This window comes from Oncorhynchus mykiss, chromosome 2 (assembly GCF_013265735.2).
Source record: "Oncorhynchus mykiss isolate Arlee chromosome 2, USDA_OmykA_1.1, whole genome shotgun sequence".
Taxonomy (NCBI): Eukaryota; Metazoa; Chordata; class Actinopteri; order Salmoniformes; family Salmonidae; genus Oncorhynchus; species Oncorhynchus mykiss.
This window is the reverse complement of record NC_048566.1, coordinates 49,792,608-49,864,696: the sequence shown is the minus strand read 5'-3', so window position 1 is coordinate 49,864,696 and position 72,089 is coordinate 49,792,608. Positions and strand designations below refer to the sequence as shown.

The following is a 72,089-nucleotide window of genomic DNA, read 5'->3' as shown; positions in this document are numbered from 1 at the left end:
AGTCTCAGGGTCAGGCAGTCTCAGGGTCAGGGCAGGCAGGGGTCAATAATCCAGAGAGGTGTGGCAAGGTATAGAACGGCAGGTTCAGGGTCAGTGCAGGCAGAAAGGTCAAAACTGGAAAAGACTAGAAAACAGGAACAAGAACAGACAGGAGCAAGGGGACAAACACTGGTAGGTTTCACAAAAGAAAATGAACTGGCAACAGACAGAGAACGCAGGTATAAATACCTGCAAACAGGAGACAAAGGGCTGTGAGACATTCGTTTAACCTCTCTTGGGAAGGGGACAGTATTTTCACATCCGGATGAAAAGTGTGCCCAAAGTAAACTGCCTGTTACTTAGGCCCAGAAGCTAGGATATACATATACAGTGCCTTGCGAAAGTATTCGGCCCCCTTGAACTTTGCGACCTTTTGCCACATTTCAGGCTTCAAACATAAAGATATAAAACTGTATTTTTTTGTGAAGAATCAACAACAAGTGGGACACAATCATGAAGTGGAACGACATTTATTGGATATTTCAAAATTTTTTAACAAATCAAAAACTGAAAAATTGGGCGTGCAAAATTATTCAGCCTCCTTAAGTTAATACTTTGTAGCGCCACCTTTTGCTGCGATTACAGCTGTAAGTCGCTTGGGGTATGTCTATATCAGTTTTGCACATCAAGAGACTGACATTTTTTCCCATTCCTCCTTGCAAAACAGCTCGAGCTCAGTGAGGTTGGATGGAGAGCATTTGTGAACAGCAGTTTTCAGTTCTTTCCACAGATTCTCGATTGGATTCAGGTCTGGACTTTGACTTGGCCATTCTAACACCTGGATATGTTAATTTTTGAACCATTCCATTGTAGATTTTGCTTTATATTTTGGATCATTGTCTTGTTGGAAGACAAATCTCCGTCCCAGTCTCAGGTCTTTTGCAGACTCCATCAGGTTTTCTTCCAGAATGGTCCTGTATTTGGCTCCATCCATCTTCCCATCAATTTTAACCATCTTCCCTGAAAAAAAGCAGGCCCAAACCATGATGCTGCCACCACCATGTTTGACAGTGGGCATGGTGTGTTCAGGGTGATGAGCTGTGTTGCTTCTATGCCAAACATAACATTTTGCATTGTTGCCAAAAAGTTCAATTTTGGTTTCATCTGACCAGAGCACCTTCTTCCACATGTTTGGTGCGTCTCCCAGGTGGCTTGTGGCAAACTTTAAACAACACTTTTTATGGATATCTTTAAGAAATGGCTTTCTTCTTGCCACTCTTCCATAAAGGCCAGATTTGTGCAATATACGATTGTTGTCCTACGGACAGAGTCTCCCACCTCAGCTGTAGATCTCTGCAGTTCATCCAGAGTGATCATGGGCCTCTTGGCTGCATCTCTGATCAGTCTTCTCCTTGTATGAGCTGAAAGTTTAGAGGGACGGCCAGGTCTTGGTAGATTTGCAGTGGTCTGATACTCCTTCCATTTCAATATTATCGCTTGCACAGTGCATTTAGGTCAACATTGGATAATTCAGAGATCCTCACTGAACTTCTGGAGAGAGTTTGCTGCACTGAAAGTAAAGGGGCTGAATAATTTTGCACGCCGAATTTTTCAGTTTTTGATTTGTTAAAAAAGTTTGAAATATCCAATAAATGTCGTTCCACTTCATGATTGTGTCCCACTTGTTGTTGATTCTTCACAAAAAAATACAGTTTTATATCTTTATGTTTGAAGCCTGAAATGTGGCAAAAGGTCGCAAAGTTCAAAGTTCAAGCAATGCAGGTGTAGAAGCTAGGAAAAACTCCATAGAAAGGTCAAAACCTAGGAAGAAACCTAGAGAGAAATCAGAAAATCCCAGAAGCAGAGGTAGAAAATCCCATCCATGGGAATGGAGATGGCTGAGTGCGGATTTCCAGCATGGAAGCCAGGGTAGCGTCTATAAAACTCTCATCGGCCCCAGAGTCGATAAGTTCCCAGAGAGATTTCGACTAGTTTCCCCACAGCAAGTTCTCAGTATGAACCACCAGAGTACTCACTCCTACCGGGGAGCCTGGTCTTTTAGTGGACAGGTGAAGACTAAATGTCCCGTAGTCCCAGAATACCAGCAACTATTGGTGTGAATCCAGTATAGCAGTTCAGCTGGTGACAGCCCAGCTCTGCCTAGTTGGACAGGATCGGGAAGAGGTGAATCGGCAGTCTTTGGAGACTCTCGGGGGAACTCGGGTAGCTTTGGGTTCTCTCGGCAATGGAGCCATTGGGGACTTCCGGGATACCTCGGAGGCGAGGTGGAATCCGTGGAAGGGTGAATAAAATCAAATCTCGTCTACTTCCGTTCCCGTAGTCGCCCATCGATTCAAATGGTCAAGGTGATGAGCTAGTTGAGATCTGTCGGTAGTTCCTGGGCAGCAAGCTCATCCTCATCCTTTCTTCTTCCAATACTCCATGCAGAAACATGTCGAACAATGCTTCCGGGTTCCAGGCACTCTCAGCCACCAACCTCCGAAAATCCAGTGCGTAGTCTGCCACACTATGGGAATCTTGACGTAGCTGGAGAAGCTTACGAGCAGCTTCTCTCCCGGACAACGGAGAATCAAACACCGTCAGAACGTCCTCCACAAACTCCTCCAGACTGTGGCAGATGGCGGATTGTTGCTCCCACACCGCTGTGGCCCAGGCGAGTACCCTCCCGGACATCAGCGTAAGGATGAACGCTATCCTCGAGCGGGAATGATGAAGGGAATGAAGAAGGTTTCAACTCGAAAATGAGTGAGCACTGGGAGAGAAAAGCCCGGCAAGTACCGAAATCTGTAGTGCTCCGGAGGAGGTAAGCGGGGTTCTCGGGACACTGGGGTTGGCTGGAAGATTACGGGTGTGATCCGCTGCCCAGTGGGGAATCAGAGGAATTTCTCCAGCAAAGTATCGAATGCCTGGTCATGGCGTTCTGCCAGGGTATGGAGTCCCTGCATAAGACCTTGAAGTAACTCTTTGTGTCTTCCAATGGTTGCTCCTTGTAGGGAGACAGCACTGTGGAGCTGGTCTGAGTCTGCTGTGTCAGTCATGGCCAGTTCATACTATGAGGTTTCAGGTATGACCTAGAAGTGTCAAAGTAATAAACGTCTATTTCTAGTACAGGGGCAGGCAAATAACCGGTCAAGGTCAGGCAGAGGGCAGTAAACTTAGAAAAAAAATGTGAACAGCTTTTTAATTGTATAAGGGCAATTTAGAAAAGGCATAAGCAACATCTGAACTGTATTTACTGTAATTGACATGAATTCAAAATCAATAAATTTTGAAACATTGAAAAGATGAACTATTTGATTGAATACCATTGTCAGCAAAAAGTGAACTTGGATTAAGACTGTGAAGATGCTATGAAAACAGGTCACAGTCCCTATTTATTATTTTGAATGTTTTTTAAAAACATAGCTTTCTATTTTCTCTTCACATTTGACTACATGGCATTTGTAACTATCACTATCACTTTCCCAATCTGGGGTGAAATCTCCCCATTGTAGGTGGAGATGCACATTTGAGATATCAGTCTGAGCTGCATAGTTTTGAGCTGCGATGGATGGTTCTGGCTCTGAGCTGACTGCTTGCACATCAGATATGTAGTAAAAGATATCAGGTGTTTTTGGCCATATCGAGTTTTTTTTCTCAGAATTTGCCTCATGCAGTTCACCTCAAATTCATTCCCCACCAGCTCAAGGAGTGACCTGTGAGTGACCTGTGCATACTTCACTGCTTCCAGTTTTTTGGCCCCCCTCGGCTTATATTTCCCATCAAAATTCTACTTTTCCATTTACCCCTTCTTAGTATATCCTTTCTCATTTTATCACTTTTTATTTTTGACTGTGTAAGTTGCATTTTAAGGCTGATAATTTGTTGCTTCAGCTGTGCTTTTTCTTTACCCAATTGAGTGCATCACCTTGACATCTTCTCCACATCACTTCTATCTGTGGTTGATGCAGCAAGTGGTTGTCCCTGCTCTGGTGGTGGGTTCTCAGGTGGGTGGTGCTGATGTAGTTAATTTTGCTGTGGATTATAGCTCCAGTAGATGTTGCTCAGAGTGCTCGTCAAGATTTTGACCATCCATGGACACTGGAGTGAAGTTCATCACGGCAAAAATGTTCCCTGCGACTCCTCAACTTATTCCTTACTCCACTGCTCCCTTCTCTTCCCAGCTGCAGAGGTCGTCATTTCCCTAATGATGCCCATCCTCATTTGTTCCGCAAAATAATTTCCATTCAAACATAAAAACTGTACAAATAAAGAATTTATAAAACATTATGATATTAATTAAACACTTATGATTTGAATAGCTAACCTCACAAAAACAAAATAATTATGACCATGTTGCCATCTCTTTTGTTAATTAACAACGTAAATAAAGACAAAATATGCCTGAAACATCCAAAATACCCCCAAAAGCTTAAGAATTGTCATAAAAATAGCAATACTACATGTGTTATTCGGAGGAAGAATCACATTGTGGTATAACAGTTATACTGAATGACAGACTCGTTACTTATTTTTTTTACAGCCAATTGCTTGGCCACTTATGGAAAACTATGACCTTGACCTGCAGCTTTTTCATGTCATCTTTCACATCAAATATGTCATTTGGAAATAAAAAAACATTATCAATGTTTTTATTTGACCCCCAATTTCATGGTATCCAATTATTAGTAGCTAAAATCTTGTCTCATCGCTACAACTCCCGTACGGGCTCAGGAGAGACGAAGGTCGAAAGCCATGCATCCTCCGAAACACAACCCAAACAATCCGCACTGCTTCTTAACACAGTGCGCACCCAACCTGGATGCCAGCTGCACCAATGTGTCGGAGGAAACACTGTGCACCTGGCAACCTGGTTAGCGAGCATTGTGCCCGGCCTGCCACAGGAGTCGCTAGTGCACGATGAGACAAGGATATCCCTACCGGCCAAGCCCTCCCTAACCCGGATGACGCTAGGCCAATTGTGCGTCGACCCACGGACCTCCCGGTCGCGGCCGGCTGCGACAGAGCCTGGCACGAACCCAGAGTCTCTGGTGGCACAGCTGGCACTGCAGTGCCCTAGAACACTGCGCTACCCGGGAGGCCCTGTTATCAAAGTTTTTAAGCAGGATTTTGTATCATAGTGCACCAGTGACCAAAACTTTTAGGAGGGACTTACTAACCTTTCTGGGCCCGCCTGGGAGTCCTTCGGAATCATCTTTCAGAAACTAAATGCATGCTCTTCAAGCGATCGCTGCCCTTACCTGCACCCGTCCAGCATTACTACTCTGGATGGGTCTGATTTAGAGTATGTGGACAATTACAAATACCTAGGTGTCTGGTTAGACTGTAAACTCTCCTTCCAGACTTACATTAAGCATCTCCAAACCAAAATTAAATCTAGAATCAGCTTCCTATTTCGCAACAAAGCATCCTTCACTCATGCTGCCAAACATACCCTCGTAAAAGTAACTATCCTACTGATCCTTGACTTCGGCGATGTCATTTACAAAATAGCCTCCAACACTCTACTCAGGAAATTGGATGCAGTCTATCACAGTTTTGTCACCAAAGCCTCATATACTTCCCACCACTGTGACCTGTATGCTCTCGTTGGCTGGCCCTCGCTTCATATTCGTCGCCAAATCTACTGGCTCCAAGTCATCTATAAGTCTTTGCTAGGTAAAGCCCCGCCTTATCTCAGCTCACTGGTCACCATAGCTGCATCCACCCATAACACGCGCTCCAGTGGTCACCCACAAAGCCTATTCCTACTTTGGCCGCCTTTCCTTCCAGTTCTCTGCTGCCAATGACTGGGACGAATTGCAAAAATCACTGAAGCTGGAGACTCATATCTCCCTCACTAACTTTAAGCACCAGCTGTCAGAGCAGCTCACTGCACCTGTACATTGCCCATCTGTAAACAGCCCACCCAACTACCTCCTCCCCTTATTGTTATTTATTGTTTTGCTCCTTTGCACCCCAGCATCTCTACTTGCACATTCATCTTCTGCACATTTACCATTCCAGTGTTTAATTGCTAAATTGTAATTACTTCACCACTACGGCCTAATCTCCCTAATCTTACCTTATTTGCACACACTGTATATAGATTTTTTTTCTATTGTGTTATTGACTGTACGTTTGTTAATTCCATGTGTAACTCTGTGTTGTTCTTTGTGTTGCATTGCTTTGCTTTATCTTGGCCAGGTTGCAGTTATAAATGAGAACTTGTTCTCAACTGGCCTACCTGGTTAAATAAAGGTGAATAAAAATAATAAAATAAATAAATAGAATATCCTGTAATATGACTATAACAATTTATTATGGTCTGAAAAGGTTCCCGAATGTCTATTATTATAGATGTAACGATAGACATGCAATGCATGTTAAAGTATATTTTTCCCCTCTTGTTGTCTCCTTAAATACTCCATATTCCTGCACAACATTTGGGACCTGAACTGATAATTTTATTCCCGAAATGGTCACCAGATATTTTTCTTACAAAAACAGTGTTTCATTTAGTATCCAAAAGGCTCTTTTTGAAATTACCTCCAAGAATTTCCACAAAGTACTCAAAAGCGACACTCTAATCACTATTCATCATGACCACTTCCTTCCATTTTAACATTTGTATCAAGACAGCTCTGAAAGAACAAGGTTGACGTTTTACATTCTCCCAACTAATTGTGCATTTTTTTTTTTGCGTTTTGTGTAACTTATTTTTTTTACTTATTGTGTACATAAGGTTGCTGCTACCGTCTCTTATGGCTGAAAATAACTTCTGGACATCAGAAAAGTGATTACTCACCGCAGACTGGAAGAAATGTTTTCCTTTAACGAGTTCCACACATTTTGCGTGACGAAAATACGGCGTAAAAGGGGACGCAGTTCAGGGATCCTTCTGAGAATCCTTCGGCGAGCGACTAAACTACCAATGCCTTCCATTCTCCTTGCTAACATGCTAACAATTTATGACCTACTACTAAGATTATCCTACCAACGGGACATTAAAAACTGTAACATCTTATGTTTCACCGAGATGTGGCTGAACGAAGAAACGGAAAATATAGAGCTGGCGGGATTTTCCATGCACCGGCAGAACAGAGATGCTACCTCTGGTAAGACGAGGGGTGGGGGATTCTTTTTGTCAATAACAGCTGGTGTGCGATGTCGAATTTTAAAGAAGTCTCGAGGTATTGCTCGCCTGAGGTAGAGTACCTTATGATAAGTTGTTGAACACACTATCTACCAAGAGTTCTCATCTGTATTATTCATAGCGGTCTATTTACAACCACAAAGCGAAGCTGGCACTAAGAGAACTCTCAACCAACTCTATAAGGCCATAAACAAAGACAAAAATGCTCACCCATAAGCAGCGCTCCTAGTTGCTGGGGACTTTAATAAAGAACCACTCTTGTGGTGCCCCAGATCCTAATGAGTTAATTGTTATATGATTCATTTAATCGGTTAGCAATTATACATAGTCAGTTGATTAGAAAAATAACAGTCTTCAGATTAATGTTAAAGTCATGACATGGGGTTGGCAGAGACGAGACAATGAAAAATTGGCTCAAATGGCCATTAGATTGGGGATGAAACCCAGAGGACAGGCTGGCCGATGAACCAATGAGGGTGCAGAACGCCTTCCAGAATCGGGACGAGAACTGAGGACCACGATCGGAGACCATGTCGTCCGGAAGTCCATGGATCAGAAAGACCTGCTGTACCATGAGCTGGGCCGTCTCCTTGGCTGATGGTAACTTGGGAAGGGGAATGAAATGGGAGGCTTTGGAAAAGCCTATCCATTATCGTAAGGATGGTGGTGTTGCCATCGGACGGAAAAAGACCAGTGACACAAAGTCCAGGGGTATATGGGTACCTGGGATGGTGAGGAACAGGTTGAAGGAGGCCTGCTGCAGCTGCCATTGAGTCTTATTCTGTGCACACACAGTGCAGACTTCCACAAAAGTGGAAACATTAGGAAATATGGTCGGCCATCAAAACCGTTGTCGGAGGAAAACCAGGGTCCAGCAGGAGCCGGGATGGCAGGTAAGGTTAGAGGAATGAGCCCATTCCAGGTCCGGGGACAGGGCAGAATCTGGGATAAACAAACGACCAGTCTCTCAATACCCCAGATGAGTGTAGCTGACAGACATGAGGTAGGAAGGCTGGTCACTGGGTCAGACGGTGTAGCTGTGGAGAGAGAGAGAGGGCTTCACATTGTTGGACCCAGGGCGGTTAGAGATGGTAAAATTATAAGTAGGTGAATAACAGAGCCCAACAAACCTGCCTTGAGTTGAGGCGTTGGCAATGCGGAGATATTCCAGATTATTATGGTCGGGCCACACTAAGAATGGATGTTCCGCCCATTCTAGCCAGTGTCTCCACTCCTCCAATGCCATGTTGACCGCAAGAAGTTCCAGATTTCCCACGTTGTAGTTCCTCTCGGTGGGATTAAGACGATGGGACAGGAAAGGGCAGGGATGCAGCTTTCGGTCCTGGGCAGAACGCTGGGACAGGGCGGCCCCTACTCCAACATCCGAGGCGTCGACCTCCACCACGACCTGACGGGATCCGAAAATGTGAGATGCTTGAGATCCGAAAATGCCCGGTCTGCAGCTGGGGACCATGTGAACGCAACCTTAGGTGAGGTGAGTGCAGAGACGGGGGAAGCCAGGGTGCTGTAGCCCTGGATAAAGCAGCGGTAGAGATGAGCAAATCCCAAGAAACGTTGAAGCTGCACTCTGGATGTGGGTTGGGGCCACCCCACCACCGCTCTCACCCTGTTAAGATGCATCTGAATGTTCCCTGCAGAGATGACGTATCCCAGAAAATAGATAGTGGAGCGATGGAATTCACATTTCTCACATTTAACAAACAACTGGTTCTCCAGGAGGTGCTGGAGGATTTGTCGGAAGTGGAGAACATGCTCTCAACATGTCATCAGAGCACTTTGTTGACCAGGGCCTGGAACACTGCGGGAGCGTTGGTCAGTCCGAATGGCATAACCAGGTACTCAAAGTGCCCACTAGCCATGTTAAAGGCTGTATTCCATTCTCCTTCCCGTATCCAGACCAGATGATAGGTGTTCCAAAGGTCCAACTTCAAACAAATGGTTGCCCCCTGGAGAGGCTCAAAAGCATGGAAGAGGAGTGGTAGAGGGTAATGTTTTTTTTTTTACTGTGATGTCATTAAGGCTTCAGTAGTCGATACACGGGCGCAGGGTTCTGTCTTCCCATCACCCCCAGAGTCCATGAGCACCCGGAGAGATTTAGACTGGTCACGCCACAGCAGGATAGCATGGAAAGAAGTATGAGAAATGGGAGACTCCCTTTATGGGCCACCAGCGTACTCGTACCTACTGATGAGCCTGGTATTTTACTGGACAGGTGGATATGTCATGTCCTGTAGTACCACAATACAGTTAACTTTTCGAGCTCAGTTTGCGTAAACGTTCCCCAGGAGGCAATCTAGCCCTGCCCAGTTGCATGGGTTTCGGAGGAAACGAGTCTACAGTCCTCGATGATTCCCGAGGGAACTCGGTTGAAATCGGATTCTCTCAGGTATGCAGGGGTCAGGGACTTTCAGGGATTCTTCGGGGGCAAGGGGGAATCGGGAACATTATTAACACTATTTGGGTGTCAAGGTCCATGGACAGCTCCCGGGCTGCAAGCTCATCTTTAATTTCCTCTGATAATCTGTGAAGGAAGGTGTCAAACAGGGACTCCGGGTCCCAGGCACTCTCGGCGGCCAACGTGCAAATTCTGCCGCATATTTTGCCACAATGCGGGGGTCTTGACGTGGCCAAAGTAGCTTCCAAGAACGCCTCTCTCCCGGCCACCGGAGAAACTAACACCTTCCTTACTCCATCATGAAATCCTCCAGTCTAAGGCAAACAGTGGATTGTTGCCGTAGCCAAGGGGAGCACCCTCCAGGACATCAGCGTTATAAGATACGCTATCTTCAAACAATCCAAAGGAAACAATTTGGGCTGTAGCTCAAAGATGAGGGAGCACTGGGAGAGAGGCGCCTGGCAGGTTCCAGGATCCCCAGCGTAATGCTCCGGAGGTGGCCGGGTTCTCGGGAAGCTGGGGTAGGCTGGGGAGAAGCACCGCTGGTAGCGGGGTCACTGGGAGTCTGTAAGGTTACCGTTGTGGCCTGCTGCCTAGTAGACAGTCCAAGGAATTGTTCCAACAATGCATTGAAGGCATGGTCATGGCGTTCTGCTAAAGTATGGAGTCCCTCTACAAGGTTATGCAGTAATTCCTTTTGTCTTCCAATGGTGGCTCCTTGGAGGGAGACCGTGTTGTGGAGCTGGTCTGAGTCTGCTGGGTCAGTCATGGCCAGTTTGTAGTTTCATGACTCAGGATATGACCCAGATGCAGACCCAGGAGCCGGATTTTTCGATTCTCAGAATATTTATTATAACAAATGGGTAGGCAAAGGGCAGGCAGAGGTTTGTGATCCAAGGCAGAGTCAACCAGGGACAGAACGGCAGGCGTGCTCAGGATCAGGACAGGCAGAAAGGTCTAAACCAGGAAGACTGAAACTTGAGAACAAGAGAAACGGGAAACACGCTGGTAAGACCTAACAAAACAAGACGAACTTGCAACAGAGAAACAGAAAATGCAGGGAGTGGGGAATGGGGAAAAATAAGCGACACCTGGTGGGGGGTGGAGACAAACACAAGACATGTGAAACAGATCAGGGTGTGACAGTTTAGTATCCCCAGTGGCTCTGACAAGTGCACAGCTCTCCAGGCACCATCGTATTGGGCCTTACTCACAGACTGTCCAAATTCGTGTTCTAAAAGTGAATTCAACGGCACGAGCATAATAAAGCATTTTTTTGTTTTATTATTTAATTTAATGTTATAGCCTTTATGCACAATTTGTAGACTATAATGATTTAATACCACGAAACGTTGTTTAAATGCTGAGCGCTTAATGCATTTCTGCCCAGCCTGGCAAAAGTGGCCAAAAAGGTGTTTATTATCTCCAGTGGCTCTACAAGTGTGGATAGGATATTCTCCTCTGCTGGCCTGCTCTCCAGGTACCATCACATGAGCCTGAAGCCACAGACTGGCTAAACTCTTGTTTCTAAAAATGAATTCAAAGCACCAATAAGACATGATTCATTTAATTTGTATTCAATTCTAAGTAAGTCACAGCCTATATGTGCAAATGCTAAGATCTTTATGTCCCTACCAGCCTATTGTGTCACACACAAATACTTCACAATGTATTTATTGGTAGGCTATAGCCTTGAAATAATTGGAATAATATGAAAATATTTCGTTCCCTCTTAGGCTCCCTGTCTGGCTCCTAGCCTGTTTAGAGTGTTTATATGCTGTTTAATATGACACGGAGCCTATTTGAACTCATGTACACTTCTTACATTCACCTTTTCATGTTTATTCACACGTTTCATTCAAATCTGTCACGACTCCTACCGAAGGTGGCTCCCCTTCCCTTTCAGGTGGCGCTCGGCGGTCGTCGTCACCAGCCTACTAGCTGCCACTGATCTTTTCTTCCCCCTCCTTGTCTGTTTATTAGTTACACCTGTTGTTAATTAGGTTTATTAGTTGGGCTTTATTAGCCAGCTGGCCACTACCGGTGTAGTCTCCGAGAGGACGTCTGCAGGGAGCTAGCGTGTCGGGACACCGCTCTCTCCCTAGATGAACTAATTGACATGTCTATCCGGCTGGACAATCTGCTGGCTGCCCGCGGGCGTTCGGAGAGGGTCCTGTGCATTCTACCACCCAGCGGCCCCGCTTCCATTCTGATGGAGTTGGGAGGGGCCGTGCCGAGGGGTACCGGAGGAGGAGGCTCCCCCTGCACCAGCTGTGGTCGGAGAGGACACACGGCCGATCGGTGCTGGCGGGGCCCGTCTGGGAGTCGAGATGGCAGGCGGAACGCTTCTCGGTCACCCCAGGTGAGTCAGCACCAAACTCACCCAGAACCCCCTGTTGGTCACATGTTTCTCTTGATATTTTTTCTTGATTTTTTTCCCCCTCTTCCCAGCATAAGGTGCTAGTCGATTCAGGTGCAGCTGGGAACTTTATGGTTCGCGGACTCGCCATCAAGTTGAGTGTTCCGCTTGTGCCAATAGATTCTCCCTTTCCCGTGCACTCCCTAGATAGCCGGCCATTAGGGTCAGGGTTGGTCAGGGGGGCCACGGTTCCACTGGACATGGTGATGCAGGGGAATCATAGGGAGAGTATAAGTCTCTTCATTATTGATTCGCCTGTATTTCCAGTGGTGCTGGGGATTCCCTGACTGGCTCGTCACAATCCTAAGATTTCATGGAGACAGGAGGTTCTCCAGGGGTCCAGGTGTCAGAGGAGTGTTCTGGAAGGTGTCTGGGAGTTTCCATCGGTGCCACATCGGTGGAGAGTCCAGACCAGGGTTCCACGGTGCGCATCCCCCCCGAATATGCCAATTTGGCAATCCCATTCAGTAAAAAGAAAGCGACTAAATTACCACCTCATCGACCGAGAGGGGATTGTGCGATAGATCTCCAGGTAAATGCTGCGCTTCCCAAGAGTCACGTGTACCCATTGTCCCAGGAGGAGACATTGGATATGGAGACATATGTCACGGAGTCTCTGGGACAGGGGTACATTCGGCCCTCCATCTCACCCGTCTCCTCAAGTTTCTTTTATGTGAAGAAAAAGGAGGTGGACTCGGACATCGAGCGGGCGTTACGGGCGGAGCCTCCTCAGTGTCCGGCTGGGCGGAAGTACGTGCCGCTTGGTGTCCGGGACCAACTGATTTGGTGGGCTCACACCCTAGCCTCCTCGGGTCACCCTGGGGTGGCGAGGACAGTGCGGGGCCTCCGGGAGAAGTATTCGTGGCCCACCTTGGCTAGGGATGTTAGGGTTTATGTCTCTTCCTGTTCGGTGTGCGCCCAGAATAAGGCTCCTAGGCACCTTCCTAGAGGGAAGGTACAACCCCTCCCCGTTCCACAACGGCCATGGTCTCACCTATCTGTAGATTTCCTGACCTGATCCCCCCCCCCCCCCCCCCGTCTCAGGGGAACACTACGGTTTTTGTGATTGTGGATCGGTTCTCTAAGTCCTGCCATCTCCTCCCATTGCCCGGTCTCACTACAGAGGACATCGTCTCTGATCGGGGTCCCCAGTTCACGTCCCGGGTATGGAGGGCGTTCATGGAGTGTCTGGGGGTCTCGGTCAGCCTGACCTCCGGTTATCACCCCGAGAGCAATGGGCAGGTGGAGAGAGTGAACCAGGAGGTGGGTAGGTTTCTGCGGTCGTATTGCCAGGACCGGCCAGGGGAGTGGGCGAGATACATCCCCTGGGCTGAAATGGCCCAGAACTCACTAAGCCACTCCTCTACCAACATGTCACTGTTTCAGTGCATGGTGGGGTACCAGCCGGTCCTGGCACCGTGGCATCCGCTCCAATGAGACCTGGAGGGCCGTCCAGGAATCCCTCAAACAAGCCAGTGGATGGCAGAAGAGGAGTGCTGACCGCCACCGCAGTGAGGCCCCCGTGTTTGTACCGGGGGACAGGGTCTGGCTCTCGACCCGAAACCTACCCCTCCGCTTGCCCTGCCGGAAACTGGGGCCGCAGTGTGTAGGGCCCTTCAAAGTCCTGAGGAGAATAAATGAGGTGTGTTATCGATTACAACTCCCTTCCTATTATCGTATTAACCCCTCGTTTCATGTCTCTCTCCTCAGGCTGGTTGTAGCTGGTCCCCTGCAGGACGGTGAGGTGCCGGAGGTTCCCCCTCCCCCTCTGGACATCGAGGGGTCCCCGGCGTACACGATACGGGCCATTCTGGACTCGAAATGCTGGGTGAGGGGCCTGCAGTACCTTGTGGACTGGGAGGGGTACGGTCCGGAGGAGAGGTGCTGGGTACCGGTGGGGACATTTTGGATCCGTCAATGTTGAGGGATTTCCATCGCCTCCATCCGGATCGCCCTGCGCCTAGCACTCCGGGTCACCCTCGAAGCCAGTGTCGGCGCGCTGCGGGAGCCGCGCGTCTGGGGGGGAGGGTACTGTCACGACTCCTACTGAAGGTGGCTCCCCTTCCCGTTCGGGTGGCGCTCGGCGGTCGTCGTCACCTGCCTACTAGCTGCCACTGATCTTTTCCTCCCGCTCCTTGTCTGTTTATTAATTACACCTGTTGTTAATTATGTTTATTATTTGGGCTTTATTAGCCAGCTGGCCCGCCTGCTGGGTGTGCAGGATTGTTTATTGTGTTTGTGTGTACACGCCTGTAAGTCACGGATGTTCGTGTACGTGAGTTATTTTCGGGACTGTTTAGTTCCCCTGTGTTTTGGGGCATTTGTTTTGAGTGGCGTCTGTTTTCACCTGGTTGGTGAATAAAGAAGTAGCGCTACTCTGAACTCTCTGTCTCCTGCGTCTGACTCCTTCCTCCAGTACACCCCGGGCATTACAAAATCCATATGGTTTGGTTTCAATACTTTAAAAAAAAATTGGTAGGTCCAGGTAGTCACACAAATAGATGGGTATTGATTCAATTGTGTTTAAGCATTTTTTTCCCTGTGAGCATGGAGCAGTTTTTAGCGACCTGGGCAGTAGGAAAGGACATGGAGCGCTGGAGCGGGATTTCCAACAGCTCATCTGCTCACATACTCTGCTTGACACCATCCGGTGGGCCTGGCACCTACTACCATACTCCGTTCAAAGGCACTTACATCTTTTGTCTTTCCTATTACTCCTCTGAACAGCACACATACACAATCCATGTCTCAATTATAAAGGCTTCAAAATCCTTCTAACCTGTTTCATCCTCTTTGTCTACACCGATTGAAGTGGATTTAACAAGTGACATCAGTAAGTGATCAAAGCTTTCACCTGGATTTTCCAGGTCAGTCTGTCACCGAAAGAACCTAATGTTCCTAATGTTTTTTTACACTCAGTGTATATCAACACTAATCAAATGTAGGTATTTTCGTACATGATCTAAAAACAACATCCAGCCCATGGCAGTTAGATCAGCATGTGATTGGACATGTGCAGCCTTTTCTCTCCATTTTCTGTAGCAGTGCTTTTTGACCAATGTGAGCGTTCTTTGCGTGATCATACGTGTGAGTTTGCCAGCTCCAAATGTCTCTTTGTTGCTTCCAGAGACTTCTAAAGTGGGTTCAGTCAGTGGCACTCCACAACAATGAAAAAAGGGTGAAATACCTAAGGCTTAAAAAGGATATTGTCTTAGTGCCATGAGTCACCAATCTAATTCAATACACGTGTTAAAATGCATATTAAGTAAGAAGTTGTTTTGAAGGATGTGATCGAATCCTCTCAAAGTTCTAGACTGGCGCTGTGATGTCCATCAGGTATCTGGCAGGTCACAGACAAAAACTCCCAAAAGAGGGGACAACATGCAGCTCGAAGCCACAGAGATGTGTTGTCTCACATCACAATGGAGGTCCCCTACTCTCCATTTTCCATCTAGAAAGAAGACGATTAATAATAGGATTTAAATTAGCCTATAGTAACTCCTCGAGTGGATATTTTCTTTCATAGAAGACTGTGTGAAATATTACATTTGCAAACTCTCTTTTCATTGCCCTTGCCTTAAATAGCCGGCATACTGTAGTCTATGAGAGCTGGCTGACATGCATCTCTTTGCCAATTTAAGACAATGGTGTGACTGAGAGATTCAGCAGACTGACATGAAATCAACATTGTCTGTCTGAGGGAAAGACCCAGACCTAGGTTCAAATACTATCTTTCAAATACTTTTCATGTTTGCTCTAGTCTGCCTGGAGTGCTAGTTGGGCAGGGTTTGGATTTTGGGGAATTTTTTATTGGTTCCATTGTGTCAGGCAAGCTCAAACAAGGCCAGATAAAGAACTCTATTCAAAATGGTTTTGAATAGTATTTGAACCCAGGTCTGGAACAAACGTTCTCAGTCAGCCATCCCAACAAACCAGGTCTGACGGCCGCAAAAACATCCCTCTCAAAAAAGAGAGGAGAAGAACTAATGTTTTTACGAAAAAAGGGGGAGGAGGAGTGAAGGAGATGAAGATGAAGATGAAGATTAGGTCCCAATTTAAGAAAGAAAGAAAGAAAGGACTCTTGGGTGTCTGATGGAGAGGGACAGCGAGTGAAGAAAGGGAGAAGTGGATGGATAGTCATCTCTGTCTGTTTCCCATTTCCATCCCTGCTATCACAGTCCAATGTCTCCTCCTCTAGGGCCCTAAGATTTGTATTGATATAAAATATTGAACATATTTCCTTTATTTTACAGGGTGGAAGAGTTCACATTCACATTTAGGGCAGTAACAACAACAACCTATGAAAGTGGAGAGGAGGATGTGGTGACCACAGTAAGTGACCATGGTAAAATGTGTGACCCTTTGCTTCCTTACATTGATCGACATTAGTCTTCCTGTACTGACAAAAATCTTCAAACAAAGTGATATTTTGTCAATTGACAGGCCAGAAGTCCCGTTCCACTTATTTCTCCACTTTAAAATCTTTCCTGTCTATTGGTTTCTTCTGTCCAGCTCAATGTAAAGAGAACCATCAGTATGTTGAATCCAAATGTTACAATACACCTACAACTTTAAGATGCTTATTTTAAAACATTCAGAACCAGAGACACCAACATGGTTTCAGGGAAATTCATATTATTCTGTACAAAATCTATGCCACTCAATTTAGTATGATAGGTAACATTACGTTAGTTTACATTATGAACGGATTAGCGGTCGTACAATATCATACGTCTTACCTGGTCGTACAATATGGAGGATGTAACTTATTATACATCTTGAATTTACGTAGCCGGTTAGTTGAATTGGGTTAAGTTTAGAATAAAGGTTAGCTAAAAATGCCAGAAAACATGCAACCTTTGGATTGCTAGACTGTCGCGGATTACGCCTACCCATCTCCCTACTTTAGTTTCTGTTTCAAGTAACTAGACTATTAGTAGGTATCATACGTCTTGGAGGTGCTCAGAAATATGTAAAGTATATTTTGTATGGCTCTGAGGCCAGGCTGGAGAAGCAGATGTCCAGATTGCCTGTATATGGCTAGTGGTCAGAGAGGAGAGCCAGTCATATGGTTTGAATAAGTGAAGAGTGGCATGTTGACAGTCAGTATTTCAGAAGGACGTGGTGTGTGCGCCTGCGTGTGCACGTGTGTTTCAGAAGTATGTGTCACGAGTGAACTCCTTTGACTTGTTAGGAGTTGATAGCTCTTCATTTCTCCTTGGGTGAGGAAACGTAGAGGCCCTCTCTCTCACTCACCACCGCCATTAAATCTAGACCTGAGTCTAAACAACACAGATTATAATGTGGCCTGGAGCGCCACCTACAGACAGACTAAAGCTATAACTCATTGTACTAAACAGCCTGTTGACGTACAGTATTTTATACAGAATCTAAGAATAGAAAGACAGAGATACAATCCAAAGTTCATGTACACTTAGCATTCAACAGGCGGTAGGGGAGAGTGGGGTAAGTTAAGCCATTTTTTACATTCAGCATCACTCCATTAAGCGAAATAAAGTATTCTTTCTAACAAAGATATCTACATATATTCCAAAAACAATTCAACACAATCACAGTCACTTTTTGTCTTTTAATCATTTTAAGCATATTTTAAAACAGGCATAACACCTAACAAACATTTTGTACTTTTTTAAAACAGTTTTAACATAGACCAGGCCCTGTTGTTACCTCACATCCCAGTGATAATGCCTTGCATCATGCCCCGGAAATAAACAACTTAAATTTACTCAGTTTGCCATTGGCTCAACTCATTAGCCCACACAGCTACAAGGGTGCACTTAAATGCTAGGATTAGGAACTCAGCTTAAAGAGACCCAACTGATGAATCTAAACCAAAGTATCTAGTTTGGTTTAGATACAAGCATCGTGAAACCTCTAACACAATACATTCATTTCACTTGGTGAAAATCTGTATTTTGGACCTAACTTGCTTACCACTTTTTCCATGTGGTGTCTTCCTGCACAGACTCCATGAAATGATGACCTCTTCCTAAATGGTAAAATAATACATGGTGTGTATGGTTTCCTAGAAACAAGGGCGGCTCAACTTAACCCTTTGGCTCATCTTACCCAACTCTCCCCTACTGTCTAGTTTCCCAAGACTAGATTTAACATTCACCTGGACTAGAAAGCATTCTCAGTAGAGAATCTCCATTGAAAGTACTTTGTATTCCAGTAATCTGGGTCTGGGAAAGCTTCTCAAAATATATCTAAATTACTGTGTACATACTGTGTATATTCAATCTTCTGGATGCGTCTATTAACTTGCTATTTCTTCTTACCCTCTGCATCCCTCTGTCCTCTCTAACTAACCATCTCTCTCCTACATACAATTGAAACTGGAAGTTTACATACACCTACACCTTTACATACCACTTTATTTTAAGAATGGGAAATGGCAGAATAATGGCAGAGAGAATGATTTATTTCAGACGTTTACGTACACTGGGTCAGATGTTTATGTACACTCAAATAGTATTTGGTAGCATTTCCTTTAAATTGTTTAACTTGGGTCAAACGTTTCGGGTAGCCTTCCACATGCTTCCCACAATAAGTTGGGTGAATTTTGGCCCATTCCTCCTGACAGAGCTGGTGTAACTGAGTCAGGTTTGTAGGCCTCCTTGCTTGCACACGCTTTTCAGTTCTGCCCAGAATTTTTCCACGGGATTGAGGTCAGGGCTTTGTGATGGCCACTCCAATACCTTGACTTTGTTGTCCTTAAGCCATTTTGCCACAACTTTGGAAGTATGCTTGGGGTCATTGTCCATTTGGACGTATGCTTTGGAAGTATGCATCTGTATGCAGATGATAGTCTTAAACTCAGTTGGCCCCTCCCTGGATTTTGTGTTAATTCTCTACTAGAAAGCTTTCTTAGAGTCCAACAAACTTTTTCTACCCTTAACCTTGTTCTGAACACCTCCAAAACAAAGGTCATGTGGTTTGGTAAGAAGAATGCCCCTCTCCCCACAGGTGTGATTACTATCTCTGAGGGTTTAGAGCTTGAGGTAGTCACCTAATACAAGTACTTGGGGGGAGTCCTCTCAGCACATATCAAAGCTGCAGGCTAAAGTTAAATCTAGACTAGGTCTACTCTATCGTAATCACTCCTCTTTCACCCCAGCTGCCAAACTAACCCTGATTCAGATGACAGTCCTACTCATGCTAGATTACGGAGACATAATTTTTAGATCGGCAGGAAAGGGTGCTCTTGAGTGGCTAGATGTTCTTTACCATTCAGCCATCAGATTTGCCACCAAGGCTCCCAATATGAAAAATCACTGCACTCTATACTCCTCTGTAAACTGGTCATCTCAGTATACCCGTCGCAATACCCATTGATTTATGCTTATGTATAAAACCCTCTTAGGCCTCACTCCCTCCTATTTGAGATATCTACTGCAGCCCTCATCCTCCACATACAATGCCCGTTCTGCCAGTCACATTCTGTTAAAGGTCCCCAGAGCACACACATCCATGGGTAGCTCCTATTTTCATTTCACTGCAGCTAGCGACTGGAACGAGCTGTAGCAAACACTAAAACTGGACAGTTTTATCTCAATCTCTTCATTCAAAGACTCAATTATGGACACTTACTGACAGTTGTGGCTGCTTTGCGTGATGTATTGTTGTCTCTACCTGCTTGCCCTTTGTGCTGTTGTCTGTGCCCAATAATATTTGTACCATATTTTGTCCTGCTACCATGATGAGTTGGTACCATGTTGTTCTCATGTTGTGTTGCTGCCTTGCTATGTTGTTGTCTTATGTCTCTCTTTATGTAATGTTGTGTTATCTCTCTTGTGTGATGTGTGTTGTGCCCTGTATTTCTATATATTTATATTTTTAATCCCAAGTCCCCGCACGAGACCTTTTACCTTTTGGTAGGCCATCATTGCAAATAAACATTTATTCTTAATTAACTGACTTGCCTAGTTAAATAAAGGCTACATTAAAAAAAGATACAGACAATGAACACAATTGCATTTTATTGGTGGAAATTTGAATGCACAGAGATACCCCGTGACGAGATCCTGAGGACCATTGTCGTGCCATTCATCCGCCACCATCACCTCATGTTTCAGCAAGTTAATGCACGTACCCATGTCGCAAAGATCTGTACACAATTCCTGGAAGTTGAAAATGTCCAAGTTCTTCCATGGCCTGCATACTCACCAGACATGTCGCCCATTGAGCATGTTTTGTGATGCTCTGGATCAACGTGTACGACAGCGTGTTCCAGTTCCCGCCAATATCCAGCAACTTCACACAGCCATTGAGGAGGAGTGGAACAACATTCCACAGGTCACAATCAACAACCTGATCAACTTTATGCGAAGGAGACGTTTCGCTCCATGAAGCAAATAAATGGTGGTCACACCAGATACTGACTGGTTTTCTGATCCACGCCCCAACTTTTTTTTTTAAGTATCTGTGACCAGCAGATGCATATCTGTATTTCCAGTCATGTGAAATCCATAGATTAGGGCCTAATGAATGTATTTGAATGGACTGATTTCCTTATATGAACTGTAACGCAGTAAAATCTTTGTAATTGTTGCATGTTGTGTTTTAGGGATGCAACTTTCGGTCAATTTTGCTACCAACTAACCGACCCTCACTAACAGTCAACAAATGGGGAATTTGATTTTCAAAACAGTAAATGACCGACAGAAAATACAAGACAGAGATGCTTTTCATTCAGCACTAAATACTATGACTATCACAAAAAGACTATCCACTGACTGTGTTTCAGATGAGCTCTGGCACCACATTTGAAGCGCTGTCCATTCAGAGGTGATGAATCGCACACCCAGGCATGGCATTGTATTCGGTGATGTGATATTCAAGGGCGGCCTTGTTGTGACTTGATAACCTGTATTTAGAGGCTTTAATAGGGCCTACATTTCATTTAGATGTTAAGGCTATGGTCTTGATTTATGGACAATATTCATTTGATGCATTCATCAACACATAATTACTTTTAATGAGAGACTGTTCGTTGCACATTTTTACTCCTTTTCAGCAACCATAGCAGATAAACTTGACCAAATAAAATAATGGTTCCTCTGATAACTTCTGATTCCTGTGTGAATACGTACAAGGAACAGACATTTTCATGAATTGCTTTATTACAATTAACCAGACAAATGTAAAACCTTTAATTTAAGTCTACACTGTACAACAAATATTGTACCCAATAAACAACAAAACAGTAACAAAAACCACAATATATTATTTAGCATTTCCATTTCATTTTCAAAACCGTTACAAAAATGCTATCTTTCGATTAACAGTAGGCCCATCGAAGTGGACTATGGCCCAGATGCGGCAGCCGTAACTCAGACAGAATTGACCCACCTTGTAAACTTATTTTAGCCAACAACTCAGCAAAGGTTCCCTGATTTTAGTTGGAACAAGGCTGTACTGCCATAAGAAAGACTCATTTGGGCCACAAATTCCAAGAGACACTTTCTCTGGGCTAGATGCCCTTGTGTAAAAAATCTACAACAATATAGACAGGGTTGGACTGCGATTTTTACATTTTATCCACAAGCAAAAGATTGTATGTACTATGATAAAACTACAGTGTGACTATTCTTGAGCTACGAACCCACATTTGGTTGGTCCGGACAGGACCAAGTAACAATCTGATTCACAAGTTGTGAAATCAAATTACAGCAGTTGAAGCACAATTTCAGTATTTAGGACACTAATCTGCATTTATAATATAAACGCCATGTTATACACTTTAAAAATAAATATCACTAGGTTGAGTAACTTACCTGAAGCAGCATTCGTCTTCTTGAGCATCTTCTGGAAATTTGGTGTACGTTGGCAACACGAACAAAGGTTTAATTGAAAAACTCACACATATGTACTTAACAAGCTGCAAAGATCTCGTTATCATGGTGCAGGTATATGTTGTAGGAAAAAAATGGTGTCATTTGAGACTTTGCACGTTCATGTGCAAACATATATGTCAGATATTGTCACAAGACGACAAAACTTACTGGCATAGTGATGCCATCTGTTGGTAAATGTTAATCACTGCAACTCCAGTGTTTTTACCGGTGTGCTTGAGATACCCGAATGTATAGTATTGCAATGTACTGAACAAGACTGGTTACTCGCATCAATGCCTCTGTCTCATTATTTAACATCCAAACATGGTGTTAGAGAGTCGGATAACGAACCATGATTTCCGCAAATTAGAGTGAACTGGTCTGGTTTCCCCCAAAAAATGCTTCCTTGAGAAAAATGAGCCAGACTTGACCTTAGCTAGGGTGAGTTTGCTAAACTCAGCAAAAAAAGAAAAGTCCTCTCACCATCAACTGCATTTATTTTCAGCAAACTTAACATGTGTAAATATTTGTATGACCATAAAAAGATTCATCAACTGAGACATAAACTGAACAAGTTCCACAGACATGTGACTAGCAGAAATTGAATAATGTGTCCCTGAACTAAGGGGTGGGGTCAAAATCAAAAGTAACAGTCCGTATCTGGTGTGGCCACCAGCTGCATTTAGTACTGCAGTGCATCTCCACCTCGTGGACTGCACCAGATGTGTCAGTTCTTGCTGTTAGATGTTACCCCACTATTCTACCAAGGCACCTGCAAGTTCCCAGACATTTCTGGGGGGAATGGCCCTAGCCCTCACCCTCCGATCCAACAGGTCCCAGACGTGCTCAATGGGATTGACATCCGGGCTCGTCGCTGGCCATGGCAGAAGACTGACATTCCTGTCTTGCAGGAAATCACGAACAGAACGAGCAGTATGGCTGGTGGCATTATCATGCTGTAGGGTCATGTCAGGATGAGCCTGCAGGAAGGATACCACATGAGCGAGGAGGATGTCTTCCCTGTAACGCACCGCATTGAGATTGCCTGCAATGACAACAAGCTCAGACCGATGATGCTATGACACACCACCCCAGACCATGACGGACCATCCACCTCTAAATCGATCCCGTTCCAGAGTACAGGCCTCGGTATAATGCTTATTCCTTTGACGATAAAATACGACCATCACCCCTGTGAGACAAAAAAGCGACTCGTCAGTGAAGAGCACTTTTTGCCAGTCCTGTCTGGTCCAGCAACAGTGGGTTTGTGCCCATAGGCAACGTTGTTGCCTGTGATGTCTGGTGAGGACCTGCCTTACTACAACAGGCCTACAAACCCTTAGTTCAGCCTCTCTCAGCCTATTGCAGACAGTCTGAGCACTGATGGAGGGATTGTGCATTCCTGGTGTAACTCGGGCAGTTGTTATTGCCATCCTGTGCCTGTCCAGCAGGTGTGATGTTTGGATGTACCGATCCTGTGCAGGTGTTGTTACACGTGGTCTGCCACTGCGAGGAAGATCAGCTGTCCGTCCTGTCTCCCTGTAGCGCTGTTTTAGGCATCTCATAGTACGAACATTGCAATTTATTGCCCTGGCCACATCTGTAGTCCTCATGCCTCCTTGCCCCATGCCTAAGGCACGTTCACGCAGATGAGCAGGGACCCTGGGCATCTTTCTTTTGGTGTTTTTCAGAGGCAGTAGAAAGGCCTCCTTAGTGTCCTAAGTTTTTCTAACTGTGACTTTAATTGAGTTTATTTGAGTTTATTTTATTTTTACAGGGACAGTGCACATCAATCAACATTTCAGTAAAAGTGCCGGTTTTAGCCAGCCGCCGGTCCCTGGGCAGGTTATTAAAAACAATTATGATATAGACAATCATTGAGCAGTGAGCACACGCAGAGCAACATAGGACAAGCAAGACATAGCATACAGACAGAGCAACATAGAACAAAAAGCAGCAAGACAAAATTCATAAAAGCAACAAAGTGTTTCCACACCTCACAAGCTACAGACAACAGACAACATAGAAAGTGGCAATACACAGCTAGGGATTATGTTCACAAATCTTATTGACCTTTAGCCATGTCTTCATGCATTTTGTGAAAGTGTGATACGTGGTGCAGTTATGTGTGTCTGATGGCAGTGCATTCCAGACATTGGAAGCTCTCAAAGAGAAAGCGGATTTACTAAAGGTGCTTTTCTTTAAGGGAACTATACAGTCACCTCTCATGGCAGACCTTATGGATCTGCTGCCATATGTTTGGGTTTTCTGTTTAACAAAAATACTGAGTGGAGGGGGAGCCAGGCCATTTAGGATCTTGAATACAAGACATGCGTCGGTGTATTGCACAAGATCTTCCAAACTCAGGAGCTCATGCTTTCTGAGGATGTAACAGTGATGATGGCTATTGGGCTTCCTATCAAACACTTTGAGAGCCTGTTTGTAGACAGACTGAATAGGTTTTAATGTTGTACAGCAAGCTTGGGCCCAACTAGTCAAGCAGTATGTTAAGTGGGGGAGTATCATAGATTTGAAGTACAGTTTTGTTACCTTTGTAGTTAAACAATTTTGTATAAATTGGAAATTAGCTAGGTTGAATTTGGTTATTTGAATTACCTTTTTCACATTTTTAAAAGAGAGGTTGGAATCAAGTATGATGCCAAGGTACTTAAAATCAGATACCACCTGGAGCTTCTCCCCTGACACAGACATCTGGCTCAGTAGCATCTGTTGCCCTCTTTGGGAAGAAAATGAAAACAGTTTTTTTTCACATTGAGATGCAAACACGAGTCACTGAGCTACTTTGTAACCTGGACCATTACAGTAGTGAGTTCTTGTGCAGCTTGTTGTTAGCTCTTTGCATGCACATAAATCACCGTATCATCTGCATACATTTGAACATCAGACCCAGTACAGACAGAAGGCAGATCATTAATGTACAGGCTGAACAGGAGGGGCCCCAGTATTGACCCTTGGGGCACGCCCAGATCATAGCTAAGAGTGGGCGACAGCTCATTACTCACTCTGACAAACTGAGTTTTGCCTTCAAGGTATGACTTCATCCATCTCAAGGCATAGGGGGAAAAGTTGAACTTGGATAATTTTGTGATGAGAATCTCATGGTTAACAGTATCAAAAGCCTTCCGCAGGTCCAGAAACACAGCCCCAACAACTCCCCCTTTGTCCATCTTGGACTTCACATTTTCCAGAAGAAAGCAGTTGGCCGTTTCTGTGGAGTGTTTCGCTCTGAAGCCAAACTGCATGGAGTGTAATGTGAAGGTGCTGTTGCTGAGGTGGGCAATCATTTGTTCTGCTACACACTTTTCAACAACCTTTGACACCACAGGTAGTATACTAATGGGCCTGTAGTTACTCACGTCAGCAGGGTCGCCCGATTTAAAGATAGCCTTTATTATGGCCGACTTCCATACCCTTGGAAACACCCCCAGACCAAAAGATGTGTTGGTGACCTTAGTAATGGGGCCAATGAGTGACTCTTTGTAGTTTTAAGAAAGGTAGAGTCCAGCCCAAACACATCTTTGGCTTTAGAGTTCTTTAGTGAGCTAATCACCTTGTTCACCTTTGACTCAGAAACCTCCCTTATGATGAAGACAGGTTGTGCGTCATTCACTAGCACTGAGCCCAAGAAACCAGTGGAGGGGTTCTGTGTCAGTACCCTGACAGAGTCAATAAAGTAGGAATTGAAGGCTATTGCTATTTCGACTGCATCCTGTGTTAGATTGATATTCACCATGATTTCTAGTCTTTTTGCAGTGTTACTATGGTCTTTCCCTTTTAACTTTTTTAGATTCTCCCAGATCAATTTAGAATTTCCCTTTGCTTCACCAATTATGTTAATAAAAAAGTTTGCCTTGGCCCGTCTGATTTCTTTCATCACCTTATTTCTCAACATGGTAAACCTACGTCTGTCATGCTCTAATTTGGATTCCCTTCTGTAAGCTGTTAGTGTCTTAACAACCGTTCCACAGGTGCATGTTCATTAATTGTTTATGGTTCATTGAACAAGCATGGGGAACAGTGTTTAAACCCTTTACAATGAAGATCTGTGCAGTTAATTTGAATTTTAAGAATTATCTTTGAAAGACAGGGTCCTGAAAAAGGGACATTTATTTTTTTGCTGAGCTTAGTTTGCAGTTAGCTTCAGTGTTGTTAGCACCGGTTAGACATGGCAGCGAACATTCCCCCTCGAGCCATTATGAAGCTCAGTGGAGTTTGGAGCACAAACTGGGATACGTTTAGAGGTGAATAGGAGGACAATGCAACAGGACTTCTGGAAAAGGACGATGATGTAGTGGCTGTCACTTTGAGGTCTATAATGGTAGTCAAATACAAACACATCCTGAACCTAACAGCAGCTCAGCAAGGTAACGCAACAGCTATTCTTGATGCTCTTTAACATTACTTTAAGCCAGCAAAGAACGTTATCTACGAGCGTTATGTTTTCGGTTGTTGCAAACAGGAGAACGGGGAGTCCATTGACAGCTTCGTCACCAGGCTAAGGGAAAAGGCAGCTACATGTGAATATGGTGCTTTAAGAGATGAACTGATCAGAAATAAGATAGTGCTTGGTATAGCTGATGATGGCACGCGCAGACGTTTGCTGAGAGAACGGGACCTGAGACTGGTCTTGGCAGTGGAGACATGCTGTGCAGCAGAGCTTACTGACTTTTACAAATTTTACTGGGTGACTTTCGCTTTTAGTTGAGTAATTTTCTATTAAGGTATCTTTACTTTTACTCAAGTATGACAATTGAGTACTTTTTCCAGCACTGGAAACTAGCAAGTTATACTAATTTATATTACCTTGGCTACATCAATTTAAGGTAAATTCTAACATTAGCTTGCAAAAATATTTAGCACTCATTGAGCCAATATAAAACTATGGTTATTGCGGGGAGTGGAAGGCTCTTTGTAATTCATAAGAACAGGTCTTATTATTATTATTATCCTAAGAACAAGTGCAGCTGTAGGATCTTAATTTGAGCCAGTTTGCTTAAGCAGAAAAATAATCCTGCAGCAACAGAAATTGTGAATTATTATGTAGTCTATAATTAATGGACATTTTATAGGGGTTGATACATTTTCTCAAGGCAAAAACATGTCTAATATTTCTAAGTGAAAATTACAAAAAAAAGAGGCTTTTTTTATACCTCAAACACACTACACGTTTTAAACAGGCCTACAGAAAAGTTATCCTGCAATGGGGTGGTCAATTTAAGATCCTACATCTGTAGCAGTGTATTTATCCAAGCAGAATGTGCACCATGGTTTTACAAAACCCTATTCCGTGGTTAGATTACAGAACCAGTTTGCAGCCAGGCAGAGAATTTGCGCACTTTAAAAGACTGATATGTATTAACCATAGAATATATACAGGGGCGCTGTATTGAAGCCACCATGCAGCCATTTTGATACTCCTGCTCTGTAGTAAAAAAAAAATTTGGAAGCTATAGAAATGCATTTATTAATGTCTACATTCGTTTTGCCGGGTATATTCTTTTACAGACACCTTAATGCACACTTTTAATTTATATTATGTGAACTAAACATAAAAATGTTAAATCCATAAAAATATAAAAACATATTCCTTAAAGTACTTATTTTTACAGAGTACTAATGTTACTCTCCAAACTACAACAAATACATACCTAAATACGTTTGTTTTTATTAAAATAATTTAGAATTCCTTTCATTCCTATTGAGGACTGCGCTTCCTGGGGAGTACCAATATGGCGGCCAGTGGCTTGAAAACCACTCATTGGACATTACATAAGATGCAATTCAGGGTTTATAAATATCACCTGAACCAACCCACTGGGCGGAGATTCGCAGATGGAAGATTCCTCTCTCCCCTACTCATCACAGAATTGTTTTTATCAAGCCTTCGTCATTCCGAATATTACTCTGTTTGTTGCGATAAAGGTGTTTGCCGTTATAGGTCCCTATCCTAACTTCAGTTGTCTAACTGAGGGAGTTTGTCATGGATATTTTTGCGATAAAGGAGACCTTTATTTTTGCTCGGCTCTTCATCAACTCCATTGAACTTTTACATTCAGCTATCATCTGCCGTTTGGGATAACGTTGAGGAATTTAAACGTAAGATTTAAAAAAAATGTTTTTACCTTGCATTACTTGAACAGAATGCCGAACACAATGTCTGTTAGCCTCGAAAATAAGCGCCTATGCATGAGGGGTACTGATTGTCATATTTATCAACTTCTGATAAGGAATCAAACACTGCAGACTTGTCAGGCCATTACATAAAAATAATATCCGATATGATTGCCTTGGGTTATTATTAGTAATGCTTAGCTCGTCTAAATTGTATAGCCCATATGCAGTATTATAATTATGTAGTAATGTATTATAATTATTACTTGTGTTAATTACATTAACGTATTAATTACATCTCATAAAATTCATCACCCTTTGAAATGAAGGGCACATTGACTTTGTCAAGATTTGCTACTTGCATTATTAAATAGCGCTATATTGTGCCTTCAGAAAGTATTCACACCCCATGACTTAATTCATTTTGTAGTGTTACAAAGTGGGGTTGAAATGGATTTAATTGTATAAAAAATGTATCTACACAAAATACTCTAATGTCAAAAGTGGAAGGCAAAAGTGAAACACTTAAAACATTTACTTAAACACTAATATTTTACCAGCAGACAGCGAGTATGCTGCTCATCCTCAGGTAAGGTCCCCTCTTCATTAGGTGTTTTGGCGCTTCTCGCTACACTGTCCGACGCCATCGGGTTGATCACGCCTGATCTGAGCCAGGTTGGTTTAACCACTGCTCCTCCCTCTTCAGCCACACCCATTGTGATGTCCTCTCTGTCTCCTGTCCAATTGTGCAACATATCCTATTCCTCTGTGCTCCCTTTCCTCTGAAAATACTTAGTGCCTTGCATACTTAGTGCCTTGTCTTGTTTTAGTTCCCACACAACAAGGTTTGTCAGGCTTGGTAGTACATCGTACATGCTGCGGAAAACAAACTTTATTCTGCTGGTCCTATCATCTAGATGTCAGCCCTTATTATTTTCCTCTCCCTGGCTCCTTCTCCGCATGTCAACTTGCCCGGCTGCCTCAGCCCAACTGCAATGGTTTGCCCTCCCTCCTCCACCATGTACCGTATCTCCGTTAGCCTGAGGTCCCTTCTCTTCCATGTACTTGCTCTAGTCCAGGACACCCGTTTCACACAGCCAATACCCAGGCATCCTAAAGCCACGGTTCTGACAATGTCTTTGTGGTGCAGTCTTGCTTCCAACTCTTCACTGCTGATGTTGCTGACCACTTCCTCCCTGTGCGGCCCTCAATCCCAGCTTTCCTTACTTTCTCGTCCTTGCATTCCCGTAGCATTAGGACCTGCCTTGCTTTGGTCACCTGCAATTCCACCGGCAGGCCTCGGACTGGCAGCTGAGCTTTTTACCCCTGCTTTAAAGGCTTGTTACTGAAACTCTGGGGTACACCAAGCCTTCTTCTCAGGTAACCACTGATCTTCCTTTCTATTGATTCCACCGTTGTCATTGGGATTTCATATACACCAGGAGGGGCAAGAGTAGTTTGGACAGAACTCCAAGCTGGTAGCACCAGGCTTTGCACTTTCATGGGACACCACTTTTCTCACCCTTTGCATCCAATCATTTGCCTGGTCAGTTGGCCTTTCAACACTTTCTGTGTCACAGAGTTGTCAAAGCACTTCCCTAGGCTCATGACTAGTTTTTCTGTCAGCGGTGGAATTCGCTGCCATTCCAACTTGAACCGCTGCTGTTGTCCACTTTGCCTTTTTTCAGTACCAGGCTTTGTGATTTGCTTGGTTTAAAGGTCATCCTAGCCCACGTGACAAGTTTTTTTCGGATCTTCAAGCATCCATCTTGGTTGTCGTACCTTGGACTTCATGGTGGATCCTCTGCTTGGTCTTTCAGCTGACTGCACAAGGAAATGGATTGCTGCAGCAAAAATGGACAGATATTGTACACCTGGTGACAATCCCCACCTCCAACCTCTGCAAATTGGGGGTGTAGTCCCCGACAATGAGTCTCATCATGAACTCGTCAAAGTCGTCCCATAGGAGCACTTATAAGGCACGGGTTATTTTTCATTGTTATAGTTACCTATTTCAAATCAAATTGTATTAGTCACACGAATACAACAGGTGTAGTAGACCTTATCGTGAAATGCTTACTTACAAGCCCCTAACCAACAATGAAGTTAAAAAAAAATATGAATAAGAAATAAAAGTAACAAGTAATTCGAGAGCAGCAGTAAAATAACAATAGTGAGACTATACACAGGGGATACCGGTACAGAGTCAATGTGCGAGTTATTAAAGTGACTATGCATAGATAACAGAGTAGCAGCGGTGTAAAAGAGGCTAGTCTGGGTAACCATTTGATTAGGTTTTCAGGAGTCACATGGCGTGGGGGAAGAAGCTGTTTAGAAGCCACTTGGACCTAGACTTGGTGCTCCGGTACCACTTGCCGTGCGGTAGCAGAGAGAACAGTCTATGACTAGGGTTGCTGGTGTCTTTGACAATTTTTAGGGCATTCCTCTGACATTGCCTGGTATATAGGTCCTGGATGGCAGGAAGTTTGGCCCCAGTGATGTACTGGGCTGTACGCACTACACTCTGTAGTGTAGTTGCATACCAGGCATCGATGCAACCAGTCAGGATGCTCTTGATGGTGCAGCTGTATAACTTTTTGAGGATCTGAGGACCCATGCCAAATCTTATCAGTCTCCTGAGGGGGAATAGGTTTTGTTGTGCCCTCTTCACAACTGTCTTGGTGTGCTTGGACAATGTTAGTTTGTTGGTGATGTGGACAGCAAGGAAATTGAAGCTCTCAACTTGCTCCACTACAGCCCTGTCGATGAGAGTGGGGGCGTGCTCGGTCCTCCTTCTCCTGTAGTCCACAATCATCTCCTTTGTCTTTATCACGTTGAGGGAGAGGTTGTTGTCCTTGCTTCACACAGCCAGGTCTCTGACCTCCCTATAGGATGTCTCGTTGTTGATCAGGCTTACCACTGTTGTCATCTGCAAACTTAATGATGGTGTTGGAGTCGTGCCTGGCCATGTAGTCATAAGTGAACAGGGAGTACAGGAGGGGACTGCGCATGCACCAATGAGGGGCTCCTGTGTTGAGGATCAGTGTGGTTGATTTGTTATTACCTACCCTTACCACCTGGGGGCGGCCCGTTAGGAAGTCCAGGATCCAGTTGCAGAGGGAGGTGTTTAGTCCCAGGATCCTTAGCTTATCGATGAGCTTTGAGGGCACTATGGTGTTGAACGCTGAGCTGTAGTCAATGAATAGCATTCTCACCTAGGTGTTCCTTTTGTCCAGGTGGGAAAGGGCAGTGTGAAATGCAATAGAGATCATCTGTGGATCTGTTAGGGCGGCATGCGAATTGGAGTGGGTCTAGGGTTTCTAGGATAATGGTGTTGATGTGAGCCATGACCAGCCTTTCAAAAGCACTTCATTTAGGCAGGTTACCTTAGTCCCTGTGCCCAAGAACACTATGGTGTTCTGCTTAAAATATGCTGGTATTACAGACTCTGACAAGGAGAGGTTGAAAATATCAGTGAAAACTCTTGCCAGTTGGTCAGCTCATCACATCCTGGTAATCCGTCTGGCCTTGTGAATGTTAACCTGTTTAAAGGTTTTACTCCCCTGAGGAGAGCGTCGTCCGATCACACAGTCGTCCGGAACAGCTAATGCTCTCATGCTTGTTTCAGAGTTATTTGCCTCGAAGCGAGCATAGAAGTAGTTTTGCTCGCCTGGTAGGCTTGTGTCACTGGGCAGCTCTTGGCTGTGCTTCCTTTTATAGTCTGTAATGGTTTACAAGCCCTGCTTCATCCGACGAGCGTCGCAGCCAGTGTAGTACGATTCGATCTGAGCCCTGTATTGACGCTTTGCCTATTTGAAGGTTGGTCAGAGGGCATATCGGGATTTCTTATAAGCTTCCGGGTTAGAGTCCCGCTCCTTGAAATCAGCTCTAGCCTTTAGCTCAGTGCGGATGTTGCCTGTAATCCATGGCTTCTGGTTAGGGTATGTACATACAGTCACTGTGGGGACGACGTCATCGAGGCACTTATTGATGAAGCCAATGACTGATGTGTTATACTCCTCAATGCCATAGGAAGAATCCTGGAACATATTCCAGTCTGTGCTAGCAAAACAGTCCTGTAGCTTTTGATCTGAGCACTTGTTTTATTGACCAAGTCACTGGTGCTTCCTGCTTTAATTTTTGCTTGTAAGCAGGAATCAGGAGGATATAATTATGGAGGGCAAGGGAGAGTTTTGTATGCGTCTCTGTGTGTGGAGAGAGTTGGTGGTCGAGTTTTTTTCCCTCTTGTTGCACATTTAACATGCTGATAGAAATTTGTTAACTGATTTATTTTCCCTGCATTCATGTCCCCGGCCACTAGGAGCACCGCCTCTGGATGTGCATTTTCCTGTTTGCTTATTGCGGATTTCAGTTCATTGAGTGCGGTCTTAGTGCCAGCATCGGTCTGTGGTGGTATGTAGAAAGCTTCGATAAATACAGATGAAAACTCTCTAGGTGATGGTGTGGTCCACAGCTTATCATGAGATACTATTTGATAAGTCGAGCAAAACCTAGACACTTCTATAGATATCATGCACCAGCTGTTGTTTACAAATATAGATAGTCTGCCCCCCTTGTCTTACCAGACTCAGCTGTTCTATCCTGCTGATATGTCATCGTTCAGCCACGTGAAGCATAAGATATTACCATTTTTAATTCCCCGTTGGTAGTTTAATCTTCCTTCGTACTCTTTTTCTCCGTCTTCTCTTCACGCAAATGGTGGGGATTTGCACCAGTTCCCGGGAAAGCAGTATGTCTTTCACATGTGTACAAAAGAGTGAAGTTTACATATCAAACCGGCTATCTTCACTTCATCTAACATTGTATTTTTTTATAGATATATATCCATACATGTGTCAAGCTCGTCAGACTCATTAAAGGGAGAAAAAAAAGTTTCTGCCAGTTCCTGGTGAGTAATCGCTGTTCTGATGTCCAGATGTTATTTTCGGTCATAAGAGACGGTAGCAGCAACATTATGTACAAAAGAAGTTTAAAAAAGAATTTACAAACAATGCCACATGTGTTGGTACAGATGGCAATGTAGTGGATAGCAGCCATCTTGCGGGCTCCTGACCAGTTCTGTCACTGCATTGTTAGTCAACACCTCTTGTTTATGAATAAAGTGACAAATAAAATGTGATTTAATTTTAAAGATCAAGCCACAGGACAGCTACTTGTAGGCTTCCTTTGTTCTCTAATGCCTCTGTGATGATCGGTGTTAGTGCGCTTGTGTGTTCTAGGCACCCTTATATTCCCAGGATTCCTCCCTTCTGCACTGATGTATCCCGGTACTTGTTGTCCAGCATGAAGTTGGTCATTCTTCTTCCTACGATGGCAAAGAAAATATTTCCCTCCACATTCAAGAGAGAAGCTGTAAGATTTGTGTGGATGAATCATCCCTCTGCTGACTTCAAGCCCTCTGCTGACTTCAAGCCCTCCACCTCTTTCTTTCTTTCTTCCACACAACCCTCAACAGCTTACAGAGCCTTGTTGGTAGTCTTGGGCAGTTCTTGTACACTTGGTATGGGATCCCTCCTAGTCCTGGTCCTGGTGCTGACTCTGCCTGTGCCTTCCTGATTATGTCTTTCACTTCTATCAGTCTAGGTTCCATCATGTCAAATTCCTCCTGGTGTTCGGAGGGTTGAGGAGTTGAAATTCTTCCAAATCCTGTTCTTGGAGTGGGTCGCTGTGTTTTCTTCAGGTGGTCTTCCACCTCCCTCTTGGGGCATTGCAGTCTTCTACTCTTCTTGTCCCCTAGTAGTTTGTTTGTGAACTTGTAGGGGTTACATTTCTGCCCTTTTCTGAGCTCTCTCCCTCGTGTTCCTGCAGTGGTTTTCAGCACACCTCAGGCTGCATAGTTGCTGTCATAGTGTGTCTTGTAGTCCCTTGTAGCTCTGCTCTCTCTTCTTCCTCTGCTGCTGTTTACCTTTTCTTTAGTCTCCTCAGGTATTCTATTATTGCCGCTATCTCCCTCTCTTGCCTGTTTGGTTGTTAAGCTGTGCATGTCATTTTTTGGCATGGGTCCCAAATCTACCTTGCCCATGTTGCACATGATCGCAGGAAGGGCTTCCAACTTGCTTTCTCCGCTCCCGGAAAGCGTTGTCTCATGCACCATGTCTGTGTCACTGTCAAACTGTGTCCAGCTGTTCTTGTTCACTCTTGGGCCACTGTATCCTCTGTAATTTCCTGCTGTTGAATGCTTTCTGATCGGCCTCTGTTCACTGGCCCTCTCTGTGATTCCTTCAACCGGCTCTAACTCTGTGGTTTGTGTCCTGGTTTGGTTCCTTCGCCGTCTCACCAAGGTCTTGCCTTGTGCTTGTCACCCGTTGTTGGGGTGCTAAACAGCCCATTTTGGTACGGTGGATTTTCAGCCCTCTCGTTCTTAAGCACTTTTCCACAACTGCATGTTCGAGTCCATGTCTCGTTGTCTTTTTTTCAGGAAAAGTTGTCATCTGTGTCTGGCCAGTGAGCCGTTCATCCTCCCCTCATTGGGTGAAAAGGAATAATATCAGGGTATGTCTTTATCTAGATAAAATGTTAGATATCCGGAATTATCTCCCTCACTAACTTTAAGCACCAGCTGTAAGAGCAGCTCACAGATAACTGCACCTGTAAATAGCCCATCCAACTATCTCATCCCCATACTGGTATTTTTATTTTTCTCCTTTGCACCCCAGTATCTCTACTTGCACATTCATCTTCTGCACATCTCACTCCAGTGTTTAATTGCCATATTGTAATTATTTTGCCGCTATGGCCTAATTTATTGCCTTACCTCCCTTATATCCTACCTCATTTGTACACACTGTATATAGACGTTTTCTATTGTATTATTGACTGTATGTTTGTTTATTCCATGTGTAGCTCTGTGTCATTGTTTGATGCACTGCTTTGCTTTATCTTGGCCAGGTCGCAATTGTAAATGAGAACTTGTTCTCAACTAGCCTACCTGGTTAAATAAAGGTGAAATACATTACAAATACATTTAGATATAAGAAGTAGACATGTCCTTGATTTCATATATTTTCAAAATCTCCCGTATGAGTCCAGGGAGATATCTAAGGTGAGACACATTGAGTTCAACTTACTTACATTGGACAATCTTTCTTGCTTTTACTGCCATTAGTGTCAAGTTCACCACCTACTATGTCCAGAACTGAACATTTACGAAGTCAACAGTCGTGTCTCTGTCACTAACAAATGCAGTCATGGGTGGTAACTCTACATTCATATCGAAATGGCAATGCAAATCAAATCAAGTTGTATTGGTCGCATACACATATTTAACAAACAATATTGTGGGTGCAGCAAATTGCTTGTGTTCCTAGCTCCAGCAGTGCAGGAATACCTAACAATTCACAGCAATACACACAGATCTAAAAGTAAAAGGATGGAATTAAGAAATATAGAAATATTAGGATGATCAATGTTGGTTTCCGGTGTGTGTGTGTGTGTGTGTATATATATATATATATATATATATATATATATATATATATATATATATATATATATATATATATATATATATATATATATATATATATATATATATATATATATATATATGTATATATATATGTATATGTATATGTATACATATACATATACATACATACATATGTATATGTATACATATACATATACATATACGTATATGTATATGTATATGTGTATATATGTATATATATATATATATATATATATACGTGATGATTTATACACATTGTGGATATACTAAATATTCTATCTGTAGAATATGTATGATAGAAGAGTAGGAAATGAGTAAAACACTATGCAAACATTTAAAGTGACCAGTGATTCTATGTACGTAGGACATCAGCCTCTAAGGTGCAGGGTTGAGTAGCTGGGTGGTAGCCAGCTAGTGACGGTGACTAAGTTCAGGGCAGGGTACTGGGTGGAGGCCGGCTAGCGATGGCTATTTCACAGTCTGATGGCCTTCAGATTGAAGCTGTTTTTCAGTCTCTCGGTCACAGCTTTGATGCACCTGTACTGACCTCGCCTTCTGGATGATAGCGGGGTGAACAGGCTGTGGCTCGGGTGGTTGACGTCCTTGGTGATCGTTTTGGCATTTCTTTGACATCGGGTGCTGTAGGTGTCCTGTAGGGCAGGCAGTGTGCCCCCGGTGATGCGTTGTGCAGACCGCACCACCCTCTGGAGTGCCCTGCGGTTGCGGGCGGTGCAGTTGCCGTACCAGGCGGCGATACAGCCTGACAGGATGCTCTTAATGGTGCATCTGTACAAGGGTCTTAGGGGCCAAGCCAAATGTATTCAGCTTCCTTAGGTTGAAAAGGTGCTGTTGCAGCTTCTTCACGACAATGTCTGTGTGGGTGGAGGTTATATGATCCTTAACTAGCCTCTCACTGGGAAATTATATTGGCTTTGCGGGGGCATTATTTAAAATGTTAAAGCTGATACCATTCATATCTGGTTGGCCTGTCGGCACGCGGTCCTGTGTGACAACAAATGTTGCAGTTCTTAATGGATCCCTATTTATCTATCTACATTTGTAGCGAATGTTAAAATAATTCAGTGGAGATTGAACTTAATCCTAATGAACTAATTTTAGAGCCCAAAATTGTTTGGGTGATAATTTATTTACAAATATTTTCTAGGGCAGACCAGGGCTTTTGGCACTGCTCGGTTGCTACGCAGTATTAGACCAGCAGAGTTCATTACTTCACGCTCCAAACCGGACACCGTGGACCTGCATGTATCCAGTGGCAGTACAGTTGTCACTCCTGTCTGAACCTCAAATATTCAACTGTCTCTCTCTCTCGTTCTCTCTTTCCCTCTCACTCTTTCACCAACTCCCTTTCTTTTCTCTCAATCTTTTGCTTTCTCACCAGGGATCACCACACAGAGAAGAGGTGGGACGAGGAACACTGCTGGTGTTAACCTGGATATTATCCATCAACAACAGAGCTGCTGATGTCCATATAAAAAGCTATACATTTCTGAGAAGGAAAAAAAAAATAAAAAAATTGGGTGGTCATCGTTGTGGCTGGTCACTGAGATTCTGAGATATGGCTTCTAGCCTAACAAGTGCGGGCGTGGTGTGGGCCCTGCTCTCCTTCCTGTGTGCGGCGGCCTCTTGCGTGGGTTTCTTCATGCCCTACTGGCTCCTAGGGTCCCAGATGGGTAAACCGGTCTCCTTTGGGACCTTCCGGAGGTGCTCGTACCCGGTGCGTGATGAGGCTCGCCAGGCCACGGTGATGCTGGAGCAGTGTGGACGCTACGCCTCGTTCCAGGGCATCCCTAGTCTGGAATGGAGGATTTGTACGGTGATAATCGGGTTGGGCTGTGGCCTGTTGCTCCTGGTGGCACTCACGGCCCTCATGGGATTCTGTTTGTCTGATCTCATCTCTAGGACCATTGGACGTGTGGCTGGGGGCATCCAGTTTTTTGGGGGTAAGTTAAAATCATCAAGTCACAGCCTGCTGTTGCTTTTTTAAGTGATTTGAAAATTGGATAGTGATGGCACGATGGATGGATTGGTGGAGGAATGGGTGGGTGGGTGAGTGGGTCGGGGATAGATGGATGGATGAAGGCAGGTTAAATTTCTCCAAATAGTTTAAAAAATATATTTTTAAATGTAAAAAGACTGGAATTCATCAAACTAGTAGTTAAGTACATGTACAAAATGTTCATCTTTCCCTAAAAGCATGATGGTCATTACTTTTTTTTACATGAAAGGGGAGGTTAACTTGGCCCCACAGACAATCAATCTGAGGTTAACTTAAATTTCAGTCATGGGATTTTTTTGTTTTGCTGAAAGAATGAGTACCCTCTTAGAATTAGTGTTGAAGATCTCCAGGGATTCTTGAGTCAAGGAGCCATTGCCAGTTAATGGTTCATAGTTGCACCATAGTTCAGTTAGTTGAGGGGTTCTCGGTGGATCCTTTAATGGTTCAATGTAGCAATGGGTTTCTGATATTTGATATGTTAGCTGTTAGGTCAAATATACTGTTCATGCTTCCTACTGCTAAGTTTACACCTTAACTATTACAGTGAAATATTTTGCCCAGGAAGTTGTCTAGGAGGAATTGGATTTGTAGTTGGCCAATAATTTTTTGGTAGGCTTCTACAATACCCTCCTTCCATCTATAGCATTTCTTAGCAGCATGCAGTTTGTTCTGCTTTGATGCTTCATAAGTATTGCTCTGTTCAAGTAGATTGTGATTATTATAGTTTATATATTTATTATTATATAGTATTGTGGTCTGATAGGGGTGTTCGTTGGCTAAATGTGAACGCCCTGAGACGGAGTTGTGGTCGGTGATAATGTAGACTACAGTACTAAGGCAAAGAGATGAGCTATAGGTGTACCTACCGTAGGAGTCCCCTCGACGCCTACCATTGACTATCTACAGACCCATCGTGCGACAGAGCTGCAGGAGTTGTGACAGTTTTTATTTTTTCATAGTTGTGACATATTGGGGAGGAAATGCTGTCACCTCGCAGGTAGGTTTCTATCCCCCTGTGTACTGAGTGTCAGGTTCTTGTCCAGTTTTTGCATTTAGATCACCACAGACTGGTACATGTCCCTGGGCCTGGAGATAGTTGATCTCCCCTCTAGGCTGTAGAAACTGTCGTCATTAAAGTATAGGGATTATATTGGGGGGGTATAGGTAGCACTCTCTCTCTCTGATCCTGTGAAAAGCCCGCTGAAAATAAAGGTCTGAGGTTTCCCTTCACATTACTGTTCCAGACTTGTACAGGTTGACCGTCTGTCTCGGTGTCCTCAATGTCCAGTATTCTGGGTTAATACCCTCTCTCTTGACAGAGGGTAACTGTACTTTATGGCCTCTGCATAGTGGTGTGAGGCCTCTTCCTTTGGGAGGGGGAAGCAGGCTTTTGGTGCTCTGCTGCCATTATTGTATTCAAGGAAATTCACACCTCTCACTTCACACCTCAGTGAAAATTGAAGTTGCTGCTGGGAGACTGTCATCCTAAATTCTGTTCTCTGGTCTTTTCTAAATTCTATTCTATGGTCCATGCACTGGTTCTTACATGCCAGTGATGTGCGTTGAGGCCAGATTTACTCACAAAAACACTCCGAGTAGCTCTAAAAAGTCAATTTTATTCTATGCAAATGACAGCCTATGCATTATAGCATAGAGCCTGCCTGATTGGGCATTTTTTTCAGGATGAATCAGCTAAGAAACATGCTAATATAAGGATTTCTAGTTGTTTGAAAATTAGGTTGGGAGTAAACTGTTGTTTTTCTTCCACAAGAAGAAACCTATCCACCTCATTTTTAAACGCTTTTAAAGCGCTTTTAAAGTGAAACACGAAAACTATGGATACAACTTCCTCCGCTATCTCGCTGATAATGCAACAAGAAATCCCTATATTAGCATGTTTTTGTTTGCTGATACATCCTGAACAAATACACCATATTACTGGCCTGCTAATGTGCCTTGACCTTGTAGGCTACAAACAATAATAACATTCTTCAGTACAATGTGTTATTGTAACCTAGGTAGGATACATTTCTTGGGAATAAAAACCTGGAACAATAGGGTAGCTTTTCAGCTGGTACCTGGGGACCGGGAGGGAGCGCGCTCAGCGCAGCCTCGGGAGTGCACATAGTGTAGGCTAGCTATGATTTCCTTATCTGATAAAAAAATATTAATCATTTCACTGTTTAAAATAGACTGGATATATTCACTGCAGTATTAAGCCTAACATTGAGCTTGTAAATTATGGTCTTATATGCACACGCTTCTAGGCTATAAGGCTACATCTCGAGCCTGTCTTTTGTTCTGTTGCGCAATTACGCACATGGCCCCTCCGCTGACCCAGTTATTCCTCTTAAGTCTTTTGGAGTTCCAGGAAAATGCTAAAATTTGTTGGACACTTATTTAGACGTATTTTCTTTTAGTCTACTAATAGCCTATTGGACGAGAGATGCGCACTTCCTCTTGCTTGCTGAACGTAATATAGTCTACAGCATTAAGAACGGGCAGGGAGTTGGAAAGGAGAAGCCCTTATTTTCCTATAAGTCAATCTTAACACTGGGCTACAATCAGACAGAATACATCATACGAGTGGCCTGTTAATGTACCTTTCTGGACCTTTTTTTTTTTAAATGTCGAGAATAGACCCAAACTGATTAAAATGGTTGCATAATCAGGCCTAGGTTGTCGGCCTATAGTTATTTCGGCATGATACAAAACAGGACCTTTGAGAGGCTACTCAAATTAGCCTATATCACTGCATTATACAGCCTATGGACAACAATTGCGTACTCACTTGATAACAATAATACATTCATCATTGTTATAACCCAGATTTTTAAAAAACGTAGCCCTTGGTCTAATCAATAGTAGAGCTTTGTGCGCCCGGGGACCACGCGCCGGGAGGAACGCACTGCAGATCTGCCATTTCATAATCTGTTCACTATGTTTCTTGCATTTTGACTGGCAAATATTGATATTTATCCCAAATATCTAGCTCATTTTGAACTTACTTTGGCTACACATCACAAGACTCTCTTCCAGCTGTTCCCTTGCGCAACTGGCTATGTCAAGGGTAGGCAGCCCTGGTCCTGGAGTGCCAAGCAGGCTCTTCATGTTTTTGATTAACCAACCTGGAAGACCAGGTGTGTTGAATTCAGTCACTGAACTGATCAATTAGCTCTGTAGCTCAGGTGTGGTGCCTAGTTGGAACAAAATCCTGCAGGACCTGTGGCACTTCAGGAACAGTGTTCCCTACCCCCGGGCTATAGACTATGCAAGCCTCTCTGCAATAGGCCATTTCTTTTTTTTGTGAAATCCCAGGAATAGCTATAGTAAAAGCTATAGGTCATTTATTTGTATAATGTTATAAGGCCTAATAGCCTATTCGAGGAAATAGTTTAAATAATTTATATGCCCAATGTGCTGTGGCAACGGATCAAATGTTTCCAGTGCCTGTGTTTGGTTAATGGACCCTCTCTCTGTTTGTCTATATAACAGGGTGAGCAGAACTGAGTGCAGCTTGACAGGTGCTCTTGCCTGTTATTTGTCCGTGAGGCGAGTACACAGCCGTATTGACCTCGAACAAGCGTCGAGTCGATGGACATTTGGATGTATTCTGTCATGAAGTAGTCAGAAAAACAATACCACTCTCCTACTGGACACACACCTTTTCAACATGACGAGATTATGCTTTATCAATAGCCAGGCTATATCCCAAACCAGTGGTCATCATTATCAATGTGCTAAGATACGGTTTCAACTCAACATCAATTCCTTACGAACCCTTCCATGCCACTCCTGAACAATACATGTGATTAAAATGTCATTCAAAGTACCACAACCTTGAATTGTCAGTAGAATGTGAAATGTGGGAACTCACTTTCTCTAGGTCCCCTGGTCGTTCGCAAATTGCAACCACTCTGTTCTCCCGATCCACTTCAGAAAGAATACAATTCCTTTCCTTCTCATTCTCGCCACCCACCTTTACTCTACCACTCTTCCACTCTGACGTTGCAAACGAGGTGTTATGTTATTTAAACGTGGAAAATTGTTTCAGGTGCAAAAGTGTCCATTTATCAGGTAACGTGTTGTTTTTTTGCTCACTATCTAGCTTTGTTCAGTTCAAAGGGCCCACCAAGTTATGGAGACACCCAAATGTACACAGTTTACCCCAGGGCAATACCCACACAACATGTCTAGGCAATAAGCATGCGCAAAATATGAAATTGTCTCGAATGAAGCTAGGCAAAGGAGAGCTGCGTATGCTGACCCTATGCATTAATGTTCAAACTACTGACTGGGGTCATTTTGAACCAAGAGGAATATTTTTTTATCATAGCCCAAAGGTGGTTTATTCAATTCTTCCAATCTTTCATAATGTTGTCAATCAGCTTGTTCTTAATACATTACAGTGCATTTGGAAGGTGTTCAGACCCTTTTTGACTTTTTCCAAATTTTGTTACGTCACAGCCTTATTCTAAGTTGGATTAAATTGTTTTCCCCTCATCAATCTACACACAATACCCCATAATGACAAACCTAAAAACAGGTTTTTAGACATTTTTGCTAATGTATATAAAAAAAACGAATATCACATTTACATAAGTATTTGGACCCTCTACTCAGTACTTTGTGGAAACACCTTTGCCAGCGATTGCAGCCTCGAGTCTTCTTTGGTATGACGCTACAAGCTCAGCACACCTGTATTTGGGGTGTTTCTCCTATTCTTCTCTGCAGATCCTCTCATGCTCTGTCAGGTTGGATGGGGAGTCCTGCTGCACAGCTATTTAAAGGTCTTTCCAGAGATGTTGAATCGAGTTCGGGTTCTGGCTGGACCACTCAAGTACATTCAGAGACATGTCCCGAAGCCACTTCTGTGTTGTCTTGGCTGTGTGCTTAGGGTTGTTGTACTGTTGGAAGGTGAACCTTCACCCCAGTTTGAGGTGCTGACTGCTTCGGAGCAGGTTTTCATCAAGGATCTCTCTGTACTTTGCTCCGTTTGTCTTTCCCTCAATCCTGACTAGTCTCCCAGTCCCTGCCACTGAAAAACATCTCCACAGCTTGATGCTGCCACCAACTATGATTTATGGTATCCTCAGAGGGTGGAGTGATCTTGACCTTATAGGTCAAGTGGTATAAGTAATTGGTAGAACTGTAATACAGAAACCAGCTACCATCTGAATGTGCACATAGTGCTATATTGTGTGTATTCTCCAAAAAATAATTTTTCTATGAAAAATGTATATAAATATGCACTTAGTACTAATGTGGATTCTGCTTTGGAAAAACATGTATTTTTGTTATACAGAATATTCTACATAACTGTCTATTTTGGTTTGAAAAAAATCAGAACATTATTTACATGTATAATGCCGTTTTTGATAAGAATTAAGTAGATATTTTGCTGTGATTTGTTTCTTTTTTTTTTCTTTTGCTTCCTAAGCTGTGAGGAAGTGAGGGCAGGCCATGCTCAAGTGTTTAGGGTGAGCGTCAGTATGCTGGTCTGGTTGGTTGGCTGCTCTCATTTTCACTATCCGCTGTAAGATCTTGTCAATTCATTCATGTGTGCAAGGAAAGCTGATGTAGCTATGGGTACACTCACAATACCACATCCAGAAAATATTCAGCTTTGCAGTTCAGCTGGCAAGAACAAACGGATCTGCTGTGCTGATAAGATCTTCCATTACAGGTTTTTATATCCCTGTGATTTAGCCATTGTGGATCTGTTTAATCTGAACATATCTCACAGACAACATCTTGCATTTGCTAATACCCACATTCCTGAGCTTAATTACTGTAGCATTACTGTTTGACGATATCACCGCAACACAAATACCCAAGGTTTAGATTCCAATCCACCCTTTTATAAAGTCTTTATATGAAAACATCAGCAATGAGGCCAACTTGTAGCAATCATGGAAATGGGAGATTCTCAGATTTTCTTATATTGCATCATCACAATTTGCATACATTCCAGTTTCTTGTAGATAGTAAAACAAACATCACAACTTGGGAAGTTTAGACCAATCTTAACAAGTAAAATACACAGTAAAAGGGTTAATTCCAGAGAGAATGACAAATGTGTACAAAATTGGTGCCAGCCTGTTGAGTTCAGGGGCACTACAGGCAGGCTGGATGCAGCCCAGAGACCTTTGAAAGCTCTGCAACAGTCTCCTTTGTTCTCCAGCCTCACAATTAATTGGCTTTCATTATAGCTTACGGATACAGACAACATTTTACGTCAGTTGATCACTAGCTGCCAAAATTAGTCTCAGAAAGCGAGGTTAGTCTCAGACATCATTCATAATCCTGACCCCAAACACACACTCGCAGGCACACACACAGTAGAACAGTAATTTAGACATAGATACATATCCAATCTGTAGTAAGTAAATCACTGACTCTCAGTCAGGTGGTTAAATATGCAGAGCAGGTTCGATGCATAATTAACAGCTGTAAATTGCCTATTTCCTAATGTTCATCCCGTCTATCTGCCTGTGAGTCTACTTGCCTGCCTGTCTGTCTGTCAACACTGCTGCTGCACATACTGTCCTGAGTTTAGAAGCCAACCCCGGTAGAGGTTTTCTCCTTGGTTATAACAGCTGGGTTGGTGGCTGTTTGCTGTTCTTTACTGTGTGGTCAGGGTTCTGTAGGTGGTGTAGGGGTGGGATGGTTGACTACTGTGCTGTTCTTTACTGTGTGGTCAGGGTTCTGTAGGTGGTGTAGGGGTGGGACGGTTGACTACTGTGCTGTTCTTTACTGTGTGGTCAGGGTTCTGTAGGTGGTGTAGGGGTGGGACGGTCGACTACTGTGCTGTTCTGTGTGGCCATTGGTTTAGGTGCTCTAGAAGGCCAAATGGAATGGTGCCATCATGACAACCTGGCAGAACATATGGCTCTGAACCCACACAGTCACCACAAACAACACCGACGTCAACACAAACATGGCACACAATTGCTGTGTGTCTTCCTATTGTTTCTTCTCCCACTTCTGATTCCTCTAAGCTCTTCTCTTACAGTAGTTTTAATCCCACACAATTTATATCCCTCACTCACTCAACCACTTACTCTCAAACCTACAACCATAAGTCAACCACTCACTTTTTCTTAGTCTCTCCTCTTTATTACGTGTGCCGTGCTTGTGCAGCTCAAGAGTTTCTCCTCCAAGCGAAATTATAATGAACTGAACGTTGATCTTACAATCAACATATGAAGCTGTAACTTGTCAGCTACATATTGCATGCTTAAGTCGAATCATGATCATAAATAAAGAAAACCAATAACTTTCCACAACATGAACACACACAATCCATGTCTCAATTGTCTCAAGGCTTACAAATCCCTATTTAACCTGTCTCCTCCCCTTCATCTACACTGATTTGAAGTGCGTTTAAAGTAGGCATCAATAAGGGATCATAGCTTTGACCTGAATTCACCTGGTCAGTCTGTCATGGAAAGTGCAGGTGTTCCTAATGTTTTGTACACTCATTGTAAACTGTTCCCATCAAGTTAGACGCGAAGAGTCGTCTAGAATGTCATTGTATGCTGTAGTGTTAAGATTTCCCTTCACTGGAACTAAGGGGCATAGCACGAACAATGCAAAACAACCCTGGACCATTATCCCTCCTACACCAAACTTTACAGTTCAAATCTAATTTTATTTGTCACATGCGCCGAATACAACAGGTAGACCTTACCGTGAAATGCTTACTTACAATCCCTTAAACAATAATGCAGTTCAAGAAAGAGTTAATAAAATATGTATTAAATTATTGTAAAAATTAAAGTAACACAAGAAATGTACTTAACAATAACGAGGCTATATACAGGGTGTACCGGTAGTGAGTCAATGTACAGGTTAGTCAAGGTCATTTGTAAAGTGAGGGGGGGGGTCAATGTAAATAATCTGGGTGGCCATTTGATTAGTTTAGTTGTTCAGCAGTCTTATTGCTTGGGGGTAGAAGCTGTTAACCTGTTAGAGCTCTAGGGGCGCTATTTCATTTTTGGATAAAAAACGTTCCCGTTTTAAGCGCGATATTTTGTCACGAAAAGATGCTCGACTATGCATATTCTTGACAGTTTTGGAAAGAAAACACTATGAAGTTTCAGAATCTGCAAAGATTTTGTCTGTAAGTGCCCCAGAACTCATTCTACAGGCGAAACCAAGATGATGCATCACCCAGGAATTAGCAGAATTTCTGAAGCTCTGTTTTCCATTCTCTCCTTATATGGCTGTGATTGCGCAACGAATGAGCCTACACTTTCTGTCGGTCGCCCAAGGTCTTAGCAGCATTGACGTATTTGTAGGCATATCATTGGAAGATTGACCATAAGAGACTACATTTTCCAAGTGTCCGCCTGGTGTCCTGCGTCGAATTCGGTGCGCAATTGCCAGCTGCTTCTACTTTACCATTTGATTCAGGGGAGAAAGCATGTGTCCAAGAACGATGTATCAATGAAGAGATATGTGAAAAACACCTTGATGATTGATTCTAAACAACGTTTGCCATGTTTTCAGTCGATATTATGGAGTTCATTTGGAAAAAAGTTCGCGTTTTGAGGACTGAATTTTCAGATTTTTTTTGGTAGCCAAATGTGATGTATAAAACGGAGCTATTTCTAATACACAAGGAATCTTTTTGGAAAAACTGAGCATCTGCTATCTAACTGAGAGTATCCTCATTGAAAACATCAGAAGTTCTTCAAATGTAAATGATTTTATTTGAAGGCTTTTATGTTTTTGTTAATGTTGCGTGCTGGATGCTAACGCTAATGCTAACGCTAAATGCTAACGCGAAATGCTAACGCTAGCTAGCTACTTTTACACAAATGATTGTTTTCCTATGGTTGAGAAGCATATTTTGAAAATCTGAGATGACAGTGTTGTTTACAAAAGGCTAAGCTTGAGAGATGGCATATTTATTTCATTTCATTTGCGATTTTCATAAATAGTTAACGTTGTGTTATGCTAATGAGCTTGCTGATAGATTTACACAATCCTGGATACAGGGGTTTTTTCATAGCTAAACGTGACGCAGAAATCAGAGCGATTTGTCCTAAACAAATAATCTTTCAGGAAAAACTGAACATTTGCTATCTGAGAGTCTCCTCATTGAAAACATCTGAAGTTCTTCAAAGGTAAATTATTTTATTTGAATGCTTTTCTGTTTTTTTGTGTAAATGTTGCCAGCTGAATGCTAATGCTAAATGCTACGTTAGCCATCAATACTGTTACACAAATGCTTGTTTTGCAATGGTTGAGAAGCATATTTTGAAAATCTGAGATGACAGTGTTGTTAACAAAAGGCTAAGCTTGAGAGCTAGCATATTTATTTCATTTCATTTGCGATTTTCATGAATAGTTAACGTTGCGTTATGGTAATGAGCTTGAGTCTGTATTCACGATCCCGGATCCGGGATGGGGAGATCAGAAAGGTTAAGGAGCCTTTTGGTTCTAGACTTGGCTTTCCGGTGAGTTGCGGTAGCAGAGAGAACAGTCTATGACTTGTGTGACTGGAGTCTTTTACCAATTTTGGGGGGGAATTCCTCTGACACCCCCTAGTATATAAGTCCTAGATGTCAGGAAACTTGGCCACAGTGATGTACTGAACTGTACGCACTACCCTCTGTAGCCGAGCAGTTGCCATACTAGGCTGTGATGCAACCGGTCAGGATGCTCTCGATGGTAAAGCTGTAGAAATTTGAGGAGATGGGGACCCATGCCAAATCTTTTCAGTCTCCTGAAGGGGCAAATGTGTTGTCGTGCCCTCTTTACGACTCTCTTGGTGTGTTAGGACCATGATAGTTTGTTGGTGATGCGGACACCAGGGAACTTAACTCTCGACCCGCTCCACTTCAGTCCCGTTGATGTTAATGGTGGCCTGTTCGACCCTCATTTTACTATAGTCCACGATCAGCTCCTTTGTCTTGCTCACATTGAGAGGTTGTCCTGGCACAACACCACCAGGTCTCTGACCTCATCCCTATAGGCTGTCACATTGTTGTCGGCGATCAGGCCTACCACTGTTGTCATCAGCAAACTTGATGATGGTGTTGGAGGCATGCTTGGCCACGCAGTCGTGGGTGAACAGGGAGTACAGTAGTGGGCCAAGCACGCACCCCTGAGGGGCTCCAGTGTTGTGAATCAGCGTGGCATCTGTGGTGTTGCCTACTCTTACCACCTGGGGGCGGCCCATATAGGATGTACAGGATCCATTTACAGAGGGAGGTGTTTAGTCCCAGGGTCCTTAGCTTAGTGATGAGCTTTGAGGGCACTATGGTGTTAAATGGTGAGTTGTAGTCAATGAATAGCATTCTCACGTAGGTGTTTCTTTTGTCCAGGTGGGAAAGGGCAGTGTGGGTCTAGGGTGTTGTTATGAGCCATGACCAGCCTTTTAAAGGACTTCATGGCTACCAACGTGAGTGCTACGGGGCGGTAATCTTTTAGGCAGGTTACCTTTGCTTTCTTGGGCACAGGGACTATGGTGGTCTGTTTGAAACATGAAGGTATTACAGACTCGGCCAGGGAGAGGTTGAAAATGTCAGTGAAAAAACTTGCCAGTGTGTCCACACATGCTTTGAGTACACGTCCTGGTAATCAATCTGTCCCTGAGGCTTTGTGAATGTTGACCTGTTTAAAGGTCTTGCTCACATCAGCTGCGGAGAGCGTAATCACACAGTCTTCTGGAACTGAGCTGGTGCTCTCGTGCATGCTTCAGTGTTGCTTGCCTCAGTGAGCATAAAAGGCATTTAGCTCGTCTGGTAGGTTGCATCACTGGGCAGCTCGTGGCTGGGTTTCCCTTTGTGGTTCATAATAGTTTACAAGCCCTGCCACGTTCAAGTGTCAAGAGCCAGTGTAGTAGGATTCAGTCTTAGTCTTGTACTGACGCTTTTCCTATTTGATGGTTCTACTGAGGGCATAGTGGTATTTCTTTTACGTTACCAGATTAGTATCCCGCTCCTTGAAAGCCGCAGCTCTAGCCTTTACTTCGATGCAGATGTTGCCTGTAATCCATGGCCTCTGGTTGGGAAATGTATGTACGATCACTGTGGGGACGACGTCGTTGATGGACTTATTAATGCAGCTGGTGACTGAGGTGGTACACTCAATGCCATTGGATGAATCCCGGAACATATTCCAGTCTGTGCTAGCACAACTGTCCTGAAGCGTAGCATCCGCTTCATATGACCACTTCCGTACTGAGTGAGTCACTGTTACTTCCTGCTTTAGTTTTTGCTTGTATTCAGGAATCAAGAGGATATAATTATGGTCATATTTGCCAAATGGAGGGCAAGGGAGAGCTTTGTATGCGTCTGTGTGTTGAGTAACGGTGGTCTAGAGTTTTTTTTTCTTTCTTTCTCTGGTTGCACATGTGACATTTTAGGTAAAAAGGATTTAAGTTTTTGCCTGCAAGTCCCCGGCTTCTAGGAGCCCTGCTTCTGGAATAGCATTTTCTTGTTTGCTTATGGCCTTATACAGCTCATTGATTGAGGTCTTAGTGCCAGCATCTGTTTGTGGTGGTAAATAGACAGCTATGAATAATATACATGTGAACTTTCTTGGTAGATAATGTGTTCCACAGCTTATCATGAGGTATTCTACCTCCGGTGAGCAATACCTCGAGACTTTTTTAAATATTAGACATCACGCTCCAGCAGTTATTGACAAATAGACACACCCCCGCCCCACATTTTACCAGACTTAGCAGCTCTGTCCTGCCGAAACACGGATAAGCTAGCCCGCTCTATATAATCCCTGTCGTCGTTCGGGAAAGTGTCAGTGAAACATAAGAGATTACAGTTTTTAATGTCCCGTTGGTAGGATAGTTTTAATTGTAGATTGTCCAGTTTTTTTTCCAATGATTGCACGTTGGCCAATAATACAGCGGGTAGTGGTGGTTTACTCATGCCGACAAATTCTTACAAGTCACCCAGATCTCTGCCTCCTGTGTTTTTGTCTTTTCTTCACGCGAATGAAGGGGATTTGGGCCTAGACTCCGGGAAGCAGTATACCCTTTGCGTTGGACTCATGAAATAAAAAATCTTCATCCAGTTCGAGGGGAGTAAATCTCTGTTCTGATGTCCAGAAGCTCTTTTCCATCATAAGAGACGGTAGCAACATTATGTACAAAATGAGTTACAAACTATGTGAAAAAAACTAACAAAATAGCAAAGTTGGTTATATCACTCCCTGATCTGTTTCACCTGTCTTTGTGATTGTCTCCACCCCTCTCCAGGTGTCGCCCATTGTCCCCATTATCCCCTGTGTATTTATACCTGTGCTCTCTGTTTTTCTGTTGCCAGTTCTTTTTGTTTTGTCAAGCCTACCAGCATTTTCCCCTCTGTTTCTGTCTCTCGATTGTTCCTGTTTCCTAGTTATCCTGGTGTTGACCTTTTACGCCTGCCCCGAGCCGGGCTGCTGTCCTGTACCTTTGCCCAACCTATCCGGATTACTGACCTCTGAGCCTGCCTGCCGTCCTTTACCTTTGCCCCACCTATCTGGATTACTGACCCCTGCCCTTGACCTGTCCTTTGCCTGCCCCTTTTGGATTAATAAACTGTTACTTCGACATTGTCTGCATCTAGGTCTTACCTGAAATGTGTTAGGTTAGGAGCTTGTAAAACAGCAGCCATCCCCTGCAGCTCCATTATTATTCAACAACTGCGCTATGCATGGGGGCAGGTAGCATTCTCCTGGCATCCGCCAAACCCAGATTTATCCATTGTCCTGCCAGATGGTGAAGCATGATTCATAACTCCAGAGAAATAATTTCCACTGTTTTAAGAGTCCAATTGTAGCGAGCTTTACACCACTCCAGCCGACGCTTGGCATGGTGATCTTAGACTTGTGTGCGGTTGCTCGGCCATGGAAACCCATTCCATTAAGCTCCCAACGAACAGTTCTTGTGCTTTCGTTGCTTCCAGAGGCAGTTTTAAACTCGGTAGTGAGTGTTGCAACTGAGGACATGATTTTTATGTTCTATGCACTCAGTAGTGAATAGTGAAGACATCAAAACTATGTATGAAATAATGTAACTAAAAAAGTTGTAAAGAAATGCAAACATTATTTTGAGATTCTTCTAAGTATCCAAACTTTGCCTTGATTACAGCTTTGCACACTTGTCATTATCTTAACCAGCTTCATGGAATGCATTCCAATGAACAGGTGTGCCTTGTTAAAAGTTAATTTGTGGAATTTCTTTCCTTCTTAATGCATTTGAGCCAATCAGCTGTGTTGTGACAAGATAGGGGTGGTATACAGAATATATGAAATTAGTTGCAAAAGGAATAGGAAATATAGTCAAGACATTGACAAGGTTATAAATAATGATTTTTAATTGAAATAATAATTGTCCTTCAAACTTTGCTTTCATCAAAGAATCCTCCATTTTCAGCAATTACAGCCTTGCAGACCTTTGGCATTCTAGTTGTCAATTTGTTGAGGTAATCTGAAGAGATTTCATTTCATGCCTCCTGAAGCACTTCCCAAAGTTGGATTGGCTTGATGGGCACTTCTTACGTAGTATAAGGTCAAACTGCTCCCACAACAGCTCAATAGGGTGTCACACGGAGCAGAACAGGTGAACCCAAACCAGGCATAACACGAAAACATGATCTAAGCATGAACAAACGGCTAAAAACGCAGACTGACCGAGCAGAGGTTACGATCTGGCTGCATGGAAGTGGCAGGGCTGAGTATTTGTGGAGGTCTTGACTATGGAAGAGGTTGCAGCTGATGGGGATCTGCTCTGCCTCCAGTACACCAGTCTCCACCCACACAATCACACACACACACACACAGGAGGAGAGAGCACTGGGGAAGTGGTGGCAGGTTAGGGACACACAGGATGAGAAGTAGAGGGCGTGGCAGGAGCAGATGTAAACATAGGGTTGAGATCCGGTGACTGTGCTGGCCACTCCATTATAGACAGAATACCAGCTGACTGCTTCTTCCCTAAATAGTTATTGCATAGTTTGAAGCTGTGCTTTGGGTCATTGTCCTGTTGTAGGAGGAAATTGGCTCCAATTATGCGCCTTCCACAGGGCATGGTGTTTGCAAATGATAGTGAGTGATAGCCTTCCTTCTTCAAGATCCCTTTTACCCTATTCAAATCTCCCACTTTACCACCACCAAAGCACCCCCATAAAATCATATGGCCATAAAATTGCTTCCAACATGCTTGACAGATGGCGTCAAGCACGCCATCTTTTATTTTTTTTTCTGCGTCTCACAAATGTTTTTCTTTGTAATTCCGAACACCTCAAACTTAGATTCGTCTGTCCATAACACTTTTTTCCAATCTTCCTCTGTCCAGTGTCTGTGTTCTTTTGACCATCTTAATCTTTTATTTTTATTGGCCAGTCTGAGATATGGCTTTTTCTTTGCAACTCTGCCTAGAAGGCCCACATCCCGGAGTCGGCTCTTCACTGTTGACTTTGAGACCGGTGTTTTGTGGGTGAAGCTGCCAGTTGAGGTCTTGTGAGGCTTCTGTTTCTCAAACTAGACACTCTAATGTACTTGTCCCCTTGCTCGGTTGTGCACCGGGGCCTCCCACTCCTGTTTCTATTCTGGTTAGAGCCAGTTTTCACTGTTCTGTGAAGAGAGTAGTACACAGCGTTGTACGAACACCTTCAGTTTATTGGCAATTTCTCACATGGAATAGCCTTCATTTCTCAGAACAAAAATCGTCTGACGAATTTCAGAAGAAAGTACTTTGTTTCTGGCCATTTTGAGCCTGTAATCGAACCCATAAATGCTGATGCTCCAGATACTCAACTAGTCAAAAGAAGGACAACAGTTTTCAACTGTGCTAACATAATTGCAAAATTGTTTTCTAATGATGAATTTGCCTTTTAAAATGATACATTTGGATTAGCTAACACAACATGCCATTGGAACACAGGAGTGATGGTTGCTGATAATGGGCCTCTGTTCGCCTATGTAGATATTTGATTAAAAATAATCAATTTCCTGCTACAATAGTCATTTACAACATTACCAATGGCTACACTGTATTTCTAATCTATTTGATGTTATTTTAATGGACCAAATGTTTTCTTTTCTTTCAATAACAAGGACATTTTTAAGTGACCCCCAAACCTTTGAACGGTAGTGTGTATATATATTTATATATTCTGGACTCTGGCATTGCTCGTCCTCATATTTCTTAATTTCATTTGCATTTTTTAAAATTATTTGTGCATCGTTTTAGATCGCTGCACCTGCAGTAAAATCTGCAAATCTGTGCCCAATAAACTTTGATTTGATTTTGATTTCATCCAAAATAGGAGGAGACCAATTATAACTCAAAGATTTCCCTTTGTTATAATTGGCCATACTTAGAGAAAAGCAATCTGTGATCACAGAATCCAGGGAATCAGCAGTGTGTTGTTCAGTGTCTCCAAGGCAAAGGAGTGGATGTGGGAGAGAGGGAATGTAAGGTTTTTGATATATCGTTTGCTAAGCCTTTGGTATGATTAAAACCCCAGCTGGAACTGCAGACAAAATACTCAGTGGAGACAATACCAACGTCAAATGAGTATAGGGATTGCTGCTACATGGTGGTGATGGGGGAGAAAGGCACTGCGATGAGTGATATGTCAATTCAGACAAGGGGAAATAAATAATAATAAGACTCTAAGACACATATCCAGAGGCAAAATAATGAATAATCCTTGCAGAGGGTGTCTTGAATAAAGCATCTGTAGGATCTGAGTGAGAGGAGTTAGGAATACCAGACCGACTGAAGCACAACTTCTATTATACTCCACCACTATTAAACCTGCAACATTTTATTCAGTGGTATGTATTTAGGCCGGGATTATATATGACCGCACCGTTAGAGTCGACATCTGCAACGTTTACCTTGAATGCAATCTCCCCAAACACTGGAACATTGCCTTTTATTGTTGACAATGCACGATCGTATTGAATCCTGGCCTCAGTGTTAGGTCAGTGTTGTGTACACAGAGAGATAAAGAGAGATTTATACTGTAAGCAATGCTCTTGCTTTAGTAGAATGGATACCATCACCATATGATAGTATAAGAAGTCTTATACAGTGCCAGATCGAAGCACAGAATATGCTCCTGGCAATATTTCATCTGTTTTGTGGCCTATGGCACTTCAGAGATTTGTAGTATATAGGACATCAACACATGCTGTGCTCTGTAGTGCTGCTGCTGCTCAGAAGTTCAGTCAGTCTTGACCTAATTTCCCCATTCCCACGTGTCGAATCTAGCCCAGCCTCTATTACCATAGTCACAGCCTCACTGTAATCCGTATAACTTCACACTACATTCCTTTCCTGCATCATTTACACACCCCTGTCACTCACTCACTCAACTCCTACTGTATAAACACCATATTAGCAGTACATACTGAAGTTATCATCTCCAACTCGTCTCCTCTCTCTGACACGTTTTGGCATTTCCAGTAGAACAAGGACACAGTCAAACTCTTTTCTTTTTTTTTTTTCATTTTTTTTTTTCACATATCTCCATTGTGGTTTGGTAGTGAACACGTTTACATACACCGGGATCAAATGAATATAACATAAATACAGCTAGCACACTGACTACTATACTGTTGATGTCTGCAATAGTCGGATTTGTAGGATTAAACCCCCTCTCTGCTCTTCTCTTCACAGAGCTGCGGTAGAGTGCCGAGTATAGTCTCTCTGGTGTTGAAGTCGTGAGTCCCTGGGCTCGTCCCAAATGGCCCTCTATTTAGGGAATAAAGGGACTAGGGTGTTCATGTGGCAGGCAATAGAACCTCTGCAGGCTTTGGCTGGCTGCTCCTCTGTGACCATATGGCCTGCCTGCTCCCTTGCTGTCTCTTTCATGCCTCAACACTGTCGAGGCGAGGGAAGGGGGGGATTAAAATGTATCTGAGCCGGTCTCTTTCCCCCGGTCCTCTGCTTCCTGCGCAGTTAGGATGTGGGGCCTGCATCCACAGTCAGGAGATAGTCGAGGAGCGCTTGGCATGCTCTGACTGCTGCAGCAGAGAGGTAAGCTCCAAGATAACCAAGACCATACCGTAGATGAGAGAACTGTTTTGTCTTGGTGTTTGCAAAATAGAATTCATGAATCAAGCCTACATCTATCTAGATTAAATTAAGATTTTGGGTCTCTGGCCAACACACAATACCCCACAATGTCAAAGTGGAATTATGTTTTAGACATTTTTACTAATTTAATAAAAATAAAAAGCTTAAATGTCTTGAGTCAATAAGTATTCAACCCCTTTGTTATGTTAAGCCTAATACGTTCAGGGGTACAATGTGCTTAACAAGTCGCATAAATTGCATGGACATGGTCTGTGTGCAAAAATGGTGTTTAATATTATGATTATGCCACATACTATGATCTGTAAGGTCCCTCAGTCGAGCAATGAATTTCAAACACCGGTTCAACCACGAAGACCAGGGAGGTTTTTCAAAGCAGACATTGAATATCCCTTTGAGCATGGGGAAGTTTTAAATTACTCTGTGGATGGTCTATCAATGCACCCCATCACTTGAAAGATACAGGTGTCCTTCTTAACTCAGTTGCCGGAGAGGAAGGAAACCGCTCAGGGATTAACACCATGAGGACAGTGGTGACTTTAAAACAGTTAGTTTTTAATGGCTGTGATAGGGGAGAACTGAGAATGAGTCAACAAAATTGTAGTTACTCCACAATACTAACCTAATTGACAGAGTGAAAAGAAGAATAAAACTTATTTCAAAACACTAAAGGCACTACTACTTAAAAAAATTTGGCAAAGCAATTCAGTTTTTGTCCTGAATACAAAATGTTATGTTTGGGGCAAATCCAATAACACATTAATTTGTTTTTTCAAGCATAGTGGTGGCTGCATCATGTTATGGGTATACTTAATCGGAGGACTGGGGAGTTTCAGTATAAAGAAATGGAATGGAGCTAAGCACAGGCAAAATCCTAGAGGAAAACCTGGTTGTCTGCTTTCCACAAGACACTGTGATTAATTTGCCTTTCAGCAGGACAATAATCTAAAACACAAAGCTAAATCTACGCTGGAGTTGCTTACCAAGAAACAGTGAAAGTTCCTGAGTGGCCGAGTTACAGTTTGGACTTAAATCTACATGAAAATCTATGGCAAGACCAAAAAAGGGTTGTCTAGCAATGATCAACAACCAATTAGACAGAGCTTGAAGAATTCTGAAAATAATAAATGGCACAATCCAGGTATGGAAAGCTCTTAGAGAATTACTCAAAGACTCACAACTATATTCGCTGCCAAAGGCTCTCCTACAAAGTATTGACTCAGTGGTATGAATACTTATGTAAATGAGATTTCTGTATTTCATTTTCAATAAATGTACAAAAATGTCTAGAAACATGTTTTCACTTTGTCATTATGGGATATTGTGTGTAGATGGGTGAATTGAATCCATTTTGAATTCAGGCTGTAACACAACAATGTTTTATGAAAACTTTTTGAAAGCACTGTAGATCTATGAACAAAAATATAAACACTATTTCAAAGATTTGACTGTGTTACAGTTCATGAGGGAATCAGTCAATTTAAATAAATCAGGCCCTAACCTATGGATTTCATATGACTGGGAATACAGATATGCTGGTCACAGATACCTCAGGATCTCGTCCCTGTCACGACTTCCGCCGAGTTCGGGCCCTCTCCTTGTTCGGGCGGCGGTCGGTGTCGCCGGCCTTCTAGCCATCGCCGATCCACCTTTAATTTTCCATTTTTTTTGTCTTGTCTTCCCACACACCTGGTTCCAATTCCATAATTACATGTGTATTTAATCCCCTGTTTCCCCCATGTCTTTGTCCGGAATTGTTTGTAAGTGCTTATGCACGTTATGTCTGGCGTGCGAAGGGTTTTTGTCCCATATATATATAGTTTTGTTCTCTGTGATTTTGATTATGTTACAACGGCGCAGTTTAAGTCTTTGCTCTCCTGCGCCTGAGTTCTCTGCCGCCAGTACGCATTCCTTACAGTCACGGTATTTCTGTGATTTCAAATTTCATAAATAAAATGCAATTGTGTTCTTTGTCTGCAGCTTATGCCTGCCCAAACCATAACCCCAACGCCACCATGTGGCACTCTGTTCACAACATTGACATCAGCAAACCACTCACCCACACGACGCCATACACGTGGTCTGTGGTTGTGAGGCCGGTTGGACGTACTGCCAAATTCTTTAAAACAACATTGGTAGATGGTAGAAAAATGACCAATCAATAATCTGGCAAAAGCTCTGGTTGACATTCCTGCAGTCAGCATGCCAATTGCAGGCTCCCTGAAAACTTGAGACATCTGTGGCAATGTGTTTTGTTACAAAACTGAACATTTTAAGTGTGTCCTTTTATGGTCCACCGCATAAGGTGCACCTGTGTAATGATCATGCTGTTTAATATGATTCTTGATATGCCACACCTGTCAGGCTGATTAATTGTCTTGACAAAGGAGAAATGCTCACTAACTGCAATGTAAACACATTTTGTGCACAACATCTGAGAGAAATAAGCTTTTTGTGCATATGGAACATTTCTGGGATCTTTTATTTCAGCTCATGAACCATGGGACCAACACTTTACATTTTGCGCACCTTTTTTTGTTCAGTGTAATTACATGTTGAACCTATGAGCATTTTTTATGTGAATTTCATTTCATCCTGAGTGTTTTATTGGCTTTGAAAGTGGAAAAAGGATTAAACCTACATATCATTCTGATGAGTGGAGACTTGTCGGTGGTGTAGGCTACACAGACCTCGCCAAGCACAGGAACAAACCCACTGTGGATGTTGTCACAAACAGAGCAACCTGACGGTATACTGTTAAAACGCATATAATAATAAACCCACCACCCACCATACAGTTTATGAACTGTTGTAGCCACATCTCCATGTCCCAATGGGCCATGAAAAAGAAGAGGGAAGGAGTAACATACAGTAACACTGGTTATATTGGTGTCTGTCTCTGAACCACAAACAGATCTGTTGTAGAGCATTTACAATCTCTAGGTAGTGAAGTGGCTGGGCCTGGCAGGAATGTCTGTCTTGGCATGGGACGCTGTGCTGTTGTTGTGTCCAGCATTTCCATGTGAGCAGGATGGAGTGCGTGTGTGTGTGTTTGGGCACATGTCTGCTTGCATGTGTGTGTGTGTGTGTGTGTGTGTGTGTGTGTGTGTGTGTATGTGTAGATTGGGAATAGACTAGCATCCTGTTTAACACAGTCCACCACAGATCTTTGGAGCTTATTGGAGCTGTTTGTGACTGAGACTTATAAAAGTGTGTCTCAAACAATGTATAGTTGTGATTGCTAGGAATACAAATAAGCTGATGTCACAAAGTGCTGTACAGAAACCCAGCCTAAAACTCCAAGCAGCAAGCAATGCAGGTGTAGAAGCACGGTGGCTAGGAAAAACTCCCTAGAAAGGACAGAACCTAGGAAGAAACCTAGAGAGGAACCAGGCTATGAGGGGTGGCCAGTCCTCTTCTGGCTGTGCCGGGTGGAGATTATAACAGAACATGGCCAAGATGTTCAATTCTTCATAGATGACCAGCAGGGTCAAATAATAATAATCACAGTGGTTGTAGAGGGTGCAACAGGTCAGCACCTCAGGAGTAAATGTCATTTGGCTTTTCATAGCCGATCATTCAGAGTATCTCAACCACTCCTCCTGTCTCTAGAGAGTTTAAACCCGGACAGGAAGATCACATCATTGACTCAACCCACTCAAGTGACACACCCCTCCTAGGGACGACATGAAAGAGCACCAGTAATCCAGTGACTCAGCCCCTGTAATAGGGTTAGAGGCAGAGAATCCCAGTGGAAAGAGGGGAACCGGCCAGGCAGAGACGGCACTCAATCATATGACCCACTGAAGAGATGAGTCTTCAGTAAAGACTTAAAGGTTGAGACCGAGTTTGCGTCTCTCACATAGGTAGGCAGACCATTCCAAAAAAATGGAGCTCTATAGGAGAAAGCCCTGTCTCCAGCTGTTTGCTTAGAAATTCTAAGGACATTTAGGAGGCCTGCGTCTTGTGACCGTAGCGTATGTGTAGGTATGTACGGCAGGACCAAATCGGAAAGACCGGTAGGAGCAAGCCCATGTAATGCTTTGTAGGTAAGCAGTACAACCTTGAAATCAGCCCTTGCCTTGACAGGAAGCCAGTGTAGGGAGGCTAGCACTGGAGTAATATGATCAAATTTTTTGGTTCTAGTCAGGATTCTAGCAGCCGTATTTAGAACTAACTGAAGTTTATTTAGTGCTTTATCCGGGTAGCCAGAAAGTAGAGCATTGCAGTAGTCTAACCTAGAAGTAACAAAAGCATGGATTAATTTTTCTGCATAATTTTTGGACAGAAAGTTTCTGATTTTTGCAATGTTACGTAGATGGAAAAAAGCTGTCCTTGAAACAGTCTTGATATGTTCGTCAAAAGAGAGATCAGGGTCCAGAGTAACGCAGAGGTCCTTCAGTTTTATTTGAGACGACTGTACAACCATTAAGATTAATTGTCAGATTCAACAGAAGATCTCTTTGATTCTTGGGACCTAGAACAAGCATCTCTGTTTTGTCCGAGTTTAAAAGTAGTACGTTTGCAGCCATCCACTTCTTTATGTCTTAAACACAGGCTTCTAGCGAGGGCAATTTTGCTTCACCATGTTTCATTGAAATGTACAGCTGTGTGTCATCCGCATAGCAGTGAAAGTTAACATTATATTTTCGAATGACATCCCCAAGAGGTAAAATACATAGTGAAAACAATAGTGGTCCTAAAACGGAACCTTGAGGAACACCGACATTTACAGTTGATTTGTCAGAGGACAAACCATTCACAGAGACAAACTGATATCTTTCCGACAGATAAGATCTAAACCAGGCCAGAACTTGTCCGTGTAGACCAATTTGGGTTTCCAATCTCTCCAAAAGAATGTGGTGATTGATGGTATCAAAAGCAGCACTAAGGTCTAGGAGCACAAGGACAGATGCAGAACCTCGGTCTGATGCCATTAAAAGGTAATTTACCACCTTCACAAGTGCAGTCTCAGTGCTATGATGGGGTCTAAAACCAGACTGAAGCATTTCGTATACATTGTTTGTCTTCAGGAAGGCAGTGAGATGCTGCGCAATAGGTCTGAGAATACCTGGTCAGCGTTTCTTCTGAGAGCTAACATAGACATCTTAGAAGTCTATTATAGAAGTCTGAGAATACCTGGTCAGCGTTTCTTCTCAGAGCTAACAGACATCTTAGAAGTGTTATATAGAAGTCTGAGAATACCTGGTCAACGTTTCTTCTGAGAGCTAACATAGACGTCTGAGAATACCTGGTCAGCGTTTCTTCTGAGAGCTAACAGACATCTTAGAAGTGTTATATAGACGTCTGAGAATACCTGGTCAGCGTTTCTTCTGAGAGCTAACATAGACGTCTGAGAATACCTGGTCAGCGTTTCTTCTGAGAGCTAACATAGACGTCTGAGAATACCTGGTCAGCGTTTCTTCTGAGAGCTAACATAGACGTCTGAGAATACCTGGTCAGCGTTTCTTCTGAGAGCTAACATAGACGTCTGAGATGAAATTTAGATGTCAAATGTTACTGCATGAAGTGAGGGGGAAAGGGACAGTCAGCTTTGAGATGGAAAGTTTAAAACATGATTTAACTTAAGGTTTCAGGTCAGTGAATGAGATCAATATGAGTGAGAGAGTTCCCAGGGGAGAGGGATGATGATGGGAACCCAGTGTGTGTGTGTACGTTTGTCTGATGGTGCTCGGGTGTCTCATTCCAAAATGAAGGGTGATTAAATGAGGTGACATATGTAAGCTCTTTGTGAAAGTGCCATCTCAGGAATGTTATCTTTTGTGGTGTCTTTCTAGCTTCAGTACATCAAAAGTGTTTTTGAATAATGCAAGCTGCACTGTTCACTGTATTATGTACTGTATGAGTTTATGACTTAGCTTAGCACATGTATGCTGTAGCTTAGTATGCTGTAAAGCACTTCTAATGATTTTCTCCTCTCTCTCTCTCTCTCTCTCTCTCTCTGTACAGCGTTGCTGATTGGGTCGGGGTGTGCGCTCTACCCTCTAGGTTGGGACAGTGACGAAGTTCGACAGACCTGCAGCAATAGATCCAACCAGTTTGAGCTTGGTATGGGTCAAACATCCACACAAGAACACCATCATATTCAAGACACAAGTTGATAATGAACAAGTCATTCAAATTGGTCACAGCTCATATTATGGTATGTTGGCTCAGATTCAAATTCGCTGTGTGTGTGTTTGTGTCTGCGTCCAGGTTCTTGTGAGATTGGCTGGGCGTTCTACTGTACCGGAGCAGGGGCATCAGCAGCCATGATGTTATGCACCTGGATGGCCTGCTTCGCTGGGAAGAGACGGAAGCAGTACCCGTACTGATGTCATCTAGGCGGGACAGCCACAGAGACCATGATGACCACCTCCCCCAACACCCGTCATCACTGGCAATTGAAGAGACTCAGAGCAAAGGATAATATCAGGGGGACAGTGTCTATGGGCGCATTCGACATTGCAGCTGACTTTAAAGGCGAGTCGAGACTGATCTACAAATCACCATCATAAATAACTACTCAATATTATTTGTAGATCAGTCAGTCAGTCACAATTTACCCATGGAACATCACAATTTTGATGCTCTTGAACACGGCCTGTAATGCCATAGGCTAGTTATGCACTCTGTCATCATAATTGAAGCAGAGCGGACTACCTTCTGGTGCATTTGGTACTGAGGCAGAAAATAATATAACACAATACATTCGCAATTACACTTCATTGTCCAACAGAGCATTTCAAAAGAGTGTAGTCTACATACTTTGTATTCATTGACAGCAAGAACAACATCTGTTTCTATCTCTATTTTCCTTGGGTTGTATGGTTGCTTCTCTATTCCTCCTCCTATTCTATTCTGTCATGTCCCTGTACTATAACTTTGTGGTAACTGAAGTAGTGGCACAACCAGTGGTAAAGATATATTAAATTACTATACTTTTGATATTACTTTTATTGTATTTTACATCCTGTATTTAATAAATATGTTATGTACCCCCACATTGGCCTAGTATTGCCTTAAAGACCCGTAAAAAGCTCATTCTCATGGTGTCGATATGAGTCCAAAACATTTATTGTAGCGTCAAAATGTACTACCAAGTGTAAATTGGATAATTTTGGTCATAAAGTCAGTCTTGTCCAAAAGGGAGATTTGCAAGATTATAGGAAAGCTTGTATGTCACATAATGAAGGGTACCATAAAAGTTTTCCTTGGGTTGGGTTTATTTAAATCCTGCCCACAGCTGGCAGCACCCAAGTAATCATCAATTTGGAGCGCAGCTGGACGCAACCTGATGCAATGTTCAATTTGGTTTGACATTCAATATCCCTATGGGGCTGGTTAGGGACCATCAGTAAATGACACAATGTACCTGCGACAATATTTTAAAAGGTCAAAAGCTCCAAATTTCAATTACTTAAATCTCAAACCAACTATAAATTGGAGAAATTCATATACAAATATTGAAAGCTAAAAGATGTGCAACATGACAATATTGAACCATACGTTGTGTCATTTATTTGTCCCTAACTAGAGCCAGAGATAGGCTATCCAATGTCAAACAATGTCAAACAAACTTTGTCACTGTGTTACACCAGTGAGCTGTAGCTAATTGGTGAAATAAGTTTGCTTGCACTAGCTAGCCTAGACTTCAAGACTCGAGACCTGGTTTGACTGTTTCAAGTTATCTAGAAGGTTGAGTGACTGTGTACTGTTGTGGCAGAGTGATTATACACACATGAGACACCCACGTTAAACCACCACTCCAAAACAACTCTTGTTTGGCTTCAGTCATGACTGCTGCATTTCTTAATGTCCAAGCCGAATAACGAGGCCAAACGTTCAGCACCCCTTTTAAATATATAAACCCTTACTGGTATCTTGCAATCATTTTGAACTGTTATCATGTCAGTAACTATTTACAGTATAGCTATAAAACAGGGAATGTTGAAGTCCCTGAATGTATGTCTGACATATTTTTGTGTGTGTATGATGTACAGTATATTGTATAACATTACATTTGAATGAAACACAATAGATATGACCCTGTAAATAAATTGTTACTTTAAAGTCTTAATAAATATTCACAAACCTTTCAGAAGTGGAGAAGTTCTAAAGCTGTAGCTCCACTTAATCTGAATTGAAGCACTTGGCATGAGACTATTGGTCTTTCTTGAAGCCTTAACAGCAATTTGTTTCTCATCTGTTCAGATTATTGGTGAATCAATTAAATGTATTTATAAAGCCCTTTTTACATCAGCTGATGTCACAAAGTGCTGTACAGAAACCCAGCCTAAAACCCCAAACAGCAATTAATGCAGGTGTAGAAGCACGGTGGCTGGGGAAAACTCCCTAGAAAGGAAGAAGGCTATGAGGGGTGGCCAGTCCTCTTCTGGCTGTGCCGGGTGGAGATTATAACAGAACATGGCTAAGATGTTAAAATGTTCATAAATTACCAGCAGGGTCAAATAATAATAATCACAGTGGTTGTAGAGGGTGCAACAGGTCAGCACTTCAGGAGTAAATGTCAGTTGGCTTTTCATAGCCAATCATTCAGAGTATCTCTACCGCTCCTGCTGTCTCTGAGTTGATATGCTTGGTTAATCTGTGTTAAAACCATCTGTCGTGTTAATCTTTATTGATGGTCAGCTCAAACAACATGAACTGGCTGTTATTTGGGCTTTAAAACCCATCAGGATTGACTATGAACAGAACAGCAAGGAGGGAGGGGAGTTAACCTGTCAACAGATGCTGCTGGAGGTAAATCATTAGTAAGGATTAACACACACACATGCACGCATGCACACACACCAATTCCAAATGTCATTGGTCCACTGCCAGACCATTAAGACATCCGCATGCTTCCCATCCGAAACAGGTAGGAACAGTTCATGCATATATTATGACAACATTTTGGGACGTTTTTGTTCATTTGGTCTTCGGCAAGTTTTTTTTTTGTTTGTGCACACCTCAAAAATTCTCGAGGCAAGCCAAAGTCTACGCCCCTTCCTTGGTGATTGGTCAACAGTAGGGATTCTTCAATAGTAGGAATTGTTCAATTAATAAGTGTTTGTTGTCATTCAACAAGAGCCAAATAATTTGTCATTTTTTCACTTGAGAAATACTGCACCAAGATCGCTGTACACCGCTTCGGACAGAGAGGGCAAAGGTATGAACGCCCAATCGTTGGCAGATTTGCTTCCTTTAAAGATAAAATAATGGTTAAAAGCCTGGGTAAAATATTTGCTGGGACCAAAATTGGCATGGATGATCAGTTCCCGAAGGAAATTGCAGAACGGCGTAAAGTTCTGTATCCAATTTTCAAAGAAAATAGATTAAAAGGGAAACGAATAGCTTTCGTCGTCGATAAACTATATATTGATAACCAGTTGTTCAGAGACACAAAGACTACTCCATGTCTTTTAAAAATTACAATGTCCTCATAGACGAGGAAAATAATGAAACACAATTTTAGCCCGGTTATGGATTGTAACAATACAATAAGAAATATAGCTTTTCTATATATCTACAAATACACTGCTCAAAAAATGAAGGGAACACTAAAATAACACATCCTAGATCTGAATGAATGAAATATTCTTATTAAATACTTTTTTCTTTACATAGTTGAATGTGCTGACAACAAAGACACACAAAAATTATCAATGGAAATCAAATTTATCAACCCATTGAGGTCTGGATTTGGAGTCACACTCAAAATTAAAGTGGAAAACCACACTACAGGCTGATCCAACTTTGATGTAATGTCCTTAACCTTTCTGATCTCCCCATCCCGGATCCGGGTTCGTGAATACAGACTCAAGCTCATTACCATAACGCAACGTTAACTATTCATGAAAATCGCAAATGAAATGAAATAAATATGCTAGCTCTCAAGCTTAGCCTTTTGTTAACAACACTGTCATCTCAGATTTTCAAAATATGCTTCTCAACCATTGCAAAACAAGCATTTGTGTAACAGTATTGATGGCTAACGTAGCATTTAGCATTAGCATTCAGCTGGCAACATTTACACAAAAAAACAGAAAAGCATTCAAAAAAATCATTTACCTTTGAAGAACTTCAGATGTTTTCAATGAGGAGACTCTCAGATAGCAAATGTTCAGTTTTTCCTGAAAGATTATTTGTTTAGGACAAATCGCTCCGTTTTCTGCGTCACGTTTAGCTATGAAAAAACCCCTGTATCCAGGATTGTGTAAATCTATCAGCAAGCTCATTAGCATAACACAACGTTAACTATTTATGAAAATCGCAAATGAAATGAAATAAATATGCCATCTCTCAAGCTTAGCCTTTTGTAAACAACACTGTCATCTCAGATTTTCAAAATATGCTTCTCAACCATAGGAAAACAATAATTTGTGTAAAAGTAGCTAGCTAGAGTTAGCATTTCGCGTTAGCATTTAGCGTTAGCATTAGCGTTAGCATCCAGCACGCAACATTAACAAAAACATAAAAGCCTTCAAATAAAATCATTTACCTTTGAAGAACTTCTGATGTTTTCAATGAGGATACTCTCAGTTAGATAGCAGATGCTCAGTTTTTCCAAAAAGATTCCTTGTGTATTAGAAATAGCTCCGTTTTATACATCACATTTGGCTACCAAAAAAAATCCATAAATTCAGTCCTCAAAACGCAAACTTTTTTCCAAATTAACTCCATAATATCGACTGAAAACATGGCAAACGTTGTTTAGAATCAATCCTCAAGGTGTTTTTCACATATCTCTTCATTGATACATCGTTCTTGGACACATGCTTTCTCTCCTGAATCCCAGGAGAAAATGCCCGCACCTGAAGATTACGCACAAATTTAGACAAAGGACACCGGGCGGACCTCTGGAAAATGTAGTCTCTTATGGTCAATCTTCCAATGATATGCCTACAAATACGTCACAATGCTGCTAAGACCTTGGGCGAACGACAGAAAGTGTAGGCTCATTCGTTGCGCAATCACAGCCATATAAGGAGAGAATGGAAAACAGAGCTTCAGAAATTCTGCTAATTCCTGGGTGATGCATCATCTTGGTTTCGCCTGTAGAATGAGTTCTGGGGCACTTACAGACAAAATCTTTGCAGATTCTGAAACTTCAGAGTGTTTTCTTTCCAAAACTGTCAAGAATATGCATAGTCGAGCATCTTTTCGTGACAAAATATCGCGCTTAAAACGGGAACGTTTTTTATCCAAAAATGAAATAGCGCCCCTAGAGCTCTAACTGGTTAAAACAAGTCAAAATGAGGCTCAGTAGTGTGTGTGGCCTCCACGTGCCTGTATGACCTCCCTACAACGCCTGGGCATGCTCCTGATGAGGTGGCGGATGGTCTCCTGAGGGTTCTCCTCCCAGACCTGGACTAAAGCATCCGCCAACTCCTGGACAGTCTGTGGTGCAACGTGGCGTTGGTGGAGACATGATGTCCCAGATGTGCTCAATTGGATTCAGGTCTGGGGAACGGGCGGTCCAGTCCATAGCATCAATGCCTTCCTCTTGCAGGAACTGCTGACACTCCAGCCACATGAGGTCTAGCATTGTCTTGCATTGGGAGGAACCCAGGGCCAACCACACCAGCATATGGTCTCACAAGGGGTCTGAGGATCTCATCTCGGTACCTAATGGCAGTCAGGTTACCCCTGGCGAGCACATGGAGGGCTGTGCGGCCCCCCAAAGACATGCCACCCCACACCATGACTGACCCATCGCCAAACCGGTCATGCTGGAGGATGTTGCAGGCAGCAGAACGTTCTCCACGGCGTCTCCAGACTCTGTCATGTCTGTCACGTGCTCAGTGTGAACCTGCTTTCATCTGTGAAGAGCACAGTGGCGAATTTGCCAATCTTGGTGTTCTCTGGCAAATGCCAAACGTCCTGCACGGTGTTGGGCTGTAAGCACAACCCCCACCTGTGGATGTCGGGCCTCATACCACCCTCATGGAGTCTGTTTCAGACCGTTTGAGCAGACACATGCACATTTGTGGCCTGCTGGAGGTCATTTTGCAGGGCTCTGGCAGTGCTCCTCCTTGCACAAAGGCGGAGGTAGCCGTCCTGCTGCTGGGTTGTCGCCCTCCTACGGCCTCCTCCACATCTCCTGATGTACTGGCCTGTCTCCTGGTAGCGCCTCCATGCTCTGGACACTACGCTGACAGACACAGCAAACCTTCTTGCCACAACTCGCATTGATGTGCCATCCTGGATGAGCTGCACTACCTGAGCCACTTGTGTGGGTTGTAGACTCCGTCTCATGCTACCACTAGAGTGAAAGCACCGCCAGCATTCAAAAGTGACCAAAACATCAGCCAGGAAGCATAGGAACTGAGTAGTAGTCTGTGGTCCCCACCTGCATAACCATTCCTTTATTGGGGGTGTCTTGCTAATTGCCTATAATTTCCACCTGTTGTCTATTCCATTTGCACAACAGCATGTGAAATTTATTGTCAATCAGTGTTGCTTCCTAAGTGGACAGTTTGATTTCACAGTAGTGTGATTGACTTGGAGTTACATTGTGTTGTTTAAACGTTCCCTTTATTTTTTTGAGCAGTGTATAACTAATTGGAACACACAAGCACTAATTCAACATGGTGAAGATAAAAACTCAGTAAGCAGAAGGCACAGAATGTGTGGATGGTGTGGTGTGTGTTTATTATTTATTTTTTGTTATGTTTGGGAAAGTGTGGTGTTGAGTGAGAAATGAAATGGTTGCATGTCCCAGAAGCAATGTATTGCTGTGAGTGGGTGTATGAGAGAGCATTCAATGTTGTTCAGATGACAGATATACTTTTTATAATGAATTATACGTCTTATTTATTTATTGTCCTATCATGGTGGAACTGTTTTAAGATAAATTAAATGTATAATTTATCTATTGTCCTATCATGGGGAACTACATTTTAAAAATCAATTATATCTAATTTATGTATTTAGGACCCTATATTGATGGAACGGTCCACAACCCTATACCCTAGACACCCACCTGAATGACCCAGATACTAAGGAGAAGTCCCTAACTGTTTTATGTGCCTGCTGTAAGCGGTCTGTATGCAGCCAAAATGAGGTCAGAGACCAAGAGCAGCACTGCCCCCTCAAGATTCTGAGCCTGCTTGGCAGGGTTGGTCCTGCAAAGCCAAAGCCCCCTAAAGGGAGAGCATACTATACATGGAAATTCTCAAAGCTGCTAATGAGAACCTTGATGACCTTGTACCTAGCCAGTGGGGATTCCGGTGGGGTGCCCCCACCCAGGCAATGGCAGTGCTGGCATTACTAGCTGCAGTAACCCATGGGGAGGGGGTCACACTCGGACATTTAGAGAGGGGATATATTATTGTGGCCCTGGTGTCCCAAAATCAAAAGTCTGACTGCATGGAGATGCTTGGAATTATGGTCAATACGGGGGACCGTGTTGTGGGTGTTTCAGGGAAAAGGGGTACATTTGACATCCATCATCTAGGGCGTGACAATGGTTAATAAAATCTCTTAATTTCTGCCCATTTTTTTGCACGGTCTTGCAGGCCTTCTCATACAGCTGCAACTGTAAATGCATTTGTAAATCAAGACCTTTCTTGAGTTGGGCTCTGGGATGGTACAACTGTTGAGAATGTGAGCCTATGGTTGTGTGGGGGGAAAGGGTTGAATGTGTATGAGTGTGTGTGTGTATGTGCGTATCCCACAACTGTTGCGAAGGAGTAAAATATGTTAGGGACAATAGAGGATGATTCACAACAACTGTTTTCTAATATAATAATTGCTTGTAATAATGTAATTTTGACGGCGAGACTAGTGAGAGGTAAAATCCTTTTCATAAATTGCCTACATTACTACAAATATTAATAGCTAATTATGGAAAATAAGAAACAGGATTCTTAAAATATATATATATATATATATGGATATATATAATACAAATCGAGGGCGATGGAAATGCATTTGGCAGTTGATCTACTTCTGTTCTGTAAATGGGGAATGGATCCCAGTCTTTTCAGGGCTATTGGATACGGGGGTCGGGGGTGGTCTGCCGGGCATTGGGATGACAACCCAACTTGAGATGAGGAGGGCTTTTAGAGGGTGGAATAGTGGGGACCAATTGGAGGTTTACTTAGTAGCAATGCAAATATCATGATACAGCTATATAGACACTCAATCATCATGTTACTTTTCAATGGTACGTTTACAAACCTATATTTTGTTGAATAGAATTGAAAGTTTATTATAGTGAGTGGTGAAATAAGTATAGCCAGTTACAATTGTAATGGCCTAGCAGATAATAAGAAAAGGCGGTCAGTATTTACCTGGCTAAAAGAGAAGGAATATAATATCTATTGTTTACAGGAAACCCATTCAACAATTTTAGATTAAGTTTTGGGGAAAAAGGACTTGGGGGTGAAATATATTTCTCCCATGGGCAAAAAAAATTCAAAAGGGGTGATGGTGTCAAATAACAGTAATTTTGATCCAAATGTGCAAATTGTCCAACCAGATCTTCAAGGTAGATGGATTATTTTAAATATGTTATTGGACAAGTAACAGATATGGCTTATTAACCTATACGGTCCAAATAATTATGATCCAAGCTTCATTGACAATATATAAAGGAATTGATCAACTCTACAAGCAACACTAGACTCTATTATTGTGGTGGGAGATTTGAATACAGTCTTAAATACCTCTATCGACCAGAAAGGAAATCACACTACAAACTATCACCCTCAGGCACTTAAGGAAATCATGAATGTCATGGATATATTGGAATTAGGGGATATATGGAGACTTAAATACCCTGATCTAGTGAGAAAAACATGGCGGAGGCTTAATCTAGCTAGTCGTCTTGACTACTTTCTTATGCCATTCTCTCTGGCACCAAAAGTTTAAAAAGTGTTGATAGGGGACAGAATGCGGTTGGATCATCACGTAATTGGCATATATATTACTCTTACAGAATTTCCACGTGGGCGAGGATATTGGAAATTTAATCAAAGCCTACTAGATTATACATTTTTTAGAACTAGGACAGAATAATTTATAACTGACTTTTTCAGAAATAACATAAGTACAGCAGATCTCCGTATTGTATCGGACACTTTTAAGTGTGCCTTTAGAGGCCATGCAATTCAGTACTAATCTATAAAACAAAAGCAATTTAGATCAAGAGTCCATATTAACAAAGGAAATTGAAGGACTAACAGTACAGTTAGATAGCAATAAAAACGGTACCATAGAGGCACATAATAAGTTTGAGGAAAAACAAAAATAAATGGAGGAACTTATTCAAGAAAGATCCAGTGTAATATATTATAAAAATAAAGTGATCTGGAGGGAATATGGGGAGAAATGCACCAAATTATTTTTCAATCTTCAATATAGAAATGCTACCAAAACAAATGTATAAAAATGTGTTACAAATGATGGAGTCACACATGATTCACCGAATGATATTTTGAAAGAGGTAGTAAAGTACTTTAAAACCTGTTGAGGATATGGCAGACAAACGCCCCCTTTGGAGAGATTGGGTACCCCTAGTAAACTGGAAAAAAAATCTTTCAAAAATTGTTAATATATGCAAATAAAAATTATTATTGGATAGAAAACACTCTAAAGATTCTAAAACCGTTGGAATTATGTCTGTAAGTATAGCAGAACTCACAGGGCAGGCATTCTTCCAAACTAGTTTCTGTGGCCATGAAAGTTGGAGCAACTTTGACGTCATGCCCCCACCCCTCCCAACCAGCTATGATTCTGGGGACACTTTCTATCTCTTCCGCTAGATGTCCTCTTTCATTAGAGCTTCAAACCGTTCAAATCGCGCGAGAATTGACCCTATGGGAGTGAAATTAGTGCGTGCCACGAGAGAATAGGCTGTGCGTATGGGCGCGAATTGGTCACAGTCATTCCTTTGTTTCCAGCACTGAAGAGAAGGGCAGACGATGGGCGATTGAATTGAAGTTTGTTTTGCACGTCTAAAACATCATAAAGCTTGCTTCTGCACTTAGTTTGACCTGTTTAGTCGACATATAATGTGTAATTTTGAAGTTTTGATGCGCAACTTATCCGGACCAGAGGACGTTTTGGGTGCATTTCAGCTGATGTTATTAGCAGTAGCTAATACAAAGACGCAAGACTTGAAACCAAACGATGTATTGGGTAAGTATGAAGCCTTCCAGAACATTCTGAACGAAGACCATCGAAGGTAAGGGAATATTTATGCTTAAATCTGTGTTTCTGTTGACTCCAACATTACGTGGAAATGTAGCTTGGAACTGAGCGCTGTCTCACAATATGGAATAGTGTGCGATTTCTGTAACGTTAAAAATAAATCTAACACAGCGGTTGCATAAAGAAGCAGTGTATCTTTCTAACTATATGTAGAACATGTATATTTAGTCAAAGTTTATGATGTCTATTTTACGTTATCTTGCCGCGCTACATAGATTTCCTGCGGGCGTTTTTGAGTAATTTCTGAAGGTGAACTCACTGTAAATGGACATTTATGGATATAAATGGCATATTATTGAAAAAAAAAAATATGTACTGTGTAATATGTCATATTACTGTCATCTGATGAAGATTTTCAAAAGGTTAGTGAGCGATTTATTTTTTAATCCTGCGTTTGTTGATTGCATGTTTTGGCTATTGAAATGAGCTGTGTCTGGTGGTGGTTTTACATATATATGTGCTATGTTTTCGCCGTAAAACATTTTAGAAATCTGACTTGCTGGCTAAATGAACAAGATGTTTATCTTTCATTTGAGCTATTGGACTTGTTAATGTGTGGAGGTTAAATATTTTTAAGAATATTTTTGCGTTCCATGCGCCACCGTTCCAGCTGCACGTGGGAGGGTTGATCCCCAATTGGGAACCAGTATCGTAGACAGGTTAAGAATATGTTTTAATTTCAGTCTCCTCCATCTCCACTAACTGAAATTAATTGTATGGATTTTTTTCCTAATAATAATGTAAAATTAACATCTGTACAGAAAGACTCATGTGAAGACAAAATTACAGAGGAGGGACTTCTTGATGCAAATGGGGCCTTTAAGGATGGGACAACTCCAGGGCTGGATGGCATATTGGGGAATTGCTTATAAAATGGGTTAAAATTATATATAGCAAACCTAGGTGTAAAATTGTAAATAATGGCTACATCTCAGAAAGTTTTAAACTCTCTAGAGGAGTATAACAAGGTTGTCCACTGTCGGCATATCTATTTATTATTGCCATCGAAATGTTAGCTGTTAAAATTAGTTTAAACAATAATATTAAGGGATTAGAAATCTGTGGCTTAAAAACTAAGGTGTCATTGTATGCTGATGATTCATGTTTTCCTTTAAAACCACAATTAGAATCTCTCCACGGCCTCATAGAGGATCTAGATACTTTTGCTATCCTCTCTGGATTAAAACCAAATTATGATAAGTGTACTTACTATATTACATATTGGATCACCAAAAAAATGCTAATTTTACATTACCATGTAGTTTACCAATTAAATGGTCTGATGGAGATGTGGAGATACTCAGTACACAAATCCCAAAAGAAAGATATGATCTCACTCCAATAAATTTGTATAGA

The 72,089-nt window shown here is 42.7% G+C and overlaps 1 protein-coding gene across 3 annotated transcripts; it reads left to right on the top strand.

Moving 5' to 3' along the window:
* Positions 1 to 27,649: 27,649 nt before the first annotated feature.
* Positions 27,650 to 62,668, top strand: LOC110490968 (LHFPL tetraspan subfamily member 6 protein). 3 transcript variants are annotated; one of them, XM_036949960.1, is made up of 6 exons: positions 27,656 to 27,947; positions 28,526 to 28,551; positions 34,402 to 34,475; positions 36,833 to 37,394; positions 60,483 to 60,581; positions 60,729 to 62,668. In XM_036949960.1, exons 4-6 carry the CDS (start codon positions 37,010 to 37,012, stop codon positions 60,845 to 60,847), a joined length of 603 nt encoding a protein of 200 aa, XP_036805855.1. In that variant the 5' UTR covers positions 27,656 to 27,947; positions 28,526 to 28,551; positions 34,402 to 34,475; positions 36,833 to 37,009; the 3' UTR covers positions 60,848 to 62,668. The 3 variants fall into 3 exon arrangements, with proteins under 3 accessions (XP_021420046.1, XP_036805855.1, XP_036805860.1); XM_021564371.2 differs by lacking the exons at positions 28,526 to 28,551; positions 34,402 to 34,475 and having other exon boundaries at positions 27,650 to 27,947; XM_036949965.1 differs by lacking the exons at positions 27,656 to 27,947; positions 28,526 to 28,551 and having other exon boundaries at positions 33,520 to 34,475.
* Positions 62,669 to 72,089: the final 9,421 nt, after the last annotated feature.

What these genes read in the sequence shown, in the direction of transcription:
- LOC110490968 (XM_021564371.2), top strand. Translation starts at nt 37,010, where the DNA reads ATGGCTTCTAGCCTAACAAGTGCGGGCGTGGTGTGGGCCCTGCTCTCC. An exon ending in GGGCATCCAGTTTTTTGGGG is followed by an intron (nt 37,395 to 60,482) that starts GTAAGTTAAAAT and finishes CTCTCTGTACAG; the next exon opens with CGTTGCTGATTGGGTCGGGG. An exon ending in ATCCAACCAGTTTGAGCTTG is followed by an intron (nt 60,582 to 60,728) that starts GTATGGGTCAAA and finishes GTCTGCGTCCAG; the next exon opens with GTTCTTGTGAGATTGGCTGG.